This window comes from Rhipicephalus sanguineus, chromosome 4 (genome assembly GCF_013339695.2).
Source record: "Rhipicephalus sanguineus isolate Rsan-2018 chromosome 4, BIME_Rsan_1.4, whole genome shotgun sequence".
In the NCBI taxonomy this organism is placed as follows: domain Eukaryota; kingdom Metazoa; phylum Arthropoda; class Arachnida; order Ixodida; family Ixodidae; genus Rhipicephalus; species Rhipicephalus sanguineus.
In genome coordinates this window covers 92119329-92191417 of record NC_051179.1, presented here as the reverse complement: position 1 = coordinate 92191417, position 72089 = coordinate 92119329, and the positions used below count along the sequence as shown (strand labels likewise).

At 46.3% G+C, this 72089-nt stretch overlaps 1 long non-coding RNA gene and 1 other non-coding gene across 2 annotated transcripts; one reads left to right on the top strand and one right to left on the bottom strand.

Moving 5' to 3' along the window:
- Positions 1-11899: 11899 nt before the first annotated feature.
- On the top strand, positions 11900-11972 carry Trnam-cau (transfer RNA methionine (anticodon CAU)). Its single transcript has one exon. It is a non-coding gene; the product is annotated as a tRNA-Met (tRNA).
- Positions 11973-17125: 5153 nt separating this feature from the next.
- On the bottom strand, positions 17126-61503 carry LOC119390420 (uncharacterized). Its single transcript, XR_005183313.1, has 3 exons — positions 61421-61503; positions 61287-61341; positions 17126-17489 (listed from the first exon to the last, which is right to left on the bottom strand). It is a non-coding gene; the product is annotated as an uncharacterized LOC119390420 (long non-coding RNA).
- Between the last annotated feature and the right edge of the window lie 10586 nt (positions 61504-72089).

Genomic DNA, 72089 nt, shown 5'->3' with positions numbered 1-72089 from the left:
CGCTGTAACAAAATTCAGCGCCGACAATGCCCTCTCCACCTTGGCCTGCGTGGCAGGCGCGCAAGAGTCCACTTGTGTTAACATAAACATCTCTGGTTGCCACTGTTTTCATTTTTCGCACAATTTCAACATGTATTTGCTTTGGAATTCCTGCCTGAGGTACGCGCTAATACCGTACCCTCAGATATGCTCACATTGCATGAGCTCAGTTGCTACGGATTGCGAAGTTTTCTCGTGAACCAAAAAACGATGGAAAAATTTCGGTTTCACTCCGGAACAAAATAATAGATAAAGTTTCGGTTACGTTTCGTTCCGGTTAAAAATATCGTTTTTTTTTTTTTTCGTTTTTCGTTCTGTTCCGACACCCTGATACTATAAGATTATAAATTACTACAAATTTATCCGTCCACCCCCAACCCAGCTCGAGTGAGGGGGTGGACGGGAAAACAGTGAAGTTGCCCTTTACTCCTCCCTTCCGGCCTCTCCAAATAAATAGCCTACGTAAACTGTGTAAGCTAAATTTTTCTTTAAAATTGTGGGTGATTATAACGTTAAACTACCCCGTATTATTTCGTTCTGTGTAGGTTGTTAGCAGTTAATGATTGGTCGAAATTTTATTGGTCATGCTCACAGCACCTGCTCATAACACGAAGCAACAAACGACGCGTAAGTGATCCACCGCATAATTACTACTTAAGTGTGACTACGTAAAAATAATAATAGTAAACTATTTTCAATACGACGTACTGTTGTTCATTTCCCAATAAATTCTAAGCGCATAAACAGCCGAGGACAAACAACGCGTATGACACACTTTGTCCTCGTCTGTTTGTGCGTTTAGAATTTATTGGTCATGTGATACCAACACGCCCAAACGGCCACAGTTGTTCATTGGTTGTTCGCTATTCGTCAAAAATTTTCGGTGTGCCATAATATCGCCTCCTTGTTACGCGACGTCACAAGTCCACAAAACTCGCGGCGTTAAAATGAAGTGTGCGCAATAAGAAGAGCATTACTGTGCTGAACAATAAACAATTTTTTTTTAATAGCCAGACAGTGTCTCATTCTGAACGTAATTCAAGAAGGCTGCCCGCCAATCACACTGGCAGCGGCTACTTATAGCAGCGGGCGAGATGGATGTGTATAATAGATGCTCTCAGGTGTAGTATAACAATGTTGAGCTGTTTTGCGTGTATACAACTCTCTGTGAACTCATCGTTGCTGACAGAGAGGTAGAGAGAGAAATAAAGACTATTAAGAAGAACACAATCCTTTGCAGGTAGGCAGCCTTCTTAGTCCAGAAAACCGTGGACGCTGATCATCTCCCTGGTGAAGTAGATCAAGTTATGGGGCAAACTTCAAAGCTGGGCTTCTCAATGTGCTAGAGTCCACTGCATTATTTATCGCATTGTTACAAGCCGCCGCGATCGCTGCGGGCTCCCACATGATAAGCAAGGTTAATCAGAGACTAAAGTGGGAATCTTTTTTAGCTCTCCTGGCTCGGCAACTCACAGCAGTTTATATATGGAGCAGTGGCGATATGCTATTCGTTTTCAAGGAAAGAAACTAAATTTCCTGAAAAAGGAGAGCGTTTGATTGGGCTATAAAACGTTTACTGGTTCCCGCCCGTATTTGCGTCGCCGATTACTTAGATTTCAGGGCAGGCAGAACAAAATAAAATCATGACAAATTGCTGTAATGTTATAGAGCCCCTACTGAGCGATAGCCTCCTCTGCAATGCTCGAGTGCAAGGCGCGAAAGCGTGGAATAGGCAGCCCGCCCTGCAGAGAGCCTACAGTGCGTTGTCATGACACACGGACGAGGAGGACAGTCGTCACAGCAGCATCGTAGGACCAATTTTGTTACATAATTACGTTATTGATGCGGTGAAGTGAAACTTTGCCTCACTTGTTAGTTTCCCAGTCTGCAGCCGACAATGACCACTGTCAAAAGTGGAGGGGTTCCGCCCCTCTAACATTTCTCGGGGTGGGGGGGCTAGGGCCCCTGGCCCCCCCGGTAGATACGCCCATGCTCATTTAGACTCACTCGGACTCAGAGCCATGAAAATATTACTCGGCCTGACTCACTCAGACTCGGGGCTCGATCCGAGTCTGAGTGAGTCGACTCATGAGTGAGTTCGCTGACCTATGATTTCACTTCTATCGAAATGCGGCCACTGCAGCCGGGATTTGATCCCGTGACCTCTGGGTCAGCAGTCCAGCACCTTACTATATCACCGTGGCGGGTATATATTACAACTGAAGCACACCACCAATGTACTTGAGCACCTAGTAATAAAGGTAAGTACACTGTTTATTTAGGCACATCAACATTCTTGCAAAATAACTATCTCTGGAAGAAAGGCTTACAAATGCAGTGTTTAAAAGGGGCCCTGCAACACTTTTTCAGCAGAGTCAGAAAACACTGCCGATCGGTAGTCGAGGCTCCTGAAAACACTGGAGCTGAACGTTACAACTCAGTTCGCAGCCTGGAACTTACAATTAATTCTCAAAGTCAGCTAGAAATCGCTCACTCTTCTTTTTACAAATGAAGCCATATGCTCAAATTCATGACCATCAGCTGATTTGAGCATAGTTACCGTGGCCGCCACGGCAGGCCACCATGAGCCCACACGTGTGTGCTCACCATCACACTGAAAGTAAGCTGCGTGCTCGAAGGAAAACAAAGAAAAAGTTCTCAAGGTCATGACGTGCGGGTGACGTAACTTCTTTCTCCCGTGCCATTCCTCCCTACTTAGCGTTCAGCACGCTCGCAGGGACGAGAGAAGAGGGAAAGCCATTACAGCGTGCGACAAATCTTTTTAACTCCTCTCGTACTTGCCGGATTCTGAAAATTTTTGCAGCGGTTGATTCGTGAGGCAATAAACTCCTTCAATGAAGCCGTTCGATGGTTACTTGGAAAATTGCTGCAGGGCCCCTTTAAAAGTGAGAGGTGTCTCAGAACTCTACCAATACCGACAGGAGATCTGTGAACCCCTTGCTAGAATGTAGGGCTGTGTATTGGTAAAATATAAATTTCAGTTAATGTACTGGAAGCCATACACACCATGGAGCAATGTTATACAAGGCTGTCCTTGCTAATAAAGCCTGCATTTTGTTGCAAAGTCTAATTAAAGCACATTAATTAAGCACAAATGCAAATCTCTTAAATGGAAGTGTTGCTTAAATGGAACCACTGTCTCTAATATGATTGGTTTTGCATTCTGAATTCTGCACACCTTTTTAACTCTCTGTAAATGGAATGCCTGTTAAATGCAACACATTTTTCTGGTCCCTTCAGTTTCCGTTTCACGAGAGCCTACTGTATTTCACCCGCTTGTACAAAACGATGTGTACAACAAGATGCCTTCTCTGTTTCCCTCTCCACCTTTGCTCTAATCACTACAGACCCCTTGAAGCGGTGTAGGCACTAAAACCTTCTATGGGCTATTTTCAGACCCGTGTTAAGACATAAATTAGTTTCATATGAGAGCCAGATCACGTGGCGTACCAAAGCAGTGGCATTAGGAAACATACATGCCATTTGCTACATCTTCCGCATGAACCTCCACTCTGCAGTCACAGTTCTACCGAAATGCGCAGATGCATCTCGCGGCAGTGAGACCACGTTGTTGCCGCTATAGGCGTTGGGGGAATCCAACCAGGACGTGAGCGAGTGGACATCGCAAACCATTTCGTTTTTCGTCCTTTCAAAACAGATGCCAAAGTGTTTTCCTACTACACGTGGTCACAGTCATCATATTTGCCGTACATATCTCCAACGTCACACCTGTTGCAACTCTCTTTTTTGATCTTTTTGCTAATGGCTATTGTGATCAGTCTGGAAAAGAAGCCACATTCATTTCTAGGCTTCAAAATTCAAATAAAGAAGTTTGAACTCAGTTCTCTGTCAAAATTCATCACAGCATTCCTTGCAAGCACGCAAACCTCAGTGTCACGTGAGGTTACCATCGAAATTTGGGCGTGATTCTCAGCCTGGGCCCGGCCTGGAAAAACATTGAAGTTTACACCTTCGAATCTGGCTTGGTGACTTCAAGCGAGACCCGAGCCCGTCCCGAATTCGAAAAAACATTTCACCTACCCGGCCCAATCCAGCCCAACTGAGGCCTGAGCCAGTAAGTGGTGTTGTCCAAACACGGAATCGAGAGCAAGGCATTTTAAGTAGCAACAATCTACATTTTGTTGGTGCATGGTTTGCTAACAAACATACTTTAACCTGCGATAATTCCTTGCATAAAAGGACCACACCATGGAAATAGTTGGGCATACAGGATACGATGAATGTTTGTTCAAAAGTGGCATACCGTACCTATTTTTTCTGCAAATGCAGGTCGGGATCGTTAAGAGCGTTTTGCAGCAGATAGTGTAGCAAGGAATGTGATTTGCAGCATAACTTAAAGTTGCAATAAGGAGTGCAATAAAAACAGTGGGGACAAAGAACAGAATGCTCTGTTCTTTTGTTTGTATTGCACTTGGTATTGAACTTTGGAAAATGCTCTACCCACACACCCAACCGTAAACCCTTCTGGATTTGTAGTGCCTGCAGCATAGTAGCACCTTGCCCCAGCAAGAAAAATAGAGGGAAAAAGCCAGATTTATTATGGTTGTTGTCAGTAGACCAGCCTAGATAAAAATTATAACAAACCGTGTGCACTATGCGTGTTTTTCGAAGATGTATGGACAGCCGAAAGGAAAAAAAGCTATTCGTGACACCATTCTTTTCATAGATCATACCACTGCTAGTATTTACAGTCTATAAGGTCTTGTGGCATAGTTTACAGTGTATTTTCTCACATGTTATTGTGCAAAAAAGCAAATTATCAGGAGATTTCGGCTTTAAGCACACCCTGCGCTGGTGCATCAGATATCCTACCATTCTAAAGTTTTTCTCTGCTTGCACTAGCTGCAGGGGCACACAAAATTTGTCTCGTGTGTTGTGAGGGTGTCAGCACTTGTTCTTGGACTTCCAACACTGGAAAAAACTCCTGATGTCTTTGTGGACCTCTGCAGTAAGAACATAGCTGTCCAGCTCATCTGTTCTTATCTTTTTCTGTTTTCGAACATCATGCCACTCTTAAATATCATCTATAAAACTCCTTTTTGTTGGCTTCTCATTGAAGGTCCCAGCAGTGTACATTATGCACGTTTTGTGCAGTGCTTTTTGTTCCCTATTACTAAGGTGTATGCCTCCCTAACAATGTTGTGCCAGTAGAAGGTGGCTATTGAACTATGCGGGTAGGAATAGCAGGAGGTGAACACAAAGAGATTTTGATTTATTTTCGGGCTTCGTTCCAGTTCCTTTGGGCCACCATGACCCAGTGTCTGCCAGATCACTGGGTCATGATGATTTGTTAGCACACCCATATTGAGATTACCTTGTTCGGCAGCATGTATAAATGAGCGTGGTTTCTGTTAACAAACAGTATGAAGTTGGCGCCCCTGTTTGTCGTTTTGTATCTTCACTTAGCCCAAGTGCCTTGAGTGTCAGACCTATTTACTTCAATTATATATGCCATTATACAAGCACATAAAGGCGTGTATAAGCTTTCCGATGCTTACTGATTGTGTGCATATGGTTCAAGGCAAGGGGACATCTCCCGACATGGAATTCATAATTGTCCTTTTCCACACCAGATATTTGGTCAAATGAATAGACCTTGCCCCAGGCAGTGTTTAATGGACCTATACTATTCCTACACATTACAATGCCGTTGCGGCAATATCATGTAGCTCTTGCACCATATAGTGGAATAAGATGAAAGCTCACACGTTAACAATGTGGATACACAAAGCAGGTTTTGCATGTCCATATCGCATCACATGACCACTGGGTGCCATGACATAGCCACAGCAAAAGAATGTTTCCTTATAGTGATTCTGTGCAACAAGACTCTACGCAGACCTTTTGTTTTAGTGGACTCTCAAGGTTTCCCCGCAATAGGTCTTGCGATGACGAGTTGTAGGTTTGAAATGTATTGTGTTAATCTATTAATGCAATAACAAAATGACATTTCATATTTAAATTATAATGAATTCAAATAAAGCACACAAAAGTGAGATGTTAAACAGAGTTCCGATGAGTTAGCTCTGTTTTCACAAGGCTACCACAGATCACTTTTTCTCTAGAGAAGGATCCTCTAAATGTTTGCTATGTACATATGCTACAACAGGGCTTGTTGTTGAGCAGTTGGTTCAATACTCGAGGAAAATAAGTATGGTATGATTGCACAGTTCAGGTCAGTGCAGTTTCTGTCGCATATCTTTCGACTCTGGTAGATCACTGGGTCATGATGATTTGTTAGCACACCCATATTGAGATTACCTTGTTCGGCAGCATGTATAAATGAGCGTGGTTTCTGTTAACAAACAGTACGAAGTTTGCGCCCATGTTTGTCGTTTTGTGTCTTCACTTAGCACCAGTGCCTTGAGCGTCATACCTATTTACTAGCTCTCATATGACAAACACACGCATACCTTATCCTCCACATTCGTAAAAGATCGATGAAAAGCTACTCCTCATTAGGACGCGTTCGCCAGGCGTTGTAAAAATCACCGCGGATTAATCCGTACATCGCATTCATAAAGTACTGCGATAAAGGTTTTGGCACGGTCTATGCCCACGAAATTTTACCGCGGGAGTTTCCCGTTACACACGACTCTTTACTGAATCGGCACGGCGCCTGCGAGTTTCAAACGTCAAGTGGTCCACGAGTGGTCCCTACCGCTTTCATATGCTAATATTGCAAACGAAATAATGAGAAATGGCACGGTACTCACCTCGGCTGCAGCTTTTATCCCACACAAAATATTCCCGTGTACCACCAAATACAAAAGCCAAACAAACGACACGGTGGTTGTTGCCGCCGAGAGAACTAACGGATCTTGACGAATCTAGGGACGAACGGACATAACATCGTTTTTCTCGGTTGTACCTAGGCGAAAATAAACGTTCAAGACGCAAACGTCCCCAGATTTCTCGCGCATGCGCAGACCGAGCGCTACTTCTTGATGGGCAACATTGTGCAACACTTTTTAGTTGGCAACATTGACGGTTCCGCCTACTGTTGAAGGTCTCGTGGCGATGGATGGCTGTTCTGTGCAGCTCACAACCGGAGCTACAGCATCCGACGGCGGGCATGCCGCTCCGCTGCTAAGCATGAGGACGTGGATTTGATTCCCGGGCTCGGCAGCCACGTTTCGGCGGGGGCGAATGCAAAAAAAAAAAAAAAGCGTATGGGTCATTCCATGCCAAATCACCCAGCGTTTTTTCGACCACCACAAATATGGCTGAAAAAATTTCCACGCTTTTCTTGAAGTTCAAAACTCGTTCTACTCGTTTACTTCTGTTGTTAAAAATTTTCCCGCCTGTTTGTGAGAGTCTCTAGTTTTGCGCCGACTGAGCTAAAGGGCATCAAACAACAATATTTTTCAAAGGGCGTTTATTGGATGTACTCAATAAAATGGTATTTCCGGCAAGATAATGAAGTGATGTGACTGTAAAAATAATGACTTATTTATGTATATTGATTCTTCGAGGGCTTTTCGCACGAGCAAAATTGAATAAAGTTGCAAAGTTTGATATTTTTTTCCAGGAACAAGGCAAGATCAAAGGGTAGAAATTAATTATATACTGGAAGCCTGTTCGACATACTACAAAAGAAAAATAATTTAGTCGCTGAAGGTGTAGCAGATCGTCGGAAAGAAAATTGCGAATACCACTTTTTTTTTTGAGAAAAGCTTTGTATTCATCGTAAAAAATCTTGCCTTGGTGGTCGGACTAAAAATATGCACTATACTTCATTTGAAAGCTCTATGTATTAGCTGAACATTGACAAAGTTACAAAAGGGTATTATTTTTTCAACTTGAGAAATATTTTTTTGAAATTTTGTATCTCCACCAGCTTTTCGCCGACGTAACTCAAGCGGCATGAAGCATTCGCAAAGGCAATCTTCAGCCCATGCCCACTGACCTGGGATGCAGACGTCAAGCATGGTGCTGTCTATAAAGCAGCCCCATTTCCTTTTCCATTACTTTATAGACAGCACCATGTTTGACGTCTGCATCCCAGGTCAGTGGGCATGGGCTGAAGATTGCCTTTGCGAGCGCTTCATGCCGCTTGAGTTACGTCAGCGAAAAGCTGGTGGAGATACAAAATTTCAAAAAAATATTTCTCAAGTTAAAAAAACAATACCCTTTTGTAACTTTGTCCACATTCAGCTAATACATAGAGCTTTCAAATGAAGTATAGTGCATATTTTTAGTCCGACCACCAAGGCAAGTTTTTTGACGATGAATACAGAGCTTTTCTCAAAAAAAGTGAAATTCGCAATTTTTTTCAGACGAGTTGGTACACCTTCAGCGACTAAATTATTTTTCTTTTGTAGTATGTCGAACAGGCTTCCAGTATATAATTAATTTCTACCCTTTGAGTTTGCCTTGTTCCTGGAAAAAAGATATCAGACTTTGCAACTTTATTCAATTTTGCTCGTGCGAAAAGCCCTCGAAGAATCGATATACATAAATAAGTCGTTATTTTTACAATTATATCACTTCATTAGCTTGCCGGAAATACCATTTTATCGAGTGCAACTCATAATCGTCCTTTGAAAAAAAAATGGTTGTTTGATGCCCTTTAGCTCAGTCGGCGCAAAACTAGAGACTCACAAACAGGCGGGAAATTTCTTGGCGACAGAAATAAACGAGCAGAACGAGTTTTGAACTTCAAGAAAAGCGTGGAAATTTTTTCAGCCATATTTGTGATGGTCGAAAAAACGCTGGGTGATTTGACATGGAATGACCCATATATATTACGGCAGCTTCGCACTAGAGGTGCCAAGCCTGAAGGAAGAACGGAGCTGGGCGACTTTCCTTGTTTCTCTTTATTTCGCTCTTTCTTTCTCTTTCTCGCTCTTTCTGTATTTTTTTCTCTTTTTCCCCCTTCTCTTTCTCTATTTATCGCTTCCTGTTTTCTTTCTCTCTTAGAAGAAGAAGAAGAATGTTTTATTTCCCTTAAATGATTTGCAAAAAAATTCTGCGAGAACATCCGGATCCGTAGCCGATATCGCTAGTTAAGGATCCGTTACAGACATTGCATATTGTGGTTTAATTGGCGAGTACAATGTTTATATATGAAATTCAATCGCAAATCACATTTTCAAATACTATGTTTCTCTCTATTTTTCTCTATGTTTTTCTGTCTTTTTATCGTTTTATGGCTTTTTCTCTTTCTCTCTGTTTTTACTCTTCCTCTTTCTTTCTATTGCTTTCTTTCTATTTCTCTATATTATCTATCTCTCTCTATCTTCTATCTCTTTCTTTTTCTCTCACTTTTTCACATGTTCGTTTTCGTTTGACACTCGCAGTTGCTATACACGGCAGTGGGGCTTGCCCAATTCCTGTGGCGCATACCCACCTGAGGAGTTTTGCACGACGGAGCACAAGTTACCGACAGCTTAAACAGCTTCGCTGTTAAAAAAAAGAAAGAAAGGAAACACCGCATATACTTATATTTAGCTCAACGATAGGGGAGACGTCCGCGCCTTCGCATTCTCGGCCTGAAGCCACTCCATTGCAGCTGCACCGCACACTCGCACTTCGTCGTCGTCTTTTCCCCTCCACGTCCATTTGGTGGCCATTCCCACAACGTTAAAAACCCCTGGTGGACAAAAATTAATCCAGAGCCCCCCACTATGCGGCGTACGTCATAATAACATCGTGGTTTTGACACGTGAAACCACGGTATACTTGACTTTAAGGGTTCCATTCTGGCGATTTTCAAGTTTAACTCTACATATTGTTTCATTCCCCATCGCGTTGGCTTGGATTGGCCCGACGAGCCGCTACCTCGTTTCTGATTGGCTTAGAACGTTGCTATTACCGAATTTGAACATATACGGGGAAACTCGATGATGGCCAAGGTATGGAACCTTGCAATGATTTGTCAAGTGCACTGTTCGCTTACTCTCGCATGACTGGCGAGAAGCGAGGTTTCGTCCGTAAAAGCAGTATGACGATTAAACTCGCGCCAGGAAAGCTAGCGGTCGATCTCTGAGCCACTCTAGGTTCGCACCCCAATATAACAAGTTTTTAGTCGATTGAGCTGAGTTTTCCAGGTGATAAGTACTCTTCAGTATTGCTCCTGCGCGTTTCGTGCACTCATTCTACCACTTATCCTTCGTTGCAGGCAGAACGACGAACACAGCGAACTGAATAGCGTAGCTCACCAACCACTTCCGCTCCTTATACATCTATACACACTTGCGCATCCAACATGTTTTGTGCGCAGTCATTCTAGTTAAAACTGGCCAACGAGCCGCGACCAACCGGCCCCTTTTTCACGAAGCAAACAAGTCTCCTCATCATAGGCATGTGTAGGGTTCCCCATCAGGCATCAGGGGGGGGTGGCGAAGGTTCAACGGAGTGCCCCCCCCCCTGCCCGACTAAGTCAATGTATGGGGCAGGTTCTGCCCCCCCCCCCACTTTGCCCCCCCCCCTCCCCCTGTGCGCACACCTATGCTCCTCATGCATGGTTGCTGAAGTATAACGCGTAGCATCGATGTCACTAGCTGCTCTCTGAAATATGAGCGCGGATACCGCGCACTCGATAAGGAGAACCGCATAGGGCCCGAAAGAACAGAGCAAACAAGTGCTTCTACACACGACGGAGAGTCTCGCATTGTCAAGGTCGTCTTCTTTGGTGGAAGGGGACGTACCGTGTAAGATAAATTTTCTTTCTATTCTTCGCTTTGTTCCTTACCACTCGTCATAGACAGTGGCTGATAGCTGCGGTAGCGAAGGTGTGATGCCATACTAGCCATAAATGAAGGGTTGCACTTATGACTGAGCCCTGTGACAGCCTTCTGGCCGCAAAAATTAATACCGAGGCCGGTGTGATTCTCACTGTCCGCTTCCGCTTTACGACGCGAATATTGAAAACGTCAACACTGTGTACCTGTTGTGTAACCGGATTTCATCCAACCACGACTTCACCCCTGTCGTACGAGACCCCCCCCCCGCCCCCCCTCTACCCCCCGGCGAAGAAAGATCGATACACGGCCTTCACTACACCGTTCCCAATCGGTTTACTAACATACAAATCTGAGTATCTCCAAATACTTATTCTCAACCCACCACGGCGGTCTAGTGGTTACGGTGTTCGACTGCTGATCCGGAAACCAAGCTCGTCTCCGCGGACCTGTAACAACGATGCCTCGTCACCAGGGCCAAGGAGGCAGCGAGGGCCAGATGGTTCCGGGAATGAGGAGACCTCCCACCCAGGGTAGAAGCGCGATTAGCACCGTGATACCGTTTCTAACAATAAACGTTTATTCCTACTTCTTCTTTCTCCTTTCCCTTTGTTTTTCTTTTTGTAAACCTCAATAGACACCGTGCTCACAAGACTGTGATTACAGTGGCGCAAAGCGCATGCCTTAGTTTTCTTTGAATTGCAGTTATGGAGTCATCACCTAGCTAAAATGAAAAAGACAACAACAACAACAACAGCAACAACAAAAACAACAACAAAACAAAACAAGCATACACAAAATATTTGTATCCGTACATCTTTAAATGAGTCAACAGATTTTACTGTAGCGTTGTTCCTGTTCAAGTCATACTTAAAGGGGTGTAGAGTTGTCTTTGGAAACATTCAGCGAAGTCGTCGTACATGCATGATCATCCTAGGATTTGTCCGATGGTGAGCCCACCGGGCACACCACCCCACCCGCTTAAGTGTGTGAAACGAGAATGCATGGCACAAAACGATTTGCGACAAGTTGACAACACCGGGCTGTCCTGCGGTCTGCCTCCAAGCGAGTGCGGGCCCCCGTTTCTATTTTTGCAACGTTGACGTTGCCAGTATGCTAACTGTTCTTCGTCCGCCTCGGTAGCGCAGTAGGCAGCGCGTCAGTCTCATAATCTGAAGGTCGTGAGTTCAATCCTCACCCGGGGCAAGGCGGCGAATTTTTTTTTTATATGCGTGTAATACATGGCAACCTCTGTGCAAGTTTTCGCGAGGTCTCGCAGGTTGTGTGGCTACTCAAGGTCTCATGAACGTTTATTTCTGTTTTTAAACCTTACTCTTTTTTTTGTTTATACATTAGGCCAGAGGTGTAGCGTTTCCACCGCTGCTGGGATCAAACCCGTGACTTTCAGGTCAGCAGCCCACCACCATAACCGCTAAACCACCGCGGCGGACGGGGGGGGGGGGGGGGGGGGAAGGGGCACGGGGGGGGGAATACAGAGATGGCGTAGATGGGGAGGGGGTAGGGGGGTGTTAGTGAAAGCAGACTAACTGTGTATTGTGAGAGTGCGGCACCCCAAATAAATCTCGCATTGTTATCATCAAAATTTGGAAGCTTGCACAGGGTTTATTCCAGCCTGACACCATATGTCCAGAACAAAATGCAGACTGTCACTAGGGCTCGTAAGGCATGTGGCCCGGGCGGAGGCAAAATCCCCGTGGACGAGCTCAGGGCAGAGCGGGGGAGGGGGGGAGGCGAATCGAACGTCCTTCATAACTGCCGCCTCTGCATTCAGCGAATCCACTGTAGTCTTAAGCTTGACAATGTAATGCACATCAGAGGCAATGACGCATTAAGATATACGTGTGCTGTAATTAACAAAGCGACATTAGCAATGAAACTTGACTTAGTCTACATGTGCGTACCATAGTCCTATCTAAACTTCCTCCGCAGACGTACTGGTTGCAGCTCATGTCTCCGCCTAGCTACGCTGTAAGAGAACAGACCATACTCTGATATTCCAGCACAGCAAATACGCACGATAAAGGACACGATTCATTTATTAAATGAAAAGTGTCCATGCCTACTCTCGCAGGTTTTGTGGTCTGGTGCGTACTCTTGGTCGGTCTCTCATTGTGGGCGTCGGCAGGAGGGTGCACTAGCCGCCCCCTCAAGCCACACCAGAAGTTGCCCCCTACCCAGGCTGCGCCAGCGCTGCCGACGCCCATGGCTCTCATCAGGAAGGTGGAACTGGGTGTTTTTCTATGTCCGCCGTCGGCCCACCCTCGTGGCCACCTGCAATGGCCGTTTCGCGACCCAGTGAATGTATTTCGGAATGTGCAATGAAACATTGCCTGATGGTCCGGCGTCCTCCCTCTGAGGAACAATTCCACCAGGAGTGTATCGGCTCTACCAGCTAGATGCATGTCCAGAGGCGTAGGTTTCCCAATTGCCTCGAGAGGGGGGAGGGGTATCTAGTCAAGCCGGACTAACTGCGCATGTGCAGTGAGAGTGAGGTATGATAATGGAGAGTAGACGTTTATATTCGAAACGGTATATCGGGGCAAGCCCCTGTTCTGCTCTAGGTGGGAGGTCTCCTCATTGCAGGAACCCTCTGGCCCTCGCTGCGTCATTGGCCCTGGCGACGAGGTGTCGTTGCTGTTCCAGGTCCTCGGAGATGAAACACACCAAATCTGCCATTCTGCTCAAAATTTGGAAGTTTGTTTGTTCAAAGTTCATTCAAGCACTATTCTACATCTCTTGAACAAAATGCACCCCCTAATTCGGCCCGGGAGCCTGCCACGTGGTCTGGTGGTTATTGTGTTCGACTGCTGACCCGCAGGTCGCGGGATCGAATCCCGGCCGCGGCGGCCGTATTTTCGATGGAAGCGGAGATGCTTGAGGCTCGTGTGCTTAGATTTAGGTGCACATTAAAGAACCCCAGGGGGTCGAAATTTCCGGAGCCCTCCACTACGGCGTCCCTCATAACCATAATGTGGTTTTGGGACGTGGAACCCCAACAATTATTATTAAACACTTATTCTGCCTGTAGACAGGCTTGTCGAGTAAACAAAATACAAATGCAAACTGAAAATAAAAAAAAGTACTACAGATTTTGAATGGTGTCAGTTATCATCGTCAATGCGAATATCATATCATATAAGACAGCACTCCGGGAGCTTATTCGCCAGATATCGAGAGTTCTTGCCCACCATCTCGCTAGCTTGCCAGAAAAAAAAGAAAAATGATCAAAGGTAGCTTTTTCAAAAGTTGTTGCAGCTGACCAGCTTTCTATGTTTTTGAGATTCTCGCCCTCAACAGGAGCGTTATCTTCTGTTGGGTGTCCGAAAAGCACCTCCTGTGCACATTTAAGTTCCACGAATATCGAAAAAGACTAACATATATCCACTGAGGATAGATTACATTGGACCTTTTACATACGTCATATGCTAACCGACATCGTGTGTGTAGAATGGTTCGGTCACCCGAAGTTTGACGGGTGCCTTTGTTGTGTCGTCTGGATCGATCGTGTTCCAATGCGAGGCCTCACAGGTCACGACACCTGCGGGCTCCGAACTCGCCGCTCCTTGAACCGCACCGGAAATGATCATAGAAAAACTCAGTGTCCCTTATGCATTCACCTAAGGCAACTCGACCGCGGAAGCCATCTTCTTTTTCTTCTCAGCCGATGTACTGATCCTCCCCGCTCAGTTCGAAACCTTTCTGCACCTGAAGTGGTTTTGCACTGCCTCAAGGATGGGAGGCATGACAAGATTTTGCACTTCACCTGGTTTTTCACTGCCTCCGTGATCGGCCTACATTTGACCAAGCGACGATGTCGTATGATGACGTCACAAATTATGGCGATATGTGACGTCACGATGATGTCACAACGTTACGTCATCACGCGATGATGATTTTTTGCATCACTCGTGTTGACGCCGACGCCGCTGGACGTCGACTCCGACGGTCAATTTTCGCGTTTCATCAGGCATGTAAGGCTTTCGTTTCAATAATCCCTCAATATTCCGCGACTGTAAGGAGGCCCATGAAAGCGTGCGAAGTTTAGGACGTGGAAACTGCGATCAGTTGGTGTCCCATATCAATAAAAATTTTGGTCGCGCTGATAATGAAAGACATGACATACTTTTGCAATAGCTGGCGGGACACTGTGGCTTGAATGCTAACCGCCTCGCCAATTACGCAAACCGATGTGCCCAAGATGGAGCGCCGACACCCCCTGTAATTCGCTGAGCAACATGAAAATCGTTATCACATTCTGGAAGTTGCGCAAGCGCCAGCGATAGAGTTAGAATGCGCGATGATACATGTATAAAAGCCGACACGTTCAGCCAAAGGTCAGGTTGCCTTTATCAAAGGTACAAGCTGCAAGACAACCGCCATACCGCGCATGACGCCACGCTAGCTCTCTGGAATGCTCCGCTTACGCAACCTCGATCGATTATTACAGCTTCAGGTGCTAACAAACATTACTCGACGTGACGCTACAAGCGCGCCAAGCGTCTCAGCGTGCGCGTGCGTTTTTTTTTCCTTACACGAAACCTCACCCAGAGCGCGTAAGCGCGTTTCCTCACGAAGGAAATTATTGAGGAAACCATCAGCGTTGTGAAAAGTACGCAAAGCCCCTGAACGCTCTTGCTTTCACGCGTGCATTATTGTTTTATTAAGGCGTTGTACAGACGCCCTGCAATCGAATTTTCAACATGCGAGTGCAGCGCCAGAAAGAACACCCGACCTGGCGTGCGGACGCAGAAACACTGGGCCGGGAGAGGGGTGAACGCGACGCGCACGTCTCAAACTTGTCCGTCCGTGATTAGGCGGGCAACCATGTCAGGGCAGCAGTGGGCTGCACCACAGTGTTTCCTACAATTATTGTCATAGCAAACTGTATAAGTGCGACTAGAGGAGGGAAATCATATAAGAGGGCAAGGCGTGCTAACATGGACACAGGAGAAGAGGTCCGCACGAGAGGTAACTGTTCAGGCATTCAGGCATTTTATTTTATAGCGATAGCAATTATATGGTCGTTCTCGGCTGGTTATTGCCGTCACCGTCGCCGTCATGTTCCGTATAAAGTCTAAATCGATAACATCGCCCCGCGCATCGTATGTTCTACGCGTGAGTAAAAGCGCGCGAGCGCTGGGGACGAACGCGGCTGAAGCAGAGATGAAACTAGCCGGCCATCTCCTTCACACGGAGGGCGCATGCGACAACATAACCCTGCGTGCGCGGCCTGCCGTCGATGGCCCCTCAAGCCAGAGGAGAAACGCGCCGCCCGTCTTTCGTCGGGCGAAGGAGAAGGAAGGGGCGCCGGTGGGAAAAGGGGGGCGTGCGTTGCTAGAGCAACAGCTGCGAACTTCGATAAGGGCGCGGTCACGAGCGCTGGCGGGCGCGCTATCTCGACAGCCATCAGTAGACGGCTCCTATTCTTGTACGTGTTGTGCTACTTCGCATTCAGACGACAGACTGCACGAAAACCGCTTCGCTTCCTGGAGCGGCCGTATTCCCTTACACCAGCGTTTCGTAGAGTTAAACGAGATTGTAGTTAGCTACTAGCCTCACTTTGTAGTACATTTCAGTTTGTCACTATCGCATTCATTGCTTCGCCCTTGCGGTGAAACTGATTTCCTTTGGAATCGAAGCCTCAACCTCATGCTTACTCTAAGCATGAGGTTTCATTTCCATGGCGCTGCCTCCGCGCCTTGGATGGGGTTAAATCCAATGACACCTGCATACCCAAGCTTAAGCGTGTTCTAAAGAACCCAAGGTGGCCAAATTTAATCCGATGCCTTCCCCCTTCCCCCTGCTTTTACTACTGCGTGGCTCGTGATCACGTCGTGGGGATGGGCCACAAAAGCAACGCAATTGTACATATCGCTATTAATTGTCAGCATTAAATTAAGCGCTTCATGAAAACTTCGCTTCACGCAGATTCCGACAGCGCGCCGACTCGCGTATAATTCTTTGTTTTTTTTTTGTTTTATTCGCCCGGACTGCGAGGCGGCATCATGAAGAAATGAAGCACAACGCAAGCATTCACAGAGGCACTAGAGCAGCTACTTGCGAAAGCCATTGTCTGCGAGCCATCGCTCATGGTCGTCAGGTTGGTCAATCCTTAAACTCCAATCTCCGAGAGCATTGTCCGGAAATATCTTTGTTCCAGACCACGCACGTCCTAAGTAGATGACGCGCGTCCGCTGCAGACGCAGGAGCTGGGCAGTTGGCAAATTGAAGATGCTATTCTCGTGGTAGCTCCCAACGCACAGAAAGGTGGCTGGTGTGAGGGCCTGTTGCCATGGAGGAAAAAATAATGAGGAAGGAGCTCGCCTAGCGTTCACAGGCTTGTAGTGGTTGGATACTTGTAGTGGTTGGATTCAGTGACGCCAAACGAGCACTAAGCAAAAGAAGCGAATAAGAAAAAAAATCTCATCTAGCAGACAAAGGAGGACAGTGGGCAAAAAAATAAATAAAAAGAAACTGCCAATGTCACCTTTATATGGGTTTCGCTTCTGTACGCGTGATGCCACCTTTTCGGCTCACATGACGTCTTTCGTAACTTGCCTCTTGGTTTTGAATTGAACAATAGAAGTAGCGCGTTGCGTCGTCGTCTTCTGACCCAGTACGTCGATCCAGTTGGCGGCATAGACCATACTTTATAGCAATTGTAACAGGTGACCCTATTTTGCCGAGGTTGCGGGAACGTACCTGTGGAGAGAACGAAACAATAGCCGCGATAAGTCTCATCACATGCTTGCTGCCATTGTTGGCTCGCCGAGGTTTTGTCGTTAGCTTTTCCATCATCAAATTTGCAGCCAGGCCGGCCAAGCGCTAGCTGCACCGGCAGCTGGTCAATGGGGTTGAGATTAAAGAGACACTAAAGTGAAACACTCAACTAGGACGGGGAGGTCAAACACCAAGGACGACGCAACGAGCCATGGAAATAAAACGATAGGTGTAACCTTAACGGACAAGAAGAGAGCCGAGCGAGTCAGGGAACATTAAGGACATCTTAGTCGAAATCAAGAAGCGGACGTGGGTAGGGCATGTAGTGGTAGGCAAGCTAACCGATGGTCATTAGGAGTAACAGATTGGATTCCAAGAGAAGGCAAGCGCGCGATGGGAAGGTAGGACGCTGAAAGAATGAACCAGTCAAATGAACGAAGGACAACGTACAGAAGTGGCTCACACAACTTGTACGTGTCACTCCTCTCTTTTGACCTTCGTCCTTTTGACTGGTTAATTCATTCAGTGTTATGTACCAACTGACCCAGACTTCTATTTGAACTGCCGGGGAGGCATAAGGTTAGGTGGGCAGATAAGATAAAGAAGTTTGCGGGGATAACGTGGTTGCAGCAAGCACAGTACCGGGTTGATTGGCGGAACATAGAAGAGGCTTTTGCCCTGCTGTGGACGCAGTCAGGCTGATGACGAGGATGATGCAAATGAAACACTATATAAGTGCGTATTTCATAAATGGCTAAGCGGCCAGAGGCCATCCTAAGACTCATTCTAATCCTGATGAAACCGGCAAAATAGCGTTGCCAAGACGCCATCGAATAGATGCAGGCTACTATTCTGCCCAAATAAGATGGTGGCTGAGCAGAATACCTAAAAACTCTCTGAAAATCTTGTATGCACACAGGAAGACGTATTCATAATATTTAATGCGCTTAATGTAGGCTACATCTATCTATCTATCTATCTATCTATCTATCTATCTATCTATCTATCTATCTATCTATCTATCTATCTATCTATCTATCTATCTATCTATCTATCTATCTATCTATCTATCTATCTATCTATCTATCTATCTATCTATCTATCTATCTATCTATCTATCTATCTATCTATCTATCTATCTATCTATCTATCTATCTATCTATCTATCTATCTATCTATCTATCTATCTATCTATCTATCTATCTATCTATCTATCTATCTATCTATCTATCTATCTATCTATCTATCTATCTATCTATCTATCTATCTATCTATCTATCTATCTATCTATCTATCTATCTATCTATCTATCTATCTATCTATCTATCTATCTATCTATCTATCTATCTATCTATCTATCTATCTATTGTCGCCTCCTTGGTATATACCACAATTGGCATAGGAGGGTATGAGCGTATGAGGAGCATGACTGCCGTGTGATGACATGGATAACATAACATGCCTGTTGCGTACCTCAAGAATCCCTTTCCCGCAGCCACGTGTAGCGCATACGAGCACTTCACGACCCATGGTATGCGGGTTTACGCCACAGGTGATTCACAATATATATCAACCCCGGACAGCGAAAATAGACATTGAAAGGCACTTTGCTTGGATTAAACAAGAGAAACACAGCACGTGTTATAGTTGGCGACTTTAATGTAGCTCAATAACACATGTACTCCTACGACTGGACAAGCGTTGCTCGTCCCCGCAGGAATACGCCAAAGAACGCTTCTTGCACCTCGTTTCGATGAAGGTGGCGTCTGGGCTGCAAACTGAGTGCCGGCGTTACGTCTGACAGTGAGTTACCCTTTTTTATTTTTCATTTATTGATTTATTTACAACAATAATGTTGCGGGAGACCAGGGGAAGAAACCTGAACAATCAGCTTGAGGGTGTCCTGGCCACCCTACACGTATGTCAGCGTAAACGGTGGCCAGAAACAACAACTACAACGCACACATAATATATCGCACATGGCTCATTTCCATGCAAGAAGGAAGCGCGCTTGCGTAGACAACATAAAGAAACTCAAAAACGCTTCCTTTGAGAACACAATGAAAACGAAAAGAAATAGAGGACGACGTCTTGAAAGCAAGTTCATGGCAAGAATACTGTGGTATACAGTCTTCGAAGTTCTTTAAATGAGCTTTCTGTAATGTTAAAAAGCTGCTCTTTACTAATTCTGTTTAACAGTGCTGGTAGCGTGTACCGAAGCATTTGTTTACCGTAATTAGTGCGACATTTCCTAATTTGTCATTCCTATGGTTTGCGTATATTGTACTTTATTAAGGTGGCCTGCAATCCTGCTAGAGTTTGTAGAGTGCTATTTTTTTTCTTCATTAAACTAGATTTATACTGGCGACATAGGTTATAGTTAAAGATGTACTTTACCGGGGCAATGTTGTGTCTTATAAAGAGACCACTGGTGTGTGAGAGGTATGAAACCTTGCATGCTAATCGGACCACACGTTTCTGTAATACTGCGAGCTTGTCAATGTTTTCTTTTGTGGTAGTACGCCAGACTAGCAGTCCATAATTAAGTACCGGTACGAAAAGAGCGTTATACAGAAGCATATTGATGCTTGTAGGGCATTCGAAAGAAACGCGGCGCATCGCACCTCTTCTACTGGATAATTTACTAATTAGGTTGCTTATGTGGTCATCCCATGTCATGTGTTCATTGAAATAGAGGCCTAAAGTTTTTATTGATGGTACGAACTCAATTTCTGCGTTATTTAATATTATAGGTGCTAGTTGAACGGTCGCGTTCCGCGGTCGAAACAAGATTGCCTTAGTTTTGCTAATGTTAATTTTTAAGTGGTGTTGAGTTGTTCAGTAATTTATTTTCGATAGCGCTTCGTTACCTCTATTAACGAAGTCCATTTCTGAGCTTCCTGAAAAAAATAAACTGGTGTCATCTGCGTACATAATGAATTTGGCTGTATCATAAATCGTCGGAATTTCGTTGATATAAAGTAAAAATAAAAATGGTCCCAGGATACTTCCCTGGGGAACACCACATCTGACCGGTTTTTCGTCTAATCTTTCTCCTGCAACAATTACAGACTGACTTCTATGTTTTAAATATGACGAAATTAAAGAGTGTGCTATGCCTCTAATGCCATAAGATTCCAGTTTTCTCAACAAAATGCTATGGTTAACAAAGTCGAATGCCTTTGAAAAATGCAAGAATATACCCAGTACCATTTCTTCACATTCAAATTTCTCTAATATAATTTCTTTCTGTTCAAGCAGGGCAAGCTCAGTAGACTTCTTCTTACGGAAACCATAATGCGCAGGATGCATAAGATTATGGCGGTTTACAAAAAATGACAAGCGCTCTAAAATTAATTTTTCAGAACCTTTCGAAAATACTGGTAATATGGATATCGGCCTGTAGTTGCTTATTTCATTTTTACCCCCTTTTTGAATATCGCTGTCACTTTCGCGGTGTGCATATCACGTGGAAATATTCCTAATGACAAACTTAGGTTAAATATGTGTGTTAGAAATGGTGCCAGAATGTCTATTACATATTTCACTGGTTGTACTTGAATGCCCGGCACATCAGTGGCTTTACTGTTGCTTAATGCCATAAAAGGCGAGATAACTTCATTGTCAGACACCGGTGTAAGAAATATTGTGTGTTGAGTGTAAGAATTCGCATAAGTAAAGTCTGGATCATTATCTAAGGAATGACCGAGAGAAAGAAAAAAGTCATTGAATCTGCTTGCCAAATCACGACCTGTTAATTCTACGCCGTTCTGCAATATCTTGATTGTTTGTTCTAGTGATTTGCCAAGCATTGTATTTAGACTCTTCCATATCTTAGCTGACCGTCCCGCAGTCATATTAAATTGGTGTAGTAGGTATTCATTTTTAACCCTTCGTAGCTGCTTTGTAACAGAGTTTCTAAACTCCTTAAACGCTTTAAGAGCCTCAGGGTTTTTACTTTTGATGAATGCCTTATATAATCGGTCTCGTTTTTTGATTTGGTTGAGTAATTCTTTTGTCATCCAAGGTTTCCTGCATTTTTTGGCACGTCTGCACGTTTTTAAGGGGAATGAATAATGGTAGGCTTTAAGAAATATACCTAGAAATGCCTCATATGCGGTGTCTGGATTACATTCTGCTAGCACGACACTCAAGTTTGTTTGTAGTAGCTTTGCTTTAAAGAGAGACAGTGTTTCGGCATTGATAGATCTATAAAAAAGTGGTGGTGGGGGGGCGCGTAGATAGGTTCACGGTATGACTTGTAGAAACAAATATGGGCAAATGATCACTGATGGCCCGAATAATAGCGCCAGAGCGTATAAACCGTTGTTCTAAATTAGTTATGTACAGGCCTATGATAGTCGTCAAGGTATTTGTAAACCTTAGAGGTGTCATTGTAACATTCTCTAATGAATGAGTATTCAAAAGAGGCATGAATTGCCGTGTTGTACTATTTACATCCAACATGTTTATGTTGAAATCTCCCCCTAAAATCAAATGGTATCGGTTCACGTTAACAAACTCAAGGAACGATTCTAAGAACGAAAAAAAAAATAGAGAGCAACCACTGGCGGGAGGGCGATAGCATACACAGAATACTTGTGCACGAGACTTCACTGTGAGCACTTCATAATTGGGAGTTACAATACAAAAACCTGAAAGTATTTCCGAGTCCAAGTCATTTGACAGCAGCATAGACACACCACCACCAAGCTTTTCGGATCGATTCATATAATACGACTTTACATGGGAAGAGTGTAGACGTCATGTACCGAAACAAACCACGTCTCAGCGAACATAACTACATTAAATAGCCCTGGAGAATCGCCAAAAAACAGTCAAGTTCTTCACGCTTATCACGGCCCGATTGAAGGTTGAAGTGAATACAGTTCAAGAACGGCTTACCATCATTCGCGATAAAATTGTTCAACTCTGATAAGCTTATCGGTTCAGAAAGAAGGGAGCTCATAACTGATGAATAAAGCAAAAAGCAAAAGTTTCGATAAAGGTGGCGTCTGGGCTGTAAACTGAGGGCCGGTGTTACGTCTGACAGTGAGTTACCCTTTAGAAGCAGTCATAGCCGTGCGCAGGGTTCCCCTTCAGGGGGGGGGGGGAGGCGAAGGCGGGCGAAGGTTCATCGCAGCGCCCCCTCTCCCTATTAACTCAATGTATGGGGCAGACATTGCGCCCCCGTCTCCCTCTTAGTTGACTAGGGGGGGGGGGGGGGGCTCCCCCCCGCGCTCGCCTATGGAAGCAGTGTAGTCAACGTGCATGGTAAGTCCACAATATGCACACAACTACTCAAATTACACAGACGTCGATCCATCTTGTAACACTTGGCTCAAAGACCGGCATAAGCGGCTACTCGCTGACTGTATCGCGTGAAATCGATTCCCACAATGCCTGGGATCTGCTGCAATGTTTAGGAGCGGTTATAAAGGTATAAGTTCAGCTGTGGACGGAAATATACCGGTCAAATGGGCCGATGTTTCAAGGGCGGGCTACGCGAGTGCATGTTAAATGCGCGTGAAAAGTTTGTAAAGCACTTACGCGACCATTGCCTTAGATGTGGTGACAAACCGGATTTTCAGGGAAGCAGCTTTCTAAAAACTGCAAATAACACATTGGAAAGAGAAATATTACATGAATTTTTCATGAACAGAACTAGTGACATTTCTGTCAGTGAACCATCTATCATTCTCTCAAAAGACAAGCTGGTGTTTTTGGAAGGTCTTGTGGTAGTCGAGCCTGAGTCATGCTTTCACAGGTGTAGGCAATATTTGTAAATCGCCTAAGGCCCGTAAACTTCTGTAAGACAGAGCGTTGACATTTTCATTGTGGCTTCTATTCTTTCGCCATTCTCCTCCGCGATGACACGTTTCGCGTAGAATTTGTTCGAGCATGTCGTCTCTATGCTTCTCAAAAATAGACAGTTCATTTTTCACCTTAATCATTAGTCTTTATCGCGGTTGATTTCATGGAAGCGCGTGTACGCGGCCTTCTTTTAAAGATGCCGTGCAAATTTGCTTACCGGACTTGTTCTCGCTCTTCGTAAGGTAGTGTGTCTACAACAGTGAAAGCTTATGACTGGCCACGTGCATTCATTTGTACAGATATTGGTGTTTCTTTTCGATCGTAGTGGTTTTATGCCAGTGCTGTTCGGTTAATGTCATATATGGCACTGATATAAATTATGTGCGGCTATATATGAGTATACCTACATGTGTGCATATGTGACCGCTCTTTGCCATATATGGATGTAAATAGGGCCATATATGGTGCGGTCGGCCCATATATGGCGCCAAATACAGTCATAGATGGCACGGCTGGCCCATATATGGAGTCAAATGCAGCCATATAGTGGCGGGCAGTGGCGTAGCCAGAATTTTTTTCCTGAGAGAAGGGTCGGAGGGGAACTTCAAGCAACCCTTATGTATGTTTGCATGTGCATTTGTATATGTGCGTGTATATATAGACATGCAAAATTGAAAGATGTGGGGGGTGAGGGGTGGTTTACCCTCAACTTCCCGACATTGGTGGTGGGTGAAATTGTACACTCGGCGTTTGCGACCTGCCATGGTAGCTTAGCGACAATGGCGTTACGCTGACAAGCGCGAGAACGCGGGTTCGATTCCCCGACACGGTGACCGGATTTCGATGGGCACTTTGTGTAGCTACATTTAAGTTCACGAAAAAAAAACACCACTTAATGATGGAAATTAATCTTGAGTTCCCCAACGTGGCGTGACCCATAGTTTTATATTGGTTGTGGCACGGTAAACCCCGGAATTGTCCTTTTAAAGCTCGTTTCCTGAATAAAAAGCTTCAGTTGGTATGGTATACTGCTGTTTGTGTGTGTTCGTTTTCTTTCTTTTAGTAAAGTCTTTTACGCTGGTTATCCCTGCAAAAGTATCGCTTCTTAAATTTTGCTCGAAAACCCCAACGTCCGTAGACCGGTGTGACGTCACAGACTTACAGTTATCTATTTGTTGTTTTTTTTTTCGCATTTTGTTCGCGTTGGCTCCACAAAACTTTCAGAAACTCGTTACATTGGGTCTCTGGCTCCCGTACAATATACTTGTATAACAATTTTACCAATAAATAATCACATAGGCCCTAGCTTATGTCAGATTCTACGACATCACATCGAGCTGTAGCGTGAACTTCATATTCTAAGAAATTCTCGGAGCAAACTATGCAATGACGAAGAAGACGAACAGGAGGGGCTGTTGTCGTTTTGTTCTCTGGTGTTTATAGAAAGATAAGAACATAACTATAACAATAGCGAGAATTTCACTCTGGAAGCTCGGCGTGCATGCTGTTGTCTGTGTTATTTATCTATCATCGGGCAGTTCGCGCCGCGAAATTCTTCGTACATGACTCACTGCCAACTATAGCTCCAACCAAATAATTCTGTGGGAACATCCTAGCAGCATTGCCCGCTGGTCTTTGCGCTTTGCGTATTTTTTATTGCTTACCAAGCACCTCCTCTAGAAAAGATTTTTTTTGTTGTATTGCGGAATGCGAAGTGAAATCGTTTTTCTCTTCGGTGCATTTTTAAGTGTAGCTTGTTTTTAAATGAATGTGCGGGAATAAGAGATTCCGGACCCGCCCATACTCACAACGACCTCTTACGCTACAATTGCTCACAAATGAAATTGCAGTCAGTGCTGGACATATCAGCGAAGGCTAGCGCTAATATGATATTAAAAAGCCACAATCCTGCCGTAAGGGCAAAACTACGACAGCAACAAATTGGAATGTTATACGAAGTAAGGTTAGCAGCTAACGCCTATAGCGTCCACCCGCCACGGCTGTGTAGTGGTTATGGTGCTTGACTGCTGATACACAGGTCGCGGGATCGAATCCCGGCCGCGGTGGCGGCATTTTCGATGGAGGCGAAAATGCTAGAGGCCTGTGCGCTTAGATTTTGGGTGGACGTTAAAGAAACCAAGGTCGTAGAAATCAATCCGGAGTCCCTCTCTACGGCTTGCCTCATAATCATATCGTGGTTTTGGCACGTAAAACCATAGCAGTTATTAACAACTCTAACGAGTGCTGTACTGTCAGCTAGTTTTACTTAAAGAACAGCGTCTATGCGTCTTTGTGTCTTGACCCATGCTCAAAAGGAACGCCGATTGACGTCACGTGCCCACAGGCAAATGCTGGAAAGCACATTGCACTACCGCGTCAAACCACCCGTGCGTCACTGAATACGCTCTTCTTCTCGATGTAAAATGCTTCGACAAGTCCACGTTCTTTCTTATGGAGGCTCTTTAATAGCACTTGGGACGCTGATAGTCTTAAATGGCTCACAGCCGACTCGTGCTTTCCTTCGAGCAGGCCTGGCAGGGATCAGAACGATGGGCGCTTTTCTTTAAAGATCGCGGAGGGGGGGGGATCTGCTTTATTGTTATACAGTCGAAACCCGCGATAACGAAATCCCAAGGGAACGAAATTCTCCCCGCAACGAAATATTTTCGGAACACCGGCGAACGCCCATAGGAGTCAATGCATTTCTTAACTCGCGACTACGAAAGATATTCGTACCGCAGTCCCTCATTAACGAAATTTTTGAAACACGAGTGCGCAAATAATCTACTCTCGCAACATTAACTACATTCGAAAACTGCTGAAATGCATTCGTGCTACACTTAAATTGTGCAAAACTATCGCTACAGCGCACTTGAGAAGCAGCCGCCATCATTGTTTACAAAAAAGACGTAAAGCTGGCGACGATGATGATGATGATGGCTTGCCGAATCATCTGCTCGTTATCGCGGACTACGTAGCCAAATCCACATTCCTCATGGAGTTTCGTTCGTTCGCTTGGCTCTGTGCTTGGCTTTGTCAGCTTTGCGCGCACATGGCCGCGTGTGTGGAGCCATTTGTGGAGCGTTTGCTTGGTCGCTTGGTGCAACGTGAACTGTATGTTGCGATTGCTTCGTCCGATTTCGCTGCCTGCGAAGATGCCGCCTCCAACGAAAAAGCGGAAGTTCATCACGCTGGAAGATAAGGCTGCAATCATCAGTGAGGTGGAAAAGGGCAGGAAAAAAATGGACATCGCCGAAGAATTCGCCGCATTCTCGTGCCAACGAAATTCCTGCAAGAGCGAAATTTTGTGCTTTCCCCGCCGATTTCGTTATTGCGGTTTTCAACTGTAATAACTGTACTTAAACAAGGGACTGTTCTCGGGGTTCTGTTTTGAGCACGGGCAAAGACGAGTGTAAGGGTTTCTCAGCAAATAAAATTTGTTGGTCGTACAGCGCTCGTGTCATGCTCTTTCTAGGATGCGCTCCCTTTCTTTACAGGGTGTTTCAAGCAATGTGTCCGAAAACACGAAAAAGTAAGGGAAATGCAGTACTTGCACGCTGCCTTCAAAACTGCTTGTTTTAACATGAAAGTGTTTTATGCCGGGGTCCACCACGGCTCCACTGACGCATTTCCGTCACGGATATGACGTTGTAAAATATAGAGACTAACATATGGCAAAAAAACAAGAAAAAGTTCCGTCACCTAGAATCGAACTTGCGACCTCTCGATTTCCAGCGCGCAGCGCGAAACGACTCCGCCACAAACGGCACGTTCTTCATCATACTAACGGCGTGCTATTTATATACACCATTTGCCAGTGGCGGTACTCAGAGATCAGGGCACATCAGCGTGTTTTCGTTATCACTAGCGAGATGCCGCGAAGGGCTCGAAGAGCGCGCTTTAAATGTCGTCGCCCCGCGCGTTGAGATGAGCGCGTGTCTCTACAGGGCGTGGTCGCTCCTGCGCGCGCGCTTATCTTGTACGTCTTGCGCTCTCACCGCAAGTTTGCGTTCAATTAGTTACAGAGAGCACGAAGGTCATTTCGCTCACTGCAGCGGCCGCTTTTGCGAAAGGAGCGCGCTGCTCACAAACAAATAAGTTACAACTGTGACAGTTCGCGCTCATCCTGTGTATACTTGTGCGTTCGTTTCGTGCGTCCTCCTTTGTATTTGACCAGCGAGCTTTAACTGTCGAGCTGTGACAGTTGTTCGCGCTCATCCTGTGTATGTTCGTTCCGTGCGTCCTTTCTGCTTGAGCAACGCGTTGGAAGTTTCGAACTGCTTGCCGTTCTTCGCTTGACATTACAACTTGTTGCTATATAGCATTCATTCCTTCGCCCTCGGGGCGAAACAATGCACAACAAACGCTCAACTACGTCTGTGAAGACACGTTTTACTTTCGTGTTATACCGATTCCTATGAGAGAGGGATCAACCATGTTTTTTTCTGCGGCAGCAGACATACTAACATGACTGCAGACATGAATAAAGTCAATAATGAAAGAAAATAGGCTAACTTTATTTTATGGAGGCAGGCGGTTGGGTGAAGTGGGACAATTGGAGCCCTTCCTGCGAAGAGCCCATTGCCGCTCTGAGGAAGGAAGAAAAGGGAAAGGGAGAAGGTAGGGAGGTTATCTAGAATGACTTCCGGTTGGCTACCCTACACGGGGGGAAGGGGAATAGAAAGATGAGAGAGAGAGAGAGGAGGATAGAGAAGAAGAGAGAAAAAAGGAGAGAGGCAGTGAATTCACTGCAGCATGCGGGACTGCCCCACAAGTCAGAGGCGTTCGCACAAGCCCGCCGTCTTCAAAAAGCGCAAGAGTGCCGCTTTGAGTATAGCTTTGAGATTTTCAAAGACAGTGTTGCTCAGGCGCTCAGGACACCCGCTCAAGTATTCCTCGCAGGTAGGAAAGAGGTGATAGCAACGTGATTTTCTCGACAATCTCTTTGTCACAGAGGCACATACCTATTAAAATGTCTCGCGCCTGTAAATAAACAACGCGGAATGCAAATTTTATTAATGGAACTTTGTAATTGGAAGACTCGAACGATTGACCTTACTGCAAAAGTTTAAAGGTCTATCGTTGGGAGAGTTCATAACCGCTTCCAGGCGTGCAGCAAATGACGCGCTTAGTAATTTGCGCAGCTTAATAGTTTCCGCGGCCAACAGCCCCTATAAAGATGACGGAAACAGAACCGACGAAGAGCGCAGTTATCGCACACGTAGCCGATGACAGCAGAGAACATGACAATAATGGGTCTCATCGTCGATCGCACACAAATTTCGACCCCATAAAGTTCTAAGTACACGGGCCTGAAGCATTTTAGCCTCCACCGAAAATGCGGCCGTCGCGGCCGCGATTCGATCCCGCGACCTTCGAGTCAGCAGTCGAGCACCATAACTAATTGACCAACGTGGCGGGTTTTGATAGAATATATATGACAGAGCAAGAAATTTCACTTCACATGTTTTCTGCGTGCAACAAACTACAACAGCCTTTTTTTTTTCAGGATTGAAAACCACGAAGGTTGTCAGTCCATCGTCTTGAAAGTGAAATGAAAACGTATTCTTCTGATCAATGCAGCCGACAAATCTGGAACGCGAAAGTCTCAAACATTGTTAGGTATTCGAGAAATAAGAATAAATTAACAAAAAACAGTTATTTCGAAACAGTAAGGAGAAAGCGGGCTCAACAATTCATCCTAGAGTAGCTCCACTAATGACTTCGTATCTAAAACGGACCTGTTAATTAATCATCTCAAGGCACGATCTAACGCTCAAGCACAGTACATTACAATAATTATTTACAGTACATTACATTAGCTATAGCTCGCGCTAGTTCGCGCATGCGCACGAACTTCACAGTTGCTGAAAAGCAACTGTGCAGCTTTGCACCTTTGAACAAGTGTCGGTGTCATGTGATGATGACATCATGCGACGTCGCGTTATGTGACGTCATAGTAAGATAAAACAGCGTGAGAAATATTGGCCATCTGTGACGTCATACGGTGACGTCACAACGTGATGATGATATTTCGACGCCGACGCCGCCGGTCTCTTTTCTCGTTTGATGAGGCATCAGAGGCATTAATAGTCATTTTCTGAACTTTCGGCTGTACATCAGCCTTGTAAGCTCTTAAATAATAAAAAAGTTATTTCTCTTGAAAAGTGTTGGCAGCCACTTTTGAAGAGAAAGAAATTTTTAGTGTTTAAGAGCTTACAGTTATCTTTCTTCTCTGTTACCGTAATCTCTACTTGACAGACAAATGTAATGCGTGCGATGCAAGGGCAAACACTGGGCCACACACTAGGGGAGTGCTCGAGCTTAGACGACAAAGCACACAGAAACTACGAGGATGCAGTCTCGAACCGCAGGGCGCGCTGGGAGGTGGCTCTGCTCAACTCCGCATTAGAACAACTAAGGGCTGTCCAGCGAGCCGAGAAAGCCGCCCGAGCCCAAGGGCTCGAGACCGATGCCAAGGCAGGGGCTGAGGCCTGCCCCGAGTAAACTTCGCTGGACTTCATAAGTAAAGAAGCTTTACCATCATCATCTTGAAAAGTGGCCAAACATAACCACACGAATGCGTTGGCGGGCTAGTTGGTGAGAATCCATATTGCTTTTTTTTAGCGCAAAAAACGGCACCAGAAGACGGAACACAGCGTTCCGTCTTCTTTCTTGTGGTGTCGTTTTTTGCGCTAAGAAAAGCAATATGGATAACCGCACGAAACTGGGAAAGAACATTACTTCAGTAAACAACATTTTTCGCACTAAGCATGTAATGCGAGTGTTCCGCCACTAGTCCAGCGGTGTCGGAAATAACATCGCGATTTTCAAGAAAGACAGGATGCTAAATGAGTGCGTAGTTAACATATTGAACTGTGCGTCGTGCAATTCGAGTTAATGCCGTTGTATAAAGGGCACGGTTATAGAATAAATGGATATAAGAATTACTGCGCCTAAAGACAAGTTTGCGCTGGTTTTTCCTTCATTTCTGTTCGCACTGTCTTTCTATCTTAAGGGCATTTCTCAATGCTTGGAAAACCAACGTAGAAATGCAAATGCTCTGACCGTTCTTATATGCCACAATTATGAACACACCATCTTCACCGCTGCTTCTGCATAAAAAACTGACCTATTATGATATTAAATGTCACAGCATCAAACGACCTGTACCCAACGTTTTTGAAAAAAAAAATGACAAGAGTCTACGTATTCTCAACGAAAAAAAATATTAAGGCTGCCTATTTAGGTTTTCTTGTTAGTAACGTATGCTGCTTTTCTGCATGGGTGTAGGGCTAACTAAATCATTTAAAGATGGAACAACTTCGGGCACGACAAGATAAACGCTCCCAATGGATACGAATTGGACACTCAACTGTTGCCACAGCGGGCCACATAAATGTTCATGCGCTTCTAGAAATAAGTGCCATTTCTGCAAAACGTAAAGTTATTTCTGGCAGAAATTAATTGGCAGAGTTAATCGCGGAAATTGCGGGCGCGCTGCTTTCGCGAATAGGCAACGCTAAAAAATTGTGATGACGGTTGAAATGTCTGACTATACAGTCCGCGAATTAAATTATCTAGTGAAAGATAAGATGCCCCAGTTCAACTTTCCCCCTTTACGAACAGCATGGTGCATTATTATTATTATTATTATTATTATTATTATTATTATTATTATTATTATTATTATTATTATTATTATTATTATTATTATTTTGCGAATAGCATCGTGATTCTTTCTTTCTTTAGGTCGAAGAGAAGAACGCTTATTATCGAACGATCAACGGACATAAACAAACCGCCGCATTTGCTTTTCTGTAAGAAACACGATAACGACGCAAATGAAAGAAGCAAGGGAAAAATATGCCCTGCACGGCTATTCCCGGGAAGGGCCAGCTTTCAGTTAAGGATATTATAAGCTAGATGAGAAAAAGATCATGAAAGAACACTTTGGAAAATATGCTTATTGACTTTCGCGCGCGCGCAGGCCACGTAAACGCTGGTAGAAGGTGCATGTACGTCAACAACAATGAAGCCTGGTGTATTGTTATGGTGTCTGAGCTTACGCTCGTTCTAGACGGTACGATGCGTCATATAGTCTCTGACGGTGTTTTTATAGTTCTTCTTTCTGGCTTCGTTGTAGCTATATCGGCCTTTAAACGATAAATTCGTTCCTCACATTCGCGGTCTGCGCAGGTTCCCCTGCTTTCGATGTCGCAGTTACGTTCGAACCGTTTTTTCTCAAAATCGACTTACGTCTGCGAGCTTGTACGCAGCCGAGCAAAAGGGTCGCAAACAGGGCAACCAATCATCCTATGCGCGCAGATATACTGACAAAAAACACGCGCTTCACGGAAATAGAAATTTCCGACAGAAAGCCACGCAGGCTCTTCCGCAATACCCGTACGGGTACCCGCCGTGGTGGTCTAGTAGTTATGGCACTCGAATGCTAATCCGCAGGTCGCCGGTCGAAACCCGGCCGCGGCGGCCGCATTTCGATGGAAGCGAAATGCTATAGGGGCCCGTGTGCTTAGACTTAGGTGCACGTTGAATAACTCCAGGTGGTCGAAATTTCCGGAACCCCCCCCCCCCCCCACTACGGCGTCACTCAGAATCATGTCGTGGTTTTTGGACGTAAACCCCGATAGTTATTGCTATTACCTGTACAGGTGATCGGCTTTAGTAGCTTACGATTTCAACAACGCCACGCGATCGTCTTCCGTTGTTTTAAGGTTACGTTAAAGGGGAAGGTTTAGCTGAGCTGGATTGGTCAGTTCCACCTTCCTCTCATTTAGTGTCGCGGTTAGCGGAGTCTTGGAAATACAGAAAAAAATGTGGTTATCGATAGTACACGAGCTTGACGTTGTCTTTCCAGCTGCCCTCGACTTCGGGCTTAATAGCCGACTTCGGGCTTCGGGATATTCGGGCTATGTAAAGCAAAAAAGGTTTTCTGAATAAGTGAGCTCTACTTAAGGTTCCAAAGGAGCAGGAGAATAAATCTTACAGTGAGTTCCGAAATTTTCTGAAGGAAGTTAGCGCTTCTGAAGATACTTTGGAATCTATGTCTTCAACACGTGAAGAATCAAGGGGAGACTGATGGAAGCTTAGATGCTTTGGAAGCGTCGTCAAACAAAAAGGGTGCCGCCGGAACGAACACTACGACAGGAAGACTCGTTTCTGTCAGGGCAATAGGGTTGCTGTCCTGGCACGGAAGAGGCCTCTCGTAGAAACGTTAACCTTTGCGATATCTCTCGTTCAACCACTGTCGAATTTCCATCGTCACGCAAACATGTCTTTTGGTTCGATATACTCTGTAAGGTATAACGCACGAGATTTGGCTGGCCACTTGCCTGTTGCCCTGCAGGGAGACACAAGACTAACTTTTCTGCTCCTTTCCTCACACGCGGGAGAAGTCAGTCCCAGGATCGACCAGACTTATTCAATGATGCGAGTTGCTAAAAGCCCCGAAGGCTCCATATATCGAAATCAGCAAACGCCATTTGGCAGAAATCGCGGACGCCTGCTGATTGTCGCGTCACTTGTCGGCGAAAAGATAAACTAATAAATGATACTTTTGTGTGTTGTGTTCACAAACAACGAGCGGTGCCTCGTTGATGGAGTGAGCGGTGTGTTTGCGTTTTCGGCTTATATTTTGCAGATGATGCTGCGGCCATGTAACTCTTCGACCTTTCGTGGGAATACTTCTCCTAATTCTTGCCGCGGCGATTCGCGCAATGGCAGCGAAGACATCAGCGATCGTGGCGACGCAGTGTGTTTTCTTTCATTGCTTCCAGGTGGTGCGTTGGTTCGCCAACCTCCGCAAGTTTGTCCATGAGCATGTCCGGGCTCTGCGAAGGAATTTCGCAACCGGAGTGATTGAATAACTGTGGGATTTACGTCATATGCTACTAACTGTACTCGTGGCACAGATCTCAATGTTGGGCGCATACCAGGCCCGTAGACAGGGGCGAGGGGGGCTGCCCCCTCCCCGGGAATTTTGATGGAAGGGGGGGGGGGGTGTTTTACCGAAAAAAAAAAAAATCCTGGCTACGGGCGTGGGGCATACCACGCTACCCTTCCGTCATTGAGCGACACGCTACGCCTTGCTATGCGTCGGACGTGCAGGAATCATAATCATCATCATCAGCCCGTCTACGCCCACTGCAGGGCAAAGGCCTCTCCCATGTTCCGCCAATCAACCCGGTCCTGTGCTTTCTGCTGCCACGTTATACCTACAAACTTCCTAATCTCATCTACCCACCTAATTTTCTGTCTCCCCCTCACGCGTTTGCTGTCTCTTGGAATCCAGTCCTCCCACGTGCAGGAATAGGTGTTAGCAATAAACCATTTCTCCCTCATCAGGTGAAAACTTCTTGACGTTCCTTTTGCCCACTTTTACCACCTTTCCTATTCGTAAGATCAATGCAATTCAAGTTCTGAAGAATTGCACACTTAGAAAATATTACATCCTGTGAGCCATGTCTTATGTTCAGAAGACACTCGTAACACATCTTTCCTTGTTACATCCTGGTCAGAAATGACATGCGCGTTAACAGCGTGACGCCGCATTCTTCACAGGAAAGCAGCGAGATTCGGGTTTTCTAGAAGGGAAGCGTAAGCAAGATGGTGCTCACGGTGAAGACGTGCAATGAAGGTTTACACTTCCTCTGTAGTGCGCCTCAACAGGCTGAACTAGCTTAAGGTTGCTTAGATATTTAGTGTGATGACAACGTGGGATCCATTTTGGGTGCATGTAATGCTTGAGCGTTTGCACTTACCTTGCGTGATGCCTGCCATTTACGTTTGAACCTGTCCTGGCACAAAGACAGCCCGCGAAAGTTGGCTTAAGAGTGTGAACTTGAAAAGTTAGTAACCTGCAGGCTATGAACAACGCCTAATGAGTAACGCATTCTATAAGTCGTTTTCGCAGGACTACACCATATAAAAAAAGAGTACCTGTAACTCGGTTTGGTGAGCCCTGACTTGCCACATTTATAACTAGAGGCCGGATTTTTAGGCACTAAAAAAGCGCTTTTTAGGCGCCAAAAATAGGCAGGCAAAACAACTTTTTAGGCCTCCAATATCGTAAATACAGGCACAGTAAATTTGTACATAGATGCAAATAAGTTCAAAGGAAGACGTGCGCGACCTCTATTTATGAGAGGAAAAAGATGCTTATTGTTAAGGTGGTACACAGGCAGCAGCTGTTGAACGTATGAAAACACTATAAAAGCCCTCAGCCTCTAATTCGTGCTCATATATCAAAATGGCGCATTAGGAGCGCAAGGAACAAAATAGGCATTTGCCTGAAATCCGGTCTCTATTTATAACTCTCTTTAAATGTTTCCGAGATTTGTAGGAATCTCCGAAACTGTTTTTTTTATTGCAGTAGCGCATTTTTGCCGTCGGCGTCGGCATCGCCGTGAGGTTCTGTATACCTCGAGGATCGTATGTTCTGTGCGCGAGTGAAAGCGTGCGAGGGCAACAGTCGATCGCGGCTCAAGCAGTGAGGAACGCGCTGGCCGCCTTTCGTTGCGTGAAACATCCAAGGAGGGGAGGGGGGGAAGGAGGGTGTTCAGCGTGGCCTTTGCAGGAACTGCGTACTTTAAGCAGCCGGTTGCAGGTGCGCGCGCCCTATCTTGACAGGGATCAGCAGGCGGCTGATGCCATTATACTGCCACGCCCACTTGTTCCTTTATTTTGATGTATTCGGGTTTGACCAGCAAGGACGGTTACCAACGCTCGACGCTGTCCGCGAAGCAGTGTTCGAGAAACTTCCCGATTGTAGCAGATCGTTTTGTTAAGATTGCGCGCCGCATGCGAATGTTCTAGCTTTGTCGAGAGATAACGCAGCCACCAGCGATATCGCTGGAAAGTTCGATAGCGCCTGTAAAAAAGAAGACGCGCTTGACCGCTTGTCAATTGATCGACGGTCGACGCTCTGTTCGCCGCTATCAGTGTATTGCTGTAGCTTTCAGTTTCTCGGCCACAAGTTCGGCCTAATAAAGAGTTTCATCTCGACGTGCTGACTGCTGCCTTCGTCGACGTCACGACCACGTGACAATGCGTGCTGAGTTCTCACCACTCAGTTTGCGTAGCAGCGATGGGCAGGACGAATGATCCCCTTTATTCCCCCTCACCTTACTGCCTTAATTGGAACACGGCGCTTAGCCGTGTACCAATTAAGGGAGGCAGAACCAAGCGCCTTTTCTCATCTCTCTCCTCTAATAAATAACCACTTATATACGAGTACATATTCGCTCGCTGCAGCGGCAGCGTCTTCTTACGCCAGTTTTGTTGACTTACGCCAAGCCGGATGCTAAAGGAGTTAGCCGCTAGCCTTACTTCGTATCACATTCCAATTTGTTGCTTTCGCGTTTATTCACCATTGCGGCGAAACTGCGACTTTTTTGTGGTTAGCGCACTCGGCTTTATAGGAACTTTGCCGAATTGGCCTAGCTTGAAATACCTGCAGCGCCCTGGAGAAAAAAGGTATTTTACTTCAAAACTTTGGCAATTGGAAAGCTGCATAGATTTGACGATGTCCTCTGACCACGACAATAATCCCCGTTGTGACTCGTCGATGACGACAACGGTCGTCTTCAAACCAATGCACGGCTGGCAGCCTCGCGAATACCCTTGGTTACCTTCAATTTGCCGGGACAACAAAACGAACGCTTCACGCCACTGTCTGCCGCAATAATAACGATAAGAATTATTGCGCAACAACTCATTTGGGCAAATCACTCGGTCTTATTTCCACGGTGGTACATATAAGGACCACTCTACGAAACAAGCTCCGATCCATAAATGGTATCTAACAATACCGACCGCCGAATGGCATGTCTAACTGACGTTTTGTTCCGGGTATTCTGTTCAGCCGAAAATGTGTGTTGCCGCCTGAGCAACACAGTATGTAGCCCATTATTATGTGCATTATTATGTGTAAATGGAACGAAGCCTTCTTATTTCGCCTTAGTTTAATTTTGGATCGTGCGCAGCTGATGACGTCTTAAAGTATTCGTAGCTCGCTGAAAGCACAAAGGGCGCAATAAAGGAACGGCAGCAGATGAAAGGGAGTAAATCAAGATCTGAAAATGCATTTGCCGAGCTAACAAAGCCGATGAACAAAGATAAAGTCAGTGACGTAAGGAAATATAGCGTCAGAGACAGATACATCACAAAAACAAAGGAGGCAGCGTGAATTCCGCTGCAGAGAGGCTATGCATAGGAAGGACCAAAACTCCCGCGTTAAAAGATAAACAGGAAAATATTACCAAGTTTAAGGGCATAGGGATGGTGGTACAAGCTCTTCTGTTCAGAACTTTGCAGCTCGCAGATAGGTCGGCAAACCTTATTAACTGGAATCCAAGCCGAACAGGGCATCAAAGTTCTATGCGTTACTATTGATGAGGTTAACATACGGGACATATCTCGCCGAAAGGCCGCCGGAGAAGATGGCATAACAGTCAATCTGATCAAGGATGGAGGGTGCTTGCTTGATAATTCAGACACAACACAGAATGTCTCAATACCTGAGATTTGCTCGTGAACGGGAAAAACGACAATGTGATAATAATACGTAAGAAAGGAGACATTAAATAGACCCATCAGCCTACTCTCAGCATTATACAAATTATTCACGAAGGTATAATCTTGAATATCTTGACCTGAATCAATCTGGACAACAAGCTACTTCATGAAAGGGTGTACTCTGAAATAACTCTGAAACAAGCTGGCTTCGAAAGGATACTGAGGAGAGGAAAGGATGCGATCGGTCCGGTAATTGATAAATCTGCTGAGTAAAACAAACTCCTTTTTATACGGCTTTCACGGACTACGAAAATGCACTCGACTTAGTAGAGACACCGGCAGTTCTGAAGGCGTTGCTACGCCAAGGCGTACTTGAGACATATGTGAATGCCATAGTCAACATTCACAAGGGTTCCACAGCTACTCTGCCTCTACACAAGGCACGCAAAAAAACAAAAAAAAAACAAAAAAACAACCGAAATCAGGAAAGGGCTCAGCCAGGGAGATGAAATCTCTCCCATGTTGTTCACCGCATGCTTAGAATTTGAACGACTTGATTGGGAAGAAATATATATATATATATATATATATATATATATATATATATATATATACAGATTAACGAAGAATATATCAACAACTTACGGTTTGAAGATGACATGATGCCGTTTCGGACGTATCCGCGGACCTGTGCAGAACGAACATAGCTTTCCAGCTCATCCCTTCATTTGTCTTGTTCCCGACGTCGTGCCAATCTTCAATGTCATCTAGAAAACTCCTCTTTGATGGCTTCTTCTTGCAGGTTTCAGCAGTGCATGTTATGTACGGCCTGTACCGTGCTTTTTTACAGCAGAGGTGTTATGGTCGATGTTTGCCGTGTGTCGTAGATAGAAAATTATCACCATCATTAACCGGCACGCGCTCAATCGCGGCTCAAACATTCTGTACAGATGGTTAACACGAGAAGCTGAAACGTGCCCATTAGCTAGACTGTGACCCAGCCTTGCACGACTTAGTTCAAGAAGCGCTACCTTTTTCCATATCATAATGGTAATAATAATAATTGCTGGGGTTTAAGGCCCCAAAACGACGGTATGATTATGAGAGACACCGTAGTGGAGGGCTCCGGAAATTTCGACCACCTGGGGTTCTTTAACGTGAGCCTAAATATAAGAACACGGGCCTCAGAAATTCTCGCCTCCATCAGAAATGCAGCCGCCGTGGCCGGGATTCGATCCCGCGACCTTCGGGTCAGCAGTCCAGCACCATCACCACTAGACCACCGCGGCGGGTCGTACACATGTCGTTATGGTGTATGCCTTCGTAATGACGTTGTACTGGTAAGAGATAGTCATTGAACTACGCGGGTAGGACTGGCAGGAGGTGGACGAAGAGATTTCGATCTATTTTCGAGGTTCATTTCAGTTTGGTAAGAAAGGGGCGAATAAGCTTCTCGACGCTTACTTATTGGGTGCATATGGTTCGAAGTAAGAGGACATCACCCGGTACGGGATTCGTAATTGTTTTTTAAGTCAGATATCTCGTCAAGTGAATATACTTTGCCCCACACATTGATTAGTGTACCCATGCTATTCATGCACATTCCAACGCTGTTGCGGCGGTATCATGTAGCTCTCGCACCATATAGTGGAATAAGACGAAAACTCAGATGTAACAATGTGGGCATGGAAAGCAGGCTGTACATGTCCATCTCGCGTCTCATGGCCACTAGGAGCCGTGACGGCGCCACCAAAAAGAATGTGTCCTTATAGTGATTCTATGTAACGAGACTCCGCGCAGATTTTTCGTTTTAGTGGATGGCTGGAATTTTCGAGAACGTTTCCCCGCTTCGGAGCTCTGTGATCGCTCTTCCGGTGATAAGTTTTAGACATAAATTTATTACATTACCTGTATTACTGCGATCGCAAAATAACATTTGGGATATAATATTCTAACGAATGCAATTAATAAAGGGCAGAATAGCGAGATGTTAACTATATAAGCGCCTGGTCTATTTACTTTTAGCTCGCCCGTTTCAGATGAAATCAAGTAGCGCCATATGGAAGAAGCAAAAGAAATTCAGTACTTGTCTATCATAAAACCTCTCCAAATATCTTGCCCAACAAAAACAAAAATGTCTTTTTTTTTTTCGAGATAAAGTATGTGTAACATACATGTATGCACAATGTATGTGGAACAACCTTAAAAGGGCACTGCAACACTTTTTCTGCATGGTCAGAAAACTGGTAGTCGAAACTCCTGAGAGCAAGCACGTGAGCGAAATATTATAGCGTAGCTCGCGGCCTGCAATGTACAATTAATACTCAAAGTCAACTAGAAATCGCTCACCTTTCTCTCGACGAATGATGCCATAAACCCAAATGACCGCGCCATAAACCCAAAGTCCACGACTATTCGCCGAATGGAACATCGTGAGCTGCTTGATTAGCGCGGCCACCGCGGGATGCCGCCGCGGGCTCGCGCTCGTGATCACACTGAAAGTAAGCCTTCTAGTTTCTTGCCCCATTGTCATCCAACCACGCACAGCTTTTAGCGTGCTCGCTCTTCCGAAAGGAGAGAGGAAGCGCTTAAGGCGCGCGACATGTTCCTGCAACTCCCTCGTACTTGACAGATTCTAAAAGTTTTTGCGGCAGTCTATTCGTGAGGCAATAAACTCATTTAATGAAGCCATTCGACGATTACTTGGAAAAGATTACTTGGTAAAGTATTGTAGGACGCGCTTAAGAAACGAGCAGAATCCAAACCCTGCCCGGCCCGAGCCCGCCACCTCAAACCCGGACCGACCTAAGCCGGGAGATTCAGGCCCGAGCCCGGCCCGGGCTCGCTGTGAACACTACTTTACCCGGCCCGACCCGGCCGAGCCCGTGGAAAGGACCGGGTCGGGCCTTCTCAAAGTCACGTGGTAACGTGACTGAGCGTACTTCGTGACTTCGCAAACCTTCGCATAGTCACGTGGTAACGCAGCGGATCACGTGGCGTGACTTGGAGCGAGACAGACGCAGGCGCGAAATAGTAACAGCTGCGGCTGTAGCGTCCGAGCTGGCCGAGAGCCAAGAGCGTTCTCTTATTGATGATGACGATATCCTCTTTCTGATTCCGCTCACCGACAAAGGGGGATGGCCAAGAAGCGGGCGGCAGGATATTCACGATAAAGACCTATGAGGCTTGTGAGAAATACGGGAAATTTGGACTACAATTTAAAGCATCGAATAAATGAGAATGCCAAATGAGCGAGTGGTTCAGACTATGAGATGGCTTTTATGACAGATATAATGACAGACTTGGAACCAAGAATATGAGAGAGAGCGAGAAAAAAAAAACGTTTATTAGGTGGCCAGTAAGTGAATATGGGAGGGTCCTGCCTTATAAAATAGGAAATAAAAATAGAATAACATCTCTGGCTCGCGTCTCAACCCATGCGGCTTTCCTTCTTTCGCCAGGGCCAGCCGGACGCGCCTTGCGCTGCGCTGGCGCTCCGATGACTCAAGGTCATTGTGACGCGATGAATAACCTTGCGGGGTATGGAGTAGCAGAGCTTTTGCTCTAAAAAAGTGGACATGGGAGGGTTGCAAATGCGTAGGACAGACAAGCGATGGTCATTGAGAACGACGGAATGCGCACCGAGGGATGGGAAACGCACTCGAGGCCGGTAGACAGTTCGATGTGGTGATGAAATTATCAACTCTGCAGTAACAAAATGAGACAGCTCGACCAAGATAGAAGTAAATGGACATCACTGCGACAGCACACTGTTTTGCAGCGGACATAGAACAGGCTGCTGCTGCTGCTGCTGATGATGATGATGCAAATATAAGAACAGCATTGCGATTTTTCGATAGCGACTATTCATTCGACGTCCGAGTCGAATAACACAATACTGGATTCTTTCTTGGCTTCAAGATTCTAATCTTGGTGTGCATATGCTTCGGCATAGTGCTGCGCTTCTCTCGCCATTGTTTATCGAACATAAACTACCACGCTGCCTTTTAAAGAAATGTGTTCCATTATGCCTTCAGCTGCTACAGTATGTCTCGGTAGTTTGAGGGGGAGCATGCCAATCAGGTTGTAGCTTCGTTAAAACCGTTCACAATAAATTTATATCGACTTTCATGCAACACTTCGCCATTTGGTGACCATAGTTAAGCCATTCAGATGTAGTACCCCAGCTCGCACGATGTGACGAAATTGCGCGTACACAAATAGCGCGCCACCACTATCTCGAGCCAGTGTCAATTTACAACCACCGGCCACGAGATACCTCGCCAAGGACACGGCCGCGTGCTTCAAACGGCGTGGACGAGAAACAACGAGATCATTCTCGACATCTGAACAAGAGGGAGGGTAAAACGTCTTTATTGATGTTTGAATGGGGGAGCCCCTAGTGGGGAGTCTTTAGAATAACTGCAGCGATTAGTCGGGCCCTACTGTATCGTCCAAGTCCCTCGGCCGTCCCCTGGGGAGGTCCTCCGAAGGGAGGGGAGGGGGGCGAACTTTCACCGCAGCGCCGCCCCCCTTCCCCGCCCTTCCCCGCCCTTCCCAGTCCCCTCCCACGGAGGCCCTTACGACCAGAACGGAATACAAAGACAAGACGCAAGTACGTGTGTTTCTATGGGTACTTCAAGTTAACTTGTTATTCGTTATACACATTACTTCGATAGACCCCTTTCAGTTATAACGAAGTTTTACTATGCTTATCTTTCTTTGCTCAAATAACGGGAACAAGCGCGATTATCAAGCGTTATATACTTCACAATAAACAGCCTGTTGCCACCGGACAAATTCTCGGGAAGTTTTCAGGAGAGATCTGTGAATGTTCGCTAAGCCTTCTCGGAATCGACAGGAACGTCCCGAGGAAAAGCTTCAAGTACATTTATCCAGAAATCGGTACAACAAGGCGTTTGTTGTAAAGCTCGACGAATTCATTGAAAGATACCACTGCACAGCGGCGTTGCCTATTGTGCACATTTCAGAAATCGAAAAGGCAAGAACGATGCAGTCAGTTCATTTAGACGGCGTTTTCTATAGCAGGTACACCGCAACGAGCCCGTTCGGTACAATAACATTTCTACGAACAATGAAAACGAAGTTGAAAATTTCTTGTGAACATGTCCGCACCGTCATGATAGAACTTCTTGTCGCAAATGCTTCGGGTTGAAAGTCCAGCTGCAGGACAGAATTAAAAATAAAAGAAAACAGTAAATCGGCATTATAGTGAACTAGAATATAGTATATTCTAGTTCACTATAATCGGCATCATCTGACTACATCAGTTACCAGTCACACCCCATTCGGCATGTCGTGTACCAGGGCTGCACTTTTCTCAGGAAATTCTGCTTGCGCCCTTCCATCCGTAAAGTAGAGCATTGGGTCAACGGTCTCTTCGCCCACGGTCTTGATAGAGATGGCGATGCCACATGAGAACGGTCCAGCGAGGTAGCAATTAATGAAGCCAGCGAGTATATGTGTGTGCATACGCGAATGCGCCGCTGACGACGAATGGCGGAGAGCATCAGCGCGAGCGGAGTAAAAAAAAAAGAAAAAAAAGTCACACGCTGCCTCATGCATTCGTCTGAGACGACTCGAAAGCGAAATCCTTCTTCTTCGTTTTCCGCACAGTCCATTGTATTTATTGCGCCGAAAGCTTTCTGCAGCTTACGTGACTTTCGCATTGCCTCCGGGATCGCAGGCCTTGCAAGCTTTCCGCATCTTACGGGGTTTTGCAATGCCTCAGGGATCGAGACAATTTTGGCCAAACGTCATTTGACGCATCGAGGACCTCGCAATTTTTAACGATCTATGACGTCATATGGTGACGTCATCACATCATTGTGATTTTTTAGAACAGCCAGGGTATAGGGGCCAGTTGGTTGACCACAGTGAAAGTTTCTAGCGCGCTACTAGAAAACGAAGGACGACGTAGCTAAAACCACAGGGGACAAAACTTGTTTTGTCCCCTGTGGCTTTATCCCCTGTAGTTTTACCTACGTCATGCGCACTCTTTGGGACCGAGGGCAGGGGACAGAGTAATGCTTGATCAGGAGAGGAAATGGAGCAGGTGCGATCGGTGTCTCTCGAATGAGGACACTTCAAAGGCAAACACAGAGAAAAAAAAACACACATTAAGGCAGCTTCGAACTAGTGGTGCCAAGTCTGAAGGAAGCGCGGAGCTGGGCGGCTATCTCCGCGACCCTCCCCCGGATCTCGCACGACCTCAAAGAGTCTCGATGCAAGACGATGCGTTTGCAACTTCTATCAACGCTGTTCATCGCGCTCGCGCTGTGAAAGCCAGCCTTCGCGGTCATTGAGTATGTCCCGTTTTTTTTTTTTTTGAAGGTGCAAGCATGACAGCATGCTTGTTAATGTCTACTGCAATATGAAGGGGCGATAAAATTAGAAGCTATTGTTTAGCGTGCTTAGTGTAGGTATATACCCTCAGTGACCCGAATTTCGGGAGAAACTGTCATTTTTTTTTTCTGTTTCTATATATAGCGGAAGTATATTTGTGCATAACGCATGTTCTCACTACAACGATCACAGCTGCTGGTGCTGCTACTAATAATAATGGTAAGCAACAGCCATAATTAATTCCGGCTGCTGTAGCCCATCCATGTGAAACCCAGCGCACGAGGGATCGCGTGACCATCTGCAGGTACTGTATAGCAATGACTTTCTGAGCCCACACTTTGATATTTATAGCTGACAGCATAAACACGCCGATCTATTCTTGCGGTGCATTCTCTTGTCGAGCGTAAATGTTAGGCGCGTATTGCATAGTGTTGTAACCGGCAATACAAGGATCCGGCCTGCAAGGGACGCTCATCAGCGTACCTGCCATACGCTGTCCGCGTTCCACAGGAACGCGAGAAATCACCTGGTGCGCTGCGAGGAACGCGTATCGGCAGGCCTGTTATACGCAGTCGGCGTCTAGCGCGTGCTCGGACCGAGATAAAAGGAGCGCGTCGGGAGTGCGCTGGGGACTCACTGGCCTTCGCTCGCCTTCTCGTCTCGCTCTGGGCCCTGGTGACGTTATGGCGCTTCTCTACGCCCTGGGTTCTTAAACCTCCTGTAAATATGTAAATTAAACAAGTTTTCTTCTTGTACGTGTGAAGCGTCCCAAGAGTCCTTCTTCGCCGGAGCCCGGGTGGCAGCCTCAACCCCTCCTCGGTCACATCAACTGGTTGGCAGCGGCGGGATCGGTTCGTGTTCTTTCCTGGTACCGATGCTGGTGAGTGCTCACTTTCCGTAGAGATTCTACCAGGTGTTTTGGATAGATGGTGATGTTTATCCAAAGGGGTAGATGAGTAGCTGCTTTGTGAAGGCTTGGGTTTATAGAGGTACCTTCACGGCAGTTTGAGCAACGGAAGTCTGCACGGGGTGGCCATGGATTTGAACAAATTGAGAAAACCGGATTTAGTGCTTTTGTGCGAGGAGCTGGGGATTGAGGTGGCGACTATACATAGAAAGCCACATTTAATACATGCAGTTAAGGATTCTGGCGCGGATGAAGAGGAGCTTGCCGAGTGCTGGGAGCTAATTGAGGAGAGGATAAAAAGGGCACAAGAAGACGAAGAGCGAGAGACCATCAGGCGTAAAGCAGAAGCTGCAAGTCAAGAAAGGGAGCTGGAAAGACTGCGACTTGAGCTTCAGATCGTAAAAGCGAAACGTGCCAGTAGTCAGGATGCAGAAAATGTACGGATTCAGGATAGACCGTGCGAGAGTAACATTAAATGCGCGGCTGAGCTAGGTGATGAGTACCGCGTCCGTCGCCATTCAGAGAAAGCACGCGTTCGTCCACATAGCAAACTGCCTCACAAAGATGGCCCTGAAGGTCAAAACGATTCCTACAAGGAAGAGGTAGAATTGCCCCTGTATAGCTGCACTGAAGGAGCACAGAAAGGTTTTTTGGCTACTGGTGGCCACATTCGTAATGAAAGATTTGAGCTGGTGGCCGCCGATTCTGGTATACCGCCAATTGCGGTAACAGGCGTCACAATCAGGGCCGAAGACCAGGTGAATGACTCGCTGGTAAAGAACGACAGATTGACTTCTCGGTTTAGTGCAGTTGCCATTTTTTCGAGTGGGCAGGAAAAGAGTGCGCAATCACTCGTCAATGGAGAAAGTATACAGTCGGATGTGCTGTCGTCGGTATACAGAGATGTTGATGGGCAGGACGGCCAAAATGGAACGGTCAGTTGTAGGGAGCACAATGATAAAGCTGGAGAAAGCGACATAGGAGATGATACCAGTGCACCAGTGCACAACGTCTTCAGTGGCGAGGAAGGTGATGTATTTTCTGTGGTGTCTGGGGTTTCAGAGGGCACTTCCTCAAATATATTTTGTCTGTTAGATCTTGAGCCAGGGGAAGGCGTTCGCATGCAGATAGGGGTCGTTCGGACGCTCTTGTCTCCATGCGACCGGAGACAAATCCTGCGGTTTGGATCCCTTCTTTTCTGCACCGACGATAGAAATTCTGTGAAGCGTCGGGGCCTTTTCATGCGGATTTGCAGACACGCGTCTCAAAGAGCACACTTCCAAGCGTCTTTCTCTCTCGGGTCTGGTCATCATGCGAAAAGTTCCACCCGTCTGGTTTGGGACGCTATCACCCAGTGCTGGGCAGTATCGAAGATACATGCATCTTAGATACTATCTTAGATACTCTATGGGTATCTTGTATCTGTATCGCGATACTTCTCGAAAGACGAGTATCTGTATCTGTATTTCTGATACATTCGATAATGTATCGTGTATCTTAAGATACAAGATACTTCTATCGCAACACAACCGTGCGAAACAATAATCGCTGGCCAAGCTCCACTTCTCAAACTGGTACTGGTGCCACTAAGCCATTTGAATAAGTCTTAGGGCAGCGACGCAATTTTATTTTTCCGCCAGAGTACCCCAGTGAGGGCAGAAGATGAGGAAAACAAGTGCGCGGACGTCTACGCCCAGCCCACGTACCTTTTGTTTACTCGATTTCTTTTCTTTTTAGTTGCGCCAATGCCGCGACACTTGCTCTTAACCACTGTCCTGCGCCGCATCTATCGCGCAAATTCTGATGTTGCTACAGTGTGGTTATAGAAGATTCTCTTGCGTCTTGCGTCTTGCTCCGTAAGGAAATGTGATGCGTGCAAGAATGGGGTTCCTTTGCGCTGCGTGCATTTTACATATAAGCGATTTGAAGGATGTCGTGGATGTAAGTTTGACTTGCATGCCGTGAATTAACTTACATGCAAATAAGAATCTAACAACATTAGCACCACTGGTACTGATGCTAGATCTAAAAGAGCAAGCGTTTACCTAAAAGAAACTATCTTGGCGTACCGTATTTTTCACTTCTTGCTACATTTATTCAAAGAACTTATGAAATCATAATTTGATTATTAGCGCAGGTGCTTTATTAGCTGTCATTTTACATCCCTTACAGTACCTAAGTCTCTGCACTGTTTTTCCGGTCTGGTAACTGCAGTAGGTCTTTTGCAACGCGCTCCCAAAATAAAATCTCTGCTTTATTCTTCTGTCTACTTTATTTCCACTACTGTTTACACATATACACGTTGCCAAGGCGATTTTGAAACCGAATATATAATTATGTTGGCGTACCTTGCGTAAACAGTACAAAACATTCTGCTTACCGTTTAGGAAAATAGCGAAATTGAGCTTGCATTATAATAATGGAAATCTTAAGGAGCCATCTTAAAGGCATTAGGAAGGGGATTCGAGAAACTTTGTTTTGCTGAATGCTCTGTTTTGCTAATGAGCGTCCCAACGAGTCGTTTCGGGCAATTTTCCATAGGCACTGAATTTTCTGTTGTCTCAACAGGTAAGTTGACAATACTTCATGCTTATAGCTATTAAGGGCGCCGTCTGTATTGTGTTTCTGTACTCATTCAATGTGAATGTTTGATACACAACCACCTCTCTATTTTACTTATATTTGTTTTCCTGTATTAGGCGTTAAATATTTTTCGCATTACTAATCGCAACGTAATGGGAGCTAAGTGGCAACAGAGCGAATAGCGGCGGTGTGCTGCGACGCTTTATGGAACTATACAATACGTCTGAGACGTTTCTGTGTTGCACATGTTCTTTCGTTGAAGAAAAATTGCTAAAAAGATTGCACGTTAGTGAGTATATCAACAAAGAATCCTTTACGCCAGCAGATAAGTAGAATATGACAATTCAATGCAGTTTTACGTCATCTACGTATACACCAGGGGTCTCAAACTGAGCTTATAGCCAGCGGGCCGCAGTCGCTAAATTTAGTTGCAAGGGCTGGGACAGTGAAGATGGTGGGAGAGAGTTTGAGCAGAATGACGTTTGAAAGGAAGCCTTTCCCATATCTCATATATAGGTCCTTTCTGAAGGGGATTTGGCGTCAGGATTCGAGAAACATCGATAGCGATGTACAGAATGACTGATATCTGGACGCGGATTCTGAAATATAGAGTTTTTGTTCCACGGTTATGTTTTAGCACATATGGTGACCACATGTTCCTCACGAAAGGAATGCTTGAGACCAGTCATGTCTGTGCAGCTCACGAACATACCGATTTAAAAAATAAAAACAAATGAGACGAAGACGGTCATGTGTGGGGGCCGGGCCGCTATCGAAATGGCTCAAACCACTAGTATACACAATGCGTCTCCCCCCCCCCCCCCCCCCCCAAAAAAAAGAAAAAAAAAAGTCGCTACCAGCGTTGTTGCTGCTGTACACCTTTCCGGATATACGGCATTGTGCAAGCTGTCTTTTGCGGACAAGGTGGAAGTCCACACCGGTATTTGCGTTGTCGTGCGAAGGCTTCCTATTGATGTTATTGTGATTATATGGCAACCTGCAAGATGGTCGGCAAGCTGTGCAAAAAAGCAAGTACCACTGTCAGCGAAGTGTACAAAGAGTTGTCCTGTGAAGAAGCTAAAACAAACCCCAATAAGTTATTTTGGAAGGAAACTAATGTACTTTGAGCAAGAAGGGCAGAACTCTTGAGATACTAACAGACATTTAATTCAAGTGAAACAAAATAGGTCACAGTTAAGAAATTTTGAAGCAGACATTTTCGTGCATAGGTGTTTGCTGCTACATTATATGGATCTATAATAACAAATTTGAGAATGTATCGAAGTATCTTAAGATACAATTGCCAAGTATCGTATCGGATACAATTTTTGCGGCAGTATCTTGTATCTCTATCTCCAATACTCCTTGCCTGAGTATCTTGTATCGTATCGCGATACAATTTCAAAGTATCTTTGCCCAGCCCTGCTATCACCTAAGCGTCAGGTTCAGCTGGTCACCACCATGCAGGCTTCACTAGTGCAACAAATTAAGATAGGAGCCTCGCAGTAACGTAAACCTGGTAGATCTCGGGAGAGCTGAGTGTTCTCAGCGGTGGTGTTGGGTTTGAACGTGTCTCTTCCCGCTTAAGCCAGGCAGAAGAGAAGTCCAGCTACGACTACTGGTCCCACAGCGGAACATGGAGGACACGCTGAACTAGCCACTGCGGACTGTGGCCTTTCTACAGCGCTTCGTGGCTTGATCAGTGGACAACCGGGCAGCGGCAACCAGGCCTCTGCAGCTGTGGACAGTCCCACGCTGTGACCAAGTGTGTGTTTGCTGTGGTTCGTTGCGACGTCAAGGTGTGCCTTCCGTAAGACCGGCTGTGTGGTGCGCGTCTCTGTGTTGTGGTGGACAATCAGTGTGACGCCTACGGAGACGTGCAACGGCCACTTCAGGGAGCAGCGCCACTGCAGCCCTTACGTGACCTCTTCGGGCGGCGGACGAGCTGTTGTAACCGGCAATACAAGGATCCGGCCTGCAAGGGACGCTCATCAGCGTACCTGCCATACGCTGTCCGCGTTCCACAGGAACGCGAGAAATCACCTGGTGCGCTGCGAGGAACGCGCATCGGCAGGCCTGTTATACGCAGTCGGCGTCTAGCGCGTGCTCGGACCGAGATAAAAGGAGCCCGTCGGGAGTGCGCTGGGGACTCACTGGCCTTCGCTTGCCCTCTCGTCTCGCTCTGGGCCCTGGTGACGTTATGGCGCTTCTCTACGCCCTGGGTTCTTAAACCTCCTGTAAGTATGTAAATTAAACAAGTTTTCTTCTTGTACGTGTGAAGCGTCCCAAGAGTCCTTCTTCGCCGGAGCCCGGGTGGCAGCCTCAAGCCCTCCTCGGTCACATCAATAGCAATGCTGATTTGCACGCGCACAGAAACGTCGAGAAAGCCGCGTTTAGAAAACCTTGAGTCTTTTTAAAGCAAACCGTTCTATGGAAACAAAGGCGTTTGCAAAAGAACACATTGTGTTAGCCTAAAGCTAATTCCTAGAATAAAAATGGAAAACAACTCTACATTGTTGTAAAGTAGGACATACAACCTATCAGCTAACCATAAAGATTCCGAGGGTCCCTTAACCTATCGCCATGACGGTTTCAAGGCGAGAGTGCTGATGAATTAAAGACAAAACGTCCGGTCAGAATTCGAGGAGCCGTTGTTTGGCTCACCGTGCCCGATCTTGTGCTTGTCGAGTCTCCTCTGGCGCTGCATAATTCTTCGGCCTAGCACATAACCCACTGGGCCCTGGCTCAGTGTCTCCCATAACATGCCTTTCCCGCGTTACAGCCGTTAGTAAGTCGAGTTAGTAATAGCATACATGGCAACCGGTTTTCCAGGTTTTAGGATAAAAATGCCCAACGAGGTCTTGCACTCCTATGGCTGGCCAATCCAAATCTGGTTGTTGCCGCCGTTATGTCCCTTTTCATCTTTTCTAATGCAGTTTTAAGGTGGTGAAGCTCGAGGTGTGCATCTAGTGTTTCATTAGTTGTACCTGCGTATGTTTACCCTTGTTTAACAGGGTCCTCTATGCGGCAGAGGTGGTCGTCACATAAGGAGCCTTCCAGTTGTTGCTAGGTAGCTTGAAAGCCATGCATGACGCTCTGTAGCTTTCTCTCGCAGCTGCTACATACTTTTCTCTTGAGGGATACTGGTAAACTGGACGCGTTATTCGAAGGTCGCAGGTTCGGTCCCTGCCCGCGGCAAGCTATCTTTTCGTCCACTTTTCTTTCTTCACAATTACCTTACATTTATTACTAAAAACATCCCCTATACTTTCCTTGGCATTATTGTCTGTTAGTTCTCATTAATATTTTGTATAACAAAGAAAACGAGCCCTTGAAATTAACACTTCTTTCCTTCATTTATATATATATATATATATATATATATATATATATATATATATATATATATATATATATATATATATATATATATATATATATATATATATATACACACACACACACACACACAAAAGGATCATTACGATTACTTTGATCCGCCACGAATCGCATGATGATGATAGTGAATTAATGTAGCTTTTGCTTCGGTGACACTACAGCCTTACGCAAAAACGCCTTCATTCGCCGATCAGTACGGCGCCGTCAGACTCATAAAAGCTTGAGCTGCATGCATCTTGGCGAAAGAAACGCGACCCCTCCAACGCTTCATTTGTTTGAGGTTTTCCCGTCGGTGCTCATTATTCGAAAAATATTCGGTATTTGGAACATGCACTAATCGATTCAGTTATTTAACCGAGTGCAAGGCTTTACGATCCATTGTTCGAAATCTTCGAATAATCTCACAAACCCTAATATCTACATACAGCCGTGAGCGTACAAAGCTCTGATGTGCCTTCTTTTTCGTCTCGCTCCCACGCCCGCCGTTGTTGCTTCGCGGGTTTGATTACATGTCATGGCGGCCGTATTTTAGTCAAACAATGGCTATTGTCGGCTAGTGCTGTTGCCTAAGTTAACTAGTAAACTGTCGCCTAAGTTAGAGCTAGTGTTGTCTGACACTCTGGTTATAATTACTTTTCTTTTTCTGCATTAGTAACTATGTTCCCTGTACCATCCTTGGCTTCATTGTCTGAAAGTTTCATGGGTTGTGTCTAACATAGAAAACGAGTCCTTGATCCATATACCTTCTTGCGTTCATTCATAACGAAGATCTCGTTCCGGCAGACAACTGATGCCTTCAGGTAGTATGCGAGGGTTTATTGGTCAGCTTCTAATTTGCAAAAAAAATATAAATAAAAAGATCACGTGCTACGAGAGCGAAAATAATCTGGTCGCTAGTTACTTTACGATCGCAGACAGCTTACTATAGAGTAAATAGCATGAACTCGCCGCCATTTTGTTTTGCCTGGTATATCTCACAGGCATCCGTATTAGGACTCTCGCTGGTACTAACTATTATTTATATTAAATCGACAGAAATAGCCTCAAACATGTAGGACTACGTCGTCTACCACCAAGATCAGAATGCACTAGACGTGGGAAATTTCTACAATGTGACCTAAACTTTGGTTCTCTGTGGTGCAGTGTCTGGCGCTTGAATACTAACAGAGCAGGAGTTTGTACAAAGGCATTATTTTCTCACAAAAATGTTTAAAGTCACTCATTTGCAACCTCATAAACGATGTCATACTACAGTACGTTAAACTGGCTAAGTACCTTGGCCTCCCCGTTATTACAACACGAAAAAACGTTCATGGGATGAGCGCATCAAGGGAAGTCACAGAAATAGAAGTCTTTTTTTCCGGGCGCACATTCCACGCATGTCCTAAAAGCGCGGAAATGTTATAGGCCATGCATCGTGCGTCTGTCATGTGCGAAAATGTCACACACGTCATATGTGACTCTTATTCTCAAGTATTCGTGAGCACTGTGGGAACCTTATTGGGAGAACATGAGTGATTCACTATGTGAAGGAAGCAGAAATGCAGAAGGTTGACCACAAAAGCTTGCGGTTGTCTACCCTACACTGGGGATTTGGGGAAGAAGAATAGAAAGATGTGTGTGAGAGAGAGAGAAAGAGGAAGAGAGAGAGAGGGAGGAAAAGAGATAGAGAGATAGAGAGAAAGATTCACTAAAGAGTGCATAGAAAACGAAACAGCCAAATGTACGCATCGTCAGTAAATTACCGTCACCGCGACGATGCCACTGCACCTTTAGACATTTCGCCACCGTAGGTGCTGTCATAGGTTAAAAGTTTTCGTACGATATATTGTGAGCCCACTAGAATTAAACAAACTAAACGAATTAACATCGAAAAATTGTGCGCTTTCAAAGCGTCATTTCGCATTGTGGCCAACACGGTTTGCTTACAGCCTCTGAAAATAGCGGCAAGAATCCGATTATCTTACGATTCCAATTTTCCCCAACAAAACAAGTTAATGACATTCGCTTTCCGGAGATGTTAGCATAAAATCAAGGCTCTCAATTTTATAGGTGAAGACGTAATGTCCTGCTCTTTTTATGAATTGTTTTGACCATTTGCTTGCACGGTTCAGGGCCTTGTTTGCTTTGCACATTGCGCAGTATTGTGTCACTTTGAGAAACTGCATAGTGTGTTTCTTTTTTGCTGGGTCTTAAGGGATCCATAAACCACCCAGAGTCCCGAATTTAGTTTTGGTGTTGCAGTTGTTCACGAGTCTTCAACAAACACGCAGCCACAAGAATTTTTAACAGCGAAGCTGTTTAGCAAATAGTTTCTTGTGAGAGTTGGCCCAAAAAACTGTGATCATGTTAAACGGGTACGTGCCACAGAAATGGGGTAAATCCCACTATTGACCACTCATCCACTAAATGTGAAGAATGCAACAGTTAGCCCAACAAACGGCGGCGTAGCGACGGCGGTGAGCCGAAGACTCCTGGCAAGCGCAACGAGAGAATAGGCTAGGGAACGGGAAAGGCAACGGCGGCTGCGAGAATACCCCGAAGCGATGGAAGCCCTACGCCCACGACGACGTACCCGTTGATCTACGAGACGTGCGAACGCTCGGTTTCAGCGCGAGTTTCTGTCTCTGTAGTTTGGACAACCGTGTCGTGTCTGTGACTGTCTGTGGTTTAAGTGGAACCTCTCTGCGTAGAGAATCGACGTAAAAACAACCCAGCATCACCTACCTAAAGCTTAGCAACAACCTAAAAGCAACCTAGAAGCAACCAGGTTAGTCTTCAGAATCTTCCTGTTTCGCTGTTTCAAGCCTTGCGTAGCTTAGTGCAAGCTTCGCCAAATTTTCGAAACGGTGCCGTAATGGCGGAGCTACACGCGTTTGATAATCCAAAAGCGGACTCCGCTCGCTTCGCCATTTCCGTCGCTACGCTCCGTGTATCGGCTCGTCTCTCCTTCCGGCCGAGTGCTCCTCCTCGCCGGGCGAGGAGGAAAAGAGGCCAGCGCGCGTAACTGCGAGCAGACAAGCAGGCTCTTTTTGTGGATGACATGATCAGACCGAATGTTGACGTCACGGCCAACGCTGGGGATTACCGAAAGGCCCGGGGAGGAGAAGGGTCTGTTTGTTTGAATTAGGGGCGCGCCCGTGGCTCGTAGCGCTATCACGTTCATCGCTGGCATTGTTCATCGGGACTGCATTCTGAACTCGATGCGCGCGTTCATTGGAAATGTTAAAAAGTTATCGAAGGTGGTTTAGGGGCTCTTTAAAGGGACCGACAACTGATTTTTCTCGACGCAGTTTTTTACGGCGCGACGGGAAGCTGACCCTTCGTAGCGTTTGTAGCTGCAGTGGTTTATCCGGAAAGCACGTAGTTATTTTATAAGCAATATTTTTCGATCTGAAAGGCTCCAGACACGCATGGAGGCTTGCTCCAGCAACGCTGAGAATTGATAGCGATGCCGCTAGCCCTTGTAAAAGCTGTCGGTGTTCTGCTTTCGCAGGAGTTACTGTAACTATGCTTTAACCACCTTTATTTTGAGCTTTCCAACCATTTTTAAAAATAGCAAGCTGTTACAATGAGATGTGTGGCTTTATACACTTTCCCGGTATTTGTACAGCGTTGTGTGCGCCTGCGCCCAAGGTTGCCTGCGCCTGTGCCATGGATGGCTTGTCCCGGCGTCGTTACTCTCTCGATACACGAACAAAGCCAAGTAATAGAAAACCTAACTGTGCATATGCACGGCCGCACCGAGTAGCAGCGCGCGTCATTTCTGAGACGAAGTGTAGGTAGCAAAACCATGTCGCTCCATAATCTTAGCGACCTGTAAACTGCGTGCACGGTTGCATGAACACGCTGAAAAGTTGCTCAAGACGCGCTCTCGAGCATGGGATCATTACGTCACGCGAAGGCAGCGCCACTTTAATGCATACTACTAACGCAGGCCTATATGCACATTATTATGGAGTAATACCTCTTAATATATAGAAACGAACAATTATTCAGTACTAACAAAAAATCGTCAACCGCGTACAGTAATCAATGGTCACGTGGCCGTCTTCATCGGATCATTCATGTTTTTGCCTCTTAAAGGCTACAGCGCACAAAGACGGGGACAACAGAAGAAAACACAGGACGAAGCGCCGACACGAAGCGCCAACAGTTTCTTCTGTTGTCCCCGTCTTTGTGCGCTGTAGCCTTTAAGATGCAATACCAACTAGCCCACCAAGCCATACATGTTTTTGCCGCCAGAGGCGCCACAGGTCATTTTTCGCGACTTTCAATTAAGAAATAAAAATATAAATCCATCTCTCACGAAAAAAACAGGGTTGGTTTGAGTCAGTGCGACGGACAATCTTTACATCAGTGGAGTCAACTCATTTGATATTCTGGGCAGTTGTCGGTCCCTTTAAGTGATATGTGTTTTCATTCTTATTTTTCGTAATTTGAAAATTTCGCGTAGCGTTGGGCATCACTGTGCATTGTTTTATTCAAAGAAAAAGAATAAAATAGATGTAAACATGTACCTCTCCTCTTTTCCTTTATGGTGCATGTTTAGACAATGCGGCGTATAGTCATAAATAAATAAATATAACAGAGACGGAGTGACGGGTACAGAGAACACAATAAAACCAGAACACGTCACAGACCGCAAGAGGGAACACCACATGTTGGCTTCCCAGTACCTGTTGCTCAAGCGGAGAACGCAGAGACCGTAGTGCCTTAGGAAGTCTTGGTGCTTGCACAGTACATAAGTTCCATTAATTTCCGTTTACCCAAGAAATGAACCGCCCAATTCGATTCGCGGAACTTTCGTAGACTACGCTGAATCAAAATACAGCTACTTTGAAAGTTCATACACTATACCATTATCTTCACCTCAAAGCAGGCTTTGTTCTGTTTTTGCCAGAAACTGCACAGCTTCTGGCCATACGCTGTTACTGCTTTAATGCAAATAAAGGGTGCCGCTATAACCAACCGCGTAATAGTTGTAATGACTAACCACAGCGTCCCTTAAAGACGGGGCAAACGTTTTCTCAGTATATGAAATATTGGCCGTCTGGCGGAGCTCTGCCTATTCTATGGTACGGGGAAGCGGTGAACTTCACGGAGGAACGCTTTTACGCAATATATTTTCGATGTTTGAAACTTCAAAAATACTACTCTGTTGTCTTGACGCAATAAGCATGGTTCGTCTGAACATCTCGTCTGTTGGAAAGCAGAAATTAAGAGATGCGGCATACTCTCTTGCTGCTTTTGCTGTTGCCATTCTGGTGAACTGATAGGTGACTATATAGTAAATGCTCGCGCTCGACATACTTTCTCAACCCTTTCATTGCGATTGCAATTATATGGACACTAGAGACTCATTTCTGCCGTCGCCGTCATGTTCCGTATAAAGTCCCAGTGGATAACACCGCCCCGCGCATCGTATGTTCTATGTGCGAGTGAAAGCTTGCGAAGGCTGCAGACGGGCGTGGCTTAAGCAGAGATGAAACGCCCCGGCCTGCTCCGTCGAGCTGCGCGCCATGAGGGGGTGCCGATCAAGAATGCACAAATGAATGACTACGAGTAAGGATTGAACCAAGTCTGAGCAAGCTTTCAAATTTTCGTGATAGTAATGACCGATAGCAATGACCTTCGACGCACAGTTCAGCTCCCACACTGAGTTGCCCAGTTGAATGTTGTGTCGTCTCAATACAAAGCCGTGTCTGTTGCGAAAATGAAGATGCGTCCATAGAGAGCTCGCACTGCATCTCGGAGTCCGGGTGTGCTAGGAAAGCGAAGAGGTGATGTCTCCCGCTCGATTTCTTGGCAAGCGCGTTCACTTTCTTCAACAAACGAGAAAGGTTCATATTTATTCGTGATAATGGTCACCCGCTTGAAGAAGTTTAGGTGTGTCCTGCTGTAACTAAAGAGCGCTCTTGACGAACGGAGATCACGCGTTTCTGCATATTTTATATCCCTTGAACTCACTATGTTTGGTTTTCTTAGGACGTAAATGAAACACACTGAGAATGACGGAAAGAAAACGGCACGAGATCTCCTGAAATATTTACTTTTACGCTAACGCTTGACCCACGTGAAGCTTCCAAGGCTTGCGATAGGAGGTGTTGGCTAATTATCATGTAGCACCGCCAAGAGGTGCGGAGGGGAGGAGGTTGGCGCAACTGTCTCTTCATGAAAGTAAGTACCAGAGTTCTCACACTCAAAAAGGAACCGTTTACGCTCATATACGCTTAACTGATTCCCGATCATACTCTGGATACTTCTCGCACCCCTGTTGCATTGTGGGATGGTCGACCGTACATTCCGCGCAAAGTAATGTAGATGCGCTGAGTGAAAAGCACAAACTAGAAACGCAACAAGAGACAGGACTAGTGGTGCGCAAACTTTCAACTGTTTATTTTCGCAACAGCACGTCAAAGATATACAAAAAACATTGGAGATAACAGGACTATGTTACAACGTGTTGTTCACGGAAGCCGCTCATTTTGATGCTATCATGCTCCGCGTGTGTATTCCTAACTAATCTGGCGGTTGTCAATAAAGTTAAATGCTGCCTCACTGAGTGCAATAGATGCAGAGCTCACGCGACTGTGTGATTTAAACACGAAAAATGCCTCCACGATTTCGCGTGTTCTTTTAGACCTGCAATGCGTCAACGTCTGCGTTTGTTTAAAACTCGTTTATAGTTTGTGCTTTTCACTCAGCGCATCTACATTACTATGCCGTACCAACTAGCCCAAGTTGAAGCTTTGCTATCCCGCGCAAGTTGAATTCAGGCTGTAATCACTGACAACCGCCTGTTTCGACTACGCGTCCGGTAATACTCGGGCACTCTTTCCCGGAATTCGGATGCTACAAAAGTTCGCACGTTCCTATGTGAAGCACCAGCAGTGTGTCTGTAAGTGCGGTGCACGTGACCTTTACTTCATTCAGGTAAGGTCGTCTCTCGATTACCTTGGCTACAGCGGCCGTGTTCCGTCAATGCTTTTTCTAGTATCAAGATTCTAGGTAGCAACGGATAAAGGTCAGCATGATATTTAACGGACGCGCCTTACGTAGAGCATAGGGACAATACACAGCTTCCATTAATGACGCATGTTGCATTACAGGTGGTCCCAGGCATATCCGGGAAAAAAGATGCGCGGATAGCGAATAGGCTGTAGCGCTACTTCGGGGAAGATGAGTGAGGCGGTATTGTTTTTTAGGCTTTATATATACGATCGGCGCGTTCTGCGATATTCGTCCATTGTAAGCTATAGCATACGGATAAACTCGAGTCGTTTACTCCACGCTGCTGTTTGCGGAGAGCAGACGGGTCTTAGTCAAGCGACCTTTTGTGTGGTGTAGCTGTTTCAACGTACGTGTGTCAGGTGCGCAAGAACTGTCAAGAAGAGAAGTCACGTGGCCAAGCCTATACTCGCAAATGCCGTTGTATATTTCATCGAACGCCGAAACAAGCGCAAACAAAGCGCACCACACTGGAGTTTTCTCTTACGTAGAAAAAAAAGGGGCAACCCGGTGATCTCACACCTCATTTACCCAGAGATATACACGACAGACAAATGCAACAACTGTGGGGCCACTCGGGAACACATTTTATGGGAATGTCGAGGGATAATGAATAATGCTGGTGATGCAGCCTCGAACAATCGCCTCCGCGCGCGCTGGGAGACTGTGTTGCACAGCCGTGGTGACCTTGGAGGTCAACTTTGGGCTGTCCAACAGGCCGAGGAAGCCGCCAGGACTCAGGAACACGCGGCCGTCACCTAGGCGGGACCTTATGCCCGTCCACAAACTCGCAGCGCCTTTCAATGTGGTTCTTTGAATGAATGAATGAGTGAAGGAATGAATGAATGAATGAATGAATGAATGAATGAATGAATGAATGAATGAATGAATGAATGAACGAACGAACGTTCCCAAACGAAATTTCAGATGAGATCTAAGACGCGAGCTGATTGCACGGTAAAACACGGCAGGACTCCTGCCCAATACCATCTTGGTATTGGGTCTTATAATGTCATCTCGCTTGGTGCTACGCGTGCTAGAAACGGGAGGCGTGAATTCCTTGCCAGTGAGCGCTGCAAGAAAAGTGCCGATAAATCAGTGACTCGCAAGTCTTTTTCTCTCCGTGTTTCTCGGAATGGTTGTGACTCTCGTTTTAGTGACCTTTCTTTGTCTACATCGTATAGAAAACCAGCGCTGAAGTTTCCGCGGTGTGGGCAGTGCCGCCCTGGCGGCCAAAGCGCGCATACTCCAGCCGCTCTCGCGGACGAGAGTGGCGACTGGTTGAGGCGATGCGGGCGCGTATTGCCGATACAAAACTAAAGTTTGCTGGCGGTGCTGTTGCGCATTCAAGTGCCACAATACGTAGAAATGAGGGAGGATGTATCCTTCTATGCTTTTCCTTCTAAAACATATGAATATGAACGAATGCGGCGTTGCATCCCGGCAGTCAGGCGAGCACAGTATGTCCTGCTCTTGCTCTCCTGTCTGGTGCCGTCGGGCTGGTTTCTAAACCGAATTGCGCGTGTCTGCTAGATTTATTCGATAGTGAGGGCCACCAGTGGAAACCGGGGCCAACGAGCAGAATTTAATCGGTGTTTTGTAGTAAATAAAATGTACATTTATGCAGCGCATGCCGCATATGTAACAATCTTTTCATCTGACCACCACCAAGCTCCTGATGCCACCGCGTGTAGTGAATATGATACGATAGGTAGGTAGTCTACATTATTTGCAAACAGTTACGCAGAAGGAAAGCCGTCTGTCTACGAGACGCGTACGGGGGCACGTTCGTCCAAGCCGCTGAACTGTTATGAGAAAGAGGCACGCGATGGATGCCTGCGTTGAACTTCACTTGTGCTACAGGCGGAGTTGTCACGGACAAAGCAGCGGACTACTCGAAGCTTAGCTTTCAGAAGTCCGCCGATGCGGTAAAGCTCCTTTGTGCATTGGCTGCCGCGGCGAAGTGACATATTTATGCCTCGCTAGAAAAGGGTCAAATGTCCTGGGTTTTTACTCGCTGTTTAATTCGCCTAACGTACTGTGTTAGTTTTTTCTCTTGCCTGTGTCTGCCTAGAATAAACGTGTTTGATCAACATCGACAATTGCTGGCATTTTACGTGCCAAACAAGGTATGATTATGAGGCACGCCGTAGGGTGGGAATCAGGATTAATTTTGACCGCTCGGGGTCCTAATGTGCACATATAAATCTCAGTACGCGGGTGTTCTTTGTATTTCAACCCCATCGAAATGCGGCCACCGTGGCTGGGAATCTATCCGCGCCCTCGAGCATAACAGCGTGACACCATACATGCTGTGCTAGCACGGTGGTTTACTTAATCAACGTCCGGGTGCATACACACCGCGGGCTGGGCATACGTACCACGGCAGAAAAACGTTCACGCACCTACCCCTTGCATATCTTACTTTCTTTTTTTACTGTGGTAGTGGGCAGCTGGTATCGACGCAGCACGTACTTATCAATGGAGGCTTGTGAGCCTGCACTAGCTTGACACAAATCCCAGGACGCAACGAGAAAATGTTGATGACGGAGTCGGCACCACGGCACAGCACTATCTCTTCGACACCGTATGCACAGACGTAGTCTGCTATGCAGGGCTCCTCTCCGTTTTCCGGTGCTTTCCTGAGAAAGTAGGCTTCAGACAAAGTTATTTTTTTCTAAATCATAGAGCAGTACTGGCGCAATGGCTGCTCGAGCTCTTCGCGCCAAAATGAAGCACGGGAATGGCGCACGCGCGTGCGCTCACCACGGTACAGTGCGGGCTGTGCGGCCGGTCGTCTGAGCTCGAGCGGCATGGCCTCCGAGATTAGCCGGCGGCGCGGAGGCCATGCGAGCGGCTGAGTTGTCTCGCGACTCCCCGCCAGGCGTCCTTTTTCGGCGCGCCACCTATCCAGCGCTGGTCTCCCATAGCGAGCAGCTGGCGATTCGAATGCTCTCCGCAGCCGCACCTTTTGTCATTGTACAGCGTCAATCGAGACGGCTTAGACTCGCAATGTGCGTGTTCGCAATTCAAATTCTCAGAGGATGTTGCTCACTTAACTTCAGTTCGTGCATTACGAAGTCATTCTAATCACTTTCGGACTCCCGTGATGGCAATTGGCGCTGATGCAAACAACTGTTGGGTAGCGAGCCCCATAACAGCTATATACCTTTGTGATAATGTCCCATAGGACAGGACTCGAAGCTGAACTGCCCACGTGACAGACGAGCAGTTGTTTGCTGCGACGCCAACTGTACGGAAGCCGGTATACTGACATACGCCAGATTATAGAAAAAGCTCTAAAGTGTAGGAAAAGTCAAAACTGTTGTCCTTCCCAACGCCTATGCGTCCCGTTCAACATTTAGCTGTTTCTGCTCAGATAGATAGCCGTGCGACATCGCCCCTGAAATGCCCGGTTCCTCTGTAATTCTGGAGTCTCTAAGGCTCGTGCCTGGATGGGTATTTTACACTCGGCACTTGCACCACTCTCGGTCGTTATGCACCATCAATATGGTTACAATTCTAATCGCAGAAAGGGTTGCAGTCAGAACGCTCCCGTCACCTCCTGCAAGCCGGCCTTCGCTATATACGGTGACGCGACCAGTTATGACCTCTGGATCCACAAGACACCGCTTCACTTCGTACACATTACCGGCCTAACGGCGCGCATCTAATACACATATACACGCAAAATATTATGCCTTCAGGGAAAGTCTATGTCGCAATAAAAAAAAGCGCTAAATCGCGATTCGACCACTGCGTCGCGATACCGCCGTTATACAAACGAAAGCGTGGCGACGTCGAGGTTACACACTAACAGTGCAACAAAAGTAAGCATAAAAAAGCACGAAACAGAATTAGGTATTCGCTGAGTATGTAGTTAGTTGGATGCTAGTCCTGAGACGGCATTTTTTTTTTTGCTATATGCTTTAAAGCCAACCGGTTTCTTCAAAAGAAAGAAAGAGGGACAGAAAAGAAAGAAAGCCAATTGAAGCGCGTGTCGCGCATGACGTCCTAACACTTTGAGGAGGCATACGCGCCAATGAATTCCGCATGGATCCGCAGGGATCCGCGGCTAATCCCTGGAATCCATATCGTCGCGCTTCTTTCCACTGTCTCATGTACGTCGTAAAGGCTAATGTCCTTCCGCATACCCCACTTACATGACGTCTTCTTCTCTCTAGCTATGACATTTGCATACCATCGTTTATTCCATACCTGAAAAGGCTGATATTAACCCGTGCTGCTGAACTAACCGTGCCCTACGCTAGAGACGGTGATTGAAAACATTCCTCACCCTGTGCGCACTGTTGTGACCGAGGAGCGGAACGGCATGAACCACGTCGTATTGGAGTTTTACGTTCGCTAAGCGGTGCGCGACAGTTTCGCGCACGCCCGTATCACGTAAGCTACCTCACTGACGCACGTATACGAACTGCGTGCAGTGAAAGGTCGAGCGCGGTCGCAGGCTATAACTACGTCCTCTGCGCGCGTACCAAGACAAGCGCGTTAATTGGCTGGCTGCGCGCATTCGGGTGTCTAACCAAGTTACTTTGTGCAGTTAGTATTGAGTTAAAGAGCTGCCACGGAGATTTTTCATGTGTCCATTGCCCTCAATAAAAGTTTCAATACATATTTTCTTTGCTGCTCTGCTGGCCTGTGCCAGACATTACGACTGCAAGAGAATTAGCTTTTTTGTTTTTTCTAGAAACGAACCTTGAAGATCAGTAGCGCTTTCGCGAGCTATGCACTCGAACGTGCTGCATTGTACGGTCCGCCCTGTGTTTGCAACGTCGGTGCCTGCATCGCGCAGGAAGGCGACCTTTGACCGCTTGTGCCTTCGCTGAAGTCACCGCTGTCAAGCTCCGTAAAGATGGCACAGTTCGCCGATTTGTTAGATGGCATGATGATGATGATGAAATGAACTTTATTTGGTCCTGGGGAACCCCGATCAGACAACCCCCGAAGGGGGGTCCGCCGCAGCTGCTGGCCGCGCCCATGCCGGTACTGGACGACCGTGGCCCTCCGCACGCGTTCGCAGGCCTCCTGGACTGCCGACAGCTGGACTGAGAGCTCGCGGCTTTTAAGATCCCTCTCCCAGTCCTCTTCTGTGCTGAACTTTGCGCTATGTAACGCCGGACACTGCCAGAGCATATGAGCGAGTGTGCCATTATTCGCCCCCACAGCTAGGGCATCCTGGATTTATGCCTTCAGCAAAGTGACTAAACGTGCTGCGAGACGGGAAGGAACCTGCCTGCAGCATCCGGAGAACCGACGACTGCGTCCTAGTAAGCTTGGTATGCGGGAGGGGGTATCGCCGCCTTGACAGTTGATAGTGCGACATAACTTCGTTGAAGGTGCCAAGTGGATCCCTGAAGCTCTCCGCGAACCCGCATCCGGACCCGCCCGGACCGCCGCGGCACGTGATTTCTCGCGCACGGTTATGGGCAAGTTCGTTGACGTTGGGAACTGTTGGATGAACCCCTGAGCCCATGTGGGCGGGAGCCAGGTAATTGTGTGAAAGCCTACTACACCCCTCGAACTGAGAATAGCGGCAGCCTCTCTTGAGACCGTCGCGCTTTTCTGGAGCTAGCAGCAAGTGTACTGTGTTCACACTACCGAGCAAGTGTGCTGTTACGCGATGTTCTGTTTACCAACAAGTATACTGTGTTACACAGTAATTCCACAGGGTAGGTTGTGGTGTCACCGTAGACACCACATGAAGCAGATGTCCGCTTCGGTTTCAACACATTGTCTTCTTGCTATTCGTGAAACTTTATGGGCGAGGTTCTAAGCAAACTGAACCACTCCACCGGTTACGGGTCTTTTGATACCATATTCAATCGGCAGTGCCCTGAAATAGTCAAATAAACGCCGGAGTTATGCTTCGAGTATTTGTCAGAACATAGTTCGAGCGGAAATTCGTACACGCGGCACAAGTCGATGAATATGAAAGATAAAAATGAATCAAATAAAACATCGCGTTTTGAATACCCAGGCGCGTTCGCAGATCTCTTTTCCTGCAATCAATACCTCGCAAAATGCCACGGACGCACTTCGGGAGCGACGTACCTGACATTTGCAAATTTTAACCACGATAAACTCACTCCTAATTAAGCGAGCGCTATAGGACCTCCCATCGAGACGACTTACGTACATGTAAAGACGGGCGCGCACACATACATTTGGAAATTCCATCTATAAATGCAAGTGGGGTGAACGACTGCTTCTATCGTCAGTCTTGGAGTCCGTATAAGCAAACAACAACAACAAAGAAGGCAGAAACGTGTTCTAGCGCTTACGGCAGGCCTTTATTAACACATGACTGGGAAGGAAGCCTGCGCTGCTATGCCGGACAATAAACGTACGTGTGAATAGCCGTGGACAAATGAAACGCAAACACGAAACTCGCAAAGTGGGGTATAGTTTCACGAGTGATAACTGGCGAGCACTATCGCCGACGGCTAAGTGCGGTGTTGCCAAAAATGATTTAGGCCTTGAATAAGCGTGCAAGCGAGAATCTCGCTGATATTAAGCGTGCCTTGTGGAAACAAGCGCGAAATAATGTGTTTTAGTGAACCCTCACTTGTTGGTATACGTCAGTGATTGCACCATTGCACCACGGGCACTAGAGCATCGAGTACAAACTGGGAGGTTATGGATGATGACCTAGAGGAGGTTAAGGATTCCGGAACGAGCGATGGAAAGCGAAACTTAGGCGTAGCGTTAAAAGACGGAAAGACAGCGGTGGGGATTACAGAGCAGACAGTAGCAGCCGATAGGCTATAGACCTTTTCACAGACGGCTCCCTTGGCGCCGCCTCTGGGCTGCGCTAATTAGGCGTGACCCCCAAAAATGCACTGCCGAGGCTGTGACGTCAGCCTTTGTATTCCCGTGCGTAGCCCAGCATGTTGGCGTTTTTACTCGCCTGTGAAAATGTCTATAGCTCATCCAATATTAGAAGAAATGAACACGGGCAGCTTACGTAATTGATGGGGTCGATAGTCGGTGGTCTGTAAGAGCATAACAAAGTGGGATATGCCACGGAAAGAGAGGCATAGTCGAGGACAATGGGTAATTTGTTGGCTCGAATCAAATGGAGAAACTTGCGACAACAGCCATAGTGCAAGACTGGGATATCTGGAGATCGCTGGCTGAGGACATCGTCCTTTCGTGGGCATTAAAAAAGCTGATGATGAATGGTATCAGCAGTTTATCGTTTTCTGGATATACTAAGGTGTACAAAATTTGGAGTGTGGGCAGGCAGCTCAATGAGCAGGGACAATTAGGAGCCGGTGGAATTTATATCGCTCCTCGCTCCACACAATCGTTTCAACCTGTCGATATGAGAAGGCAATGTACTGAAGTTACCCTTAGTTAAGGACTGAAGCGTAACTAGGTTGGATCACTCAGGCTACCGCGGTATTTCTACTAACTTAAGGGAGATTCGTGGTTTGTAAAACTTACAAAAAAATGTCGTTCCTGTGTAGCGATCGGTATAGTTCTAAATCCTGCACTTAATGAAGCTCCACTACTGTAAAACCCGAGGAAGGGCATAGCACGGGCACCCAGCGATTCCCGTTCGTAGAGTCCCCACTGCTCCGTTTACCAAACCGCCGATGGCGTGAGTGTTTCAGGTAAGCATGTACGATTTCCCCGGCACAAGTAGAATCTTGTTAGGGAGATTTGCAAACTCGGTGCGCCACATGCGCGCTACTTTTTGCTGCGCTTTATCGAATTCCCGCTTGTTACGTCAGCTGAGATACGTGTCGTCTGCAGCGAGTTCCGCCAAGTTGTTTCCTTTTCAGATGTAGCGACGAAGCGCCGGAGAAGCGCCGGTGGGAGGAGCGATGGCGCGCTTGGCGAGGCGGTGGCGCCCTCTCTTACGCGGCGCGAGTGTCAGCCGCATGTATCTGAAGCTTTTTTAGCGATTTTAAGTTAATTAGTTAATCACGGAGGCAGGGCAAAACCAGGTGAGGTGCAGAAAGCTTGCAATGCCTCCGATCCTGGAGGTAGTGCAAAACCACGTCAGGTGCAGAAAGTTTTTGGAGGGCGGCATGGGAGGATCAATGCATCGACTGAGAAGGAAAATAAGACGAAGATGGCTTTCGCCTTCGAGTCTTCTAAGGCAAGCGCATACGGGACCCTGTAACTTTGTTTTCTTTCAAATTTCTCGCTCAAATCGCGGTATCGAAGGGACGATCATGCTCTTGTGAATTTAGCTGCATTTCTCGCTACTGCAGTTTTCGCGTTTCATCTTTCTTTTGAGCGCGTAAAGGAGAGTATGCGAGAGCTGCCATTGCCGTGCTTTCATGTCTCCACATGTATGCAGTGCGGACGAACTCAAACACAAGTTAAAATGTGGTTATTAACGAAACTGATAAGAGGCTAAGAGGCTACCACGCGCTAGAACGCCGCGAACAACCCTATGACGCGCGAACTTTCAGGCGCTTTTGGCCACCGGGACTTCGCTTCTACGTCATTTGCTAATGTGCCCAGCCGCTGAATTCAACAATAAATGACATTTCGCTATTCTAAAAGCGCTCTCTGTGGACGCATACGACTGCTTAATATTCCTTCGTGTTTCTTTAAAGGCCACTGAGAGTGTCGTTGCACATGGCATCTCGTAAAATATTGAAAATATCCAGCCACTTCCACAGCGTGAAAACTGTACAAACTGCGGAGCAGAGCTGCGCATTATTCGCCTGCCTATTATTATATGCCTCTGTTTACGCTTTGCTTGTGCTTGTCTGAGTCGAAGCTGCAGGTTAATTTGCCTCTCTTTGTTGCCGCTCGGCTTGCGTCTGAGTCTTCCAAAGCTGAGGGTTACCTTGCATTCGGCGGCGCATCGCCTCCTCTTCTCTCTTCCGTACATCTGCGTATAACTCTCGGCGCTGACGTTTCGCCATCGCTTTGCTGGCTCGGGCAGACGTATTAGCCCTTCGGCGACGCTTGCGTTCACGGGCATGCGCGCGCTGGCAATCCAAACGTGCAGCCAGCTCGGTGTCGACGGCGTGAAAGGAAATCTACATTTGTGATGTAGTGTCACCCTCTCTTGACCTATTTTAGGAGCGAAGCAACTTAGGACCTAGCTTTGTCGTCGACTCTCACTGTCCGCTGTCACGGTATACAGAAAACCGTTGCTATAGTCGAAACATATGTGTGTATGTTGCGATTATTATTATAATATTATAAAGTGTCAGATAAAATTCACACGTAGAACTAAAAACACTCCTGAAAAATCTTAATGAAAATAAAATCGAATAATAATTAAAGGCACTATGTTCCCGAAATCAACAAATCTGTTTTGAGAAGCTTTTAGCGCAAACTAAGACAGGGACACAGAGGGAGGGAACAACACCAGCGCTACTATCAACTGAAGGCTTTATTAGGCCAGAAGAAAACATATATACTCGGACTACGTCACTCGCGGCACATGCGCACGGTCAACGGTGCAAACCAAGGCACCATCTCTCCGTACCTACTGTTAACCCCTTTCCTTTAGGAGCGAAACTTCTTTGTTAGAAATCGTTAATGACGGGTGACTGATGCAGACTGATGATGACTGATGCCAGTTCTCGCGTGATCGCACCACGCGAGAACTGGCAGAGGCTTATCACATACACATTAGGGGATCACTGTGCTTGTCGGGTATCGGAGACACAATATTAGACGAGAGCCGAATAGAGCCTCTGCGACATCGACCTGCGCCTCGCTCATTCCTGCCGGGGCCACGTCATCGTAAACTGGTTGACTCATGACAGCGGAAGAGAACGGACTTACGTAAGACGCCGGACTCAAATCTCATTGATTTGACAATAAAGTTTCCGTTCTACGTACTACCCGTCACCAACGGCGAGGCAGCGGGTGTTTCATACCGCGAACAATGCGGGAAGCGAACAAGCGTGCTTTTGACAGGCCGATCACATGGTTTGTGCCTTGCACATACGTCATTGGAAAAGCACGCGCATCACGCGTCATGTTTTCAAGGTTTACGGAAGACCTCGAAGTAATAAACAAAGGCTATACTTTACTGCCAGCCGGTAGTTGCGAAAATCGTTCGGTGATTGTCGACATCGCTCGTTCTTTGCATCGCAACATCCCTCGTTCTTTACACGGCGTTTCCTGTCTTAGTGGACACATTTTAAAGAAGAATGGCGATGGATGTTACTCATTTTATGTTCGTTCTCTTTGAACTGTGGAAGTTTCTTTTTTGCTTCTTACATATGCTTTTCACGCATTGGCCGAATGTAAGAGAGTATTTTTAAATGCACAGATCTTAAAAACTACGGTGCTTTAGATTAACGCCCTCTTCTGTACTATCGTTTCCTACTCGTCTCAACGGGTAGGGAATGCGGAACACCAGTCTCGCACGAGACGCAGATGCACTCACGCTAAGCATACGAAAAACGTAATGTGTTGCAATAGTGTTCTGATACGTCACTGGCACTACCTTTATAGTTTCTCGCTACTTCTGCAGAGTGAGACACTCGTTTGCTCAGTTAGTGGCACACTTGACTTGCCTGCGAGTCCGCATCTCTTATGTGGACTTGCACACACGGGGTCATTCACCTAGGTTCGAAGACGCATGGCCTACTCGGCGCTCAGGAATCTGCTCGCCGAGGCTGTGAAGGATAATAGTTTTCCAAAAGAAAGCAGTTGTTTGTGCCGGCGTTTGCGAATACTCTGCCTTCAAACAAGGCAGTGTTTCACGGAAACTTATATTGAAGTGATCAGCACTGGTTGACCAGTAATGGTAGTGTTTCGGTCAAGCCTATGCCTGTCGCATACGTTATGAAATCTTTTCCTACAACCACGTGTCCGTATGACCGCATACAATGGGCCACCACATGCGATATACAGTCTATATAAACCCAGAGCAGCGAAAATAGACATTGAACACTTTGTAAGACACATTGAGTCGATTAAATAAGACAAGGACATATCGTTTGTTAAAGCTGGCGATTTCAACGCAGCACACAAACGCTGATAAACATGCTACAACGACTTTTAGCCAGCAACCATGCGGCACAGATTGTGAATAAGTGCATTACATCAACGGCTGCTTAACATCAGTTGTAGTGGTGGTGCTTGTATAAGGTAAATTGTGGTTTTAGTATTGGCTCTACGTTTCATAGCAATGTAATAAACATTACACATGTACTCCCATGACCCCACAAGTTGTAGTCTACCACTCCTCGTGCCGGCGGGAATAGGCAAACGAACGCTGCTTTCAATTCGTTCTGATAAAAGCAACGTCTGTGCTGTAAAGTGAGTGCCGGCGTTCCGCCAAACAATGATATACCCTTTAGACGCCAGTCAACGCGCCTGGTGAGGCCACGATATACACACTGCTCAAATCCGCCCTTTTTTCACGATGCAACGACGCATGCGCCCTTCCCCTAGCGGGAAAGTCGAGAGACGCCTTTTATTCACGGAGGTTTTCGTTCTGGCGATACCAGTTCTCCAGGCCCCTACCAAAATACTACCAAGACGGCAGAGGGCAGCGCAGGAAAATGTAAAAGGCGGATTGCACAAAGACGTCCACGTCCCTCGTAGGACTTGGCTCAAAGTACGGCATAAGCAGCTACAATCTGACTACTTCGCATGAAATCGATTTCCAAAATGCGTGGGATCTGCCACAACTATTGCTCTACGGATGCTGTAAAATGCACATCATTGCGCAGGTTATTGCATTTTATAGAAAATCGATTTATAGGGTAACGTCCCAAAGCGACTCGGGCTGCAAGAGACGCCGCAGCGGAAGGCTCCGGACGATTTCGACCACCTGGTTCTTTTTAACGTGCACTGGTATCGCACAGTTCACTGGTCTCTGGCATACAGCCTCCACCGCAAATGCGACTGCCGCGGCAGCAATCGAACCCGCGTTTTCGCGTCAGCAGCCGAGCACCGTAACCACCGAGCCACCCGGCAACTCAGCATTCTAGAGAGTGAAATGGAACGCTATACAGATGACCAGCGACGATGAGCAAGTGGTGAAGGCATCTATATTCCCAAGGAAAAAGGATTTCACTTCCAAGTGTTGTTCACGACGTGAAAGTTATGCAATAATGGTTTTGAGCAGCACTGTGCATGTTCAAGGGGATGCGAAAGCCGTCATTTCGACACTGAAAAGCAACGTGAAGCGCTGTGAATAATTAAGAAACAATGAGCAGTCAAGTGCGACCACGTGGCCACATGAAAGCGTGACGTACGCGCGCGCCGTGAGCCGTCATGATTGTGCATCAGCGACGAGGTCTATGTCACGAGTCCGGGGACTCAAAGACTGGCGACGTAGGTGGTGGTTGTTTGTTTAGAATAAACTAAGTTGATTTTGCGAGGTGCAGCGTCTTGCGCTCAGTGTTGCGCGTTACACATTTTAAGATTGATTTTAAATGCTGTGCATGCAATATTTGACGTTGGAATTTTGTAGATGATGTGTGCGCGTGTCAGCGTAAATCAATCTCACAAGTTATGTCGCGTTCAAAAATTTTGTCTTCTACTTTTCTAAAAAGGACACGCGTGATACGACACGACCTCCGATACGACGCACAGACTGTCATAATGATGGCTCCCTCGTCTCTTCAAGATTGTCGGAAACTTGTCGCATTGAGCTGTCGACGCGAATTGAAGTTGAATTACACAACGAATATCTTCTCATGCTTTCGTAGCTGAGGTCAACTGTGCGGAAATATATACGCATGTGATTTATTTACAGGTCTGAGCTAATTTAAAGCATGGTCAACTAGGCAGCACAGCTTCGCCGATGTTTCCGTGGAGCAAAGCTCCGCTAGACAACTTCATTAACGGAGCTCACGCAAGCGTGAGCGCCTCATCCTCTGAATGGACGTGAAGAGCCCGCTGATGACAACGGAATTAATCTGTCAGACGCTATGTATGTGTCACCGACTAAGCTGCGTGTCCTGGAAAAGCCTTTACATTTTCAGCACTTTCACAAGCTGACTTCAGCGTCATCTTCTGATGGCATTCCAATGATATTTTAGCGCTTCTGCCACAATGTGCAATCTTTGTCGTCTTACGCAAATATAACGAACAAAATATTCATTTCCCATTTTTTTCTTGCTCTTTTTGCGGAGAGACAAGACAGGGTGGTCTCTGCCATTACACTGATACGTAACATATTGATTCTCCCATCACAAAAAAAAGCATTTTAGGTCTAATGAAGCTCCATAACTATTTCTTTTTTTTTTCGATCAGGCTTTCTCTGCGCGGTCAACGGAGATATAAGTGGTTGGTTGGTTACTGGCATTGTGAAACATGTCATCATGCGTCGTACCGCAATGGACGTACTGCGATATACCTCACTCAATTATTTTCCGGTGATGTTTTAGAAATGAATGCGCGCACACACGAGACACAGATCAAGAAGAATCTCGCACGCGTCATGGTTACACGTTCCATGTTTCTATCAACGGCAAGATTGTATTAATGCATTAACATTCTGTGGCTGGACCTCCCCTGAAAAGCGTGTGAGATGGTGACACCGGACAAAAAGAACTGCCGAGAGCTTCGTTCAGCGCCCTCTTCCTTCCGGTCTCATTCATATTCTTCGTAGAAAACATGTGATAAATCGAAGCTTTAGGTAACTACAGAGTTATATTCTCCTACGTGCTTCAAAAGGAAGGCAGTGCAGCTGCGAAGACTCCAAAAAAATTCCTTCCCACATGCCGCGTTATGGTACAATATGCATTCAATACTATATGAATACATCTACAGAGTCCTAGTACGTAATACCCAATGTTCGCTGTCATATACTTTGCCAGTGTAAAGGCGTAACTGAAATGCCACCGAACAGAGCGCCATCTGGAGAAAAGTGGGAGGACCCGATGAATAGCCCTGACTCGGAGGACCAGTGGATTGAGCAAATTAGGCATTCGAGTGCCACGAAACCCCAGACTAAGAAAGCCACCCACCTCAGGGCGTCATACACAAGATCACAGCATCTATTTCCTGAATCACAGCATCTATTATCAAACATCACAGCATCTATTACTATTGTCATCACTGCCATTGTAGAGCGAAAGCTCTACACGCCATGTCTCCCAAGGTCATTCATCGTGTCGCAATGACCTTGAGCCACCGGAGCGCAAGTATGGTAGGCTTGACGTCACGCCACGTTATCCATTGCGGAGAGGCGTCGTAACTGCGCTCGCTCGGAGCCTCCCCGCTACGGTACCACGTGACTAGGCGAAGTTAAACCACCAACAGACGTTCGCGCGCTCCTCTTTGTGCCTTTCCGCTAACCCCAGCGGCCGTCGTGACGTCGCCTGTCTGATTAGGTGATGTCACGCTGTCGAGTGGGCGAACAAGAACTTGTCTGTCTGCTGGCAGGTGTGCGCGCTCCCTGGTCTTTCTCCTGGCACGGTGATGAGGACTTGGAGAAGTGGAGAGACGAGCCGACGAACCCAGCGTATCGACGGAAAGAGCGAAGCGAGCAAAGGCCGCGTTTCGATTATCAAATGCGTGCAACTCCGCTGGCGTTCGCTGTAGACTCCTGCACAACTGCGATGTCACAACTAAATTTTGACCTTCTGGTGGCTTCATCATCAGATTAACAATAAAGCCTAACTTTAATGAAACTCTGTGTGAATAGTCTTTGCAAAACCAAGCCAGACATACCTTCGGTCGTGGCATCAGGTTTATAAGAGTTAAACTCAGCCAATTTTTTTCAGGGACGTCGCTGCGTTATATGTGTACACCTGTTTGGCAAATCGATCCGTATTGGCTAAAGATGTCTAAATCACGAAGGCCGTTCAGTGCAAATGCCGATTCTTATATATGGGCGAATAATATGAAACGCGTATGCGCATATGCTACTGCCTGTCGGCCCAATTCTTTTACCTGAACTTAGTGGGCAGCTCAAATGAAACATGCCGGGACATCTCCCATCAGTCAAAGGTACGTCATACTCCAAGACGATGACAATTCAACGTAGAACCGTTGCA